Here is a 72,089-nt window from a genome sequence, read left to right as displayed (position 1 = left end):
GTACCAACGCAGCAACCCTTCTGGTGAGCTTTTGAATATCTTTGATAGTTTTTGGTGGCTCCATGTCCAGGATTGCCTTTATTTTATCGAGATTGGCCTTGATTCCTCTCTTGGAGACCATCAATCCCAAAAACTTTCCAGACCCTACTTCGAAAGCACACTTCGTAGGATTTAACATCATCTTATGATATCTCAGGACCTCAAAAGCTTCCCTTAAATGGGTTATATAGTCAGTCTTCACTAGACTCTTGACTAAAATGTCATCAACATAAACTTCCATGGTCTTGCCAATAAGATCCTTAAAAATTTTATTTACCAACCTTTGATAGGTGGCTCCTGCATTCTTGAGACCAAATGCCATAACAAGATAACAATAAACACTAAAGTCAGTGATGAATGATACCTTTGGGATGTCATCCTTGTGCATCTTGATTTGATTGTGTCCACTAAATCCATCCATGAAGCTCAGAATCTCATGCCCAGCAGTGGCATCTATCAAAGTATCTATCATTGGCAACGGGAAACAGTCCTTAGGGCATGCGTCGTTCAGATCAGTAAAGTCCACACACATCCTCCATTTTCCATTGGCCTTCTTCACCATTATAAGGTTTGCTAACCATTCGGGAAATTGTATCTCCTCGATAAAACCAGCCTCTAAGAGCTTCTCTACTTCCTGTTTTATAGCTTCTTGCCTCTCTGGAGCAAAAAAAATTTTCTTTTGCTTCACTGCCTTCCGATTTGGATCCACATTCAGCTTGTGAGTAATCAGTTTCGGGTCTATGCCTGGCATATCAGCTGTTGTCCAAGCAAACACATCACTATTTTCTTGCAAAAATTTCATCAACTTCCCTCTAAGGGGCTCCTCTAGTGTGGCTCCAACGAAAGTCACCTTCTCAGGATCCTCGGGAGCTAAAGGAATCAAAACCAAGTCTTCTGTTGGCTTCCCTCTTTTCTCATCATTCTCTCGAATATCCAGATCTTCAATAGGCAGAACCTGCCCCCCAACTCCATCTGCCTTCAGTGAGGCCATATAGCAACTTCTAGCCATTTTTTAATCTCCTCTCCCTTCTCCAATCCCATCCCGGGTGGGAAACTTCATAACTGAATGGTAGGAAGAAGGGACTGCCTTGAAGGCATGTCTCCCTGTTCTTCCCATGATAACTTTGTAAGTCGAACTAGCCTTCACTACCACAAAGTCCAACATTCGTGTTGCTTGCCTTGGTTCCTGACCTATGGTTGTTGGCAACTTAATTATCCCTTCCACGGGGCACTCAACTCCAGCAAATCCATATATCGGCATATCGGTCGGGGTTAATTGTGAATCATTATAACCCATCCTTAAAAGGGGTCATGGAGCAAGATATCCACTGAAGCACCATTATCTACGAGGACCCTCTTCACCGGGCTGTTTCCTACTATTGGTGTTATGACCAGCGGGTCGTCATGAGGAAATTTCACACCCTCTAGATCAGAATCATCAAAAGTCATTGTTACTCCTGTTCGGGCCCTCTTCGGGGCTTCTCCAACAATATGCATAACCTCTCTAGTATATTATTTCCTGGAGTTCTTGGATAATCCAGCAGCAGTTGGTCCACCAAAAATTGTGTTTATCACAGGCCCTCGGGGTCGTGGTCCTCCGAAGATTGTATTTATCACCGGTCCCCTAGGCTGGGGATTCCTCCCCTGATCGTCTTGGTCCATCCTACGATCTTCAAAGTTCTTTCTTCCATTGTTATTCATATCCCTTCCATCTCCAGTGTACTTGTTCAACCTCTCTTTTCTAATAAGGAACTCAATTTCATCTTTCAGTTGCTTACACTCATCGGTGTCATGACCAACATCCTTGTGAAATCTACAATACTTGCTCTTATCTAACTTGGCAGGGTTGGCCTTCAAGGGCTTAGGCCAGTGAATATCTCGATCTATCTCGATTTCCATTAAAATTTGGCTCCTTGGAGCATTCAGCTTAGCATACTTAGTAAAAAAAATTCCAGGTCCTCCTCTCTTGGGAGTTGAGTCAGGATTTTCCTCAGTTCTAGGATACTTGTCCTTAAAAATATATTCTAGATCAGTTTTCCGCTTTTTGCCTCCTACAGGCTCGTTGCTCACGACTGTCTTCCTCATACTCTCTTCTACCTTGATATACTTCCCTGCCCTATCCTGGAGCTGCAACATGCTTTCAGGGGGGCGTTTTGCCAAGGACATCTTGAAAAACTCATCCCTAGTTCCCTGTTGCAGTGCTATCATGGCTACCTTGTCATTAAGGTCTGGGACTTCTAAAGATTCCTTTGTGGAACGATTCAAGTAGTCTCTTAAGGATTCCTTCGCCCCTTGCACAATGTTCATGAGGGATGCCGAACTTTTCTCATGCACTCTCCCACTGATGAATTGCTTAATATAAGCCAGACTTAATTCTCTGAAGGACCCAATAGAGTTCGGGGGCAAACGACTATACCATCTTTGAGCCATACCCGACAGGGTTTGAGGAAAGGCCTGACACTTAATAGCGTCATTCATGGGCTGCAGCAATAGTGCATTGGAGAATGTCCTGACATGATTAGCGGGATCTCCCGTGCCATCATAACCTTTGATAGTGGGCATCTTGAACTTCCTTGAGATATGGGCATTCATTATCTCTTCAGTGAATGGTGGAGTAGGATCATCAGGATCTCCAAAGGAAAGAAGATTGCTTGGATCAGCCCTTGGGACAACAGCCCTTCTCTGTATTGGACCATCCAGGTCTATGATAGGAGGAGGATTCCTCCCCCTTGGGGGTAATGGGGTCTGGTGTTCTGGTGTGACTCCAAGTCGCGCTTCAGCTTTTGAATCTCAGCCTCATGAGCCCTGATCATTTCCTGCACTTCTTGGGAATTCGTCCCTTGGGTGCTCCTAGGACGTTGGCGACCATCAGCCATCGGCTCTTTGTCAGCACGCCTCCTTCTTGGGGCCACTCAACATCTTGTATATAGGGGGTGATCGCCCTCGTGCTTCACTCCGCCCAGCATGTCTGCTTCCTCCAACCTCGGGGTAAAGGGGCATCCCATATGGGGGGTTAGTAGTCAAAATAGTTGAATACTCATACCCAATGGGTCGAGAATTCACAGGTGCATGTAGTTGTTGAACTTGGGGATTCATACCTTGAATAGCCGAGGGAATCATCCCTTGTGGCTAAGGTTCAGTTGCCCCTATCTGGGCTTCTCCTTGTGTGGTTGCATAAGTTGAATGAGGAGGTACCTCCACAGTTGAAGAAATCACTTGGGTTGTCCCCGTTGGTGTTCCTCCTTCAAGGGCTCTAACTGTTCTCCGTGTTTTCGCCATGGTGGTTGTTGTGTTTCCCACAGACGGCGCCAAATGTTATGGATCAAAAACTAGGGTATATGATTGCTGTATTTATTACTAAGGAACGTAAGCTTTGAGGCTCGATTTGACTGCTCTTGTATTTCGTGACTCAATCTGCCTTAACAAGATGCCTACGTACCTTGCTGATTGCCAAGGATCAAGTCAAAAAATGTAGTTCTTGGTGATACTTGCCCTCGGGGCTATGGCGGCGAGGGCTCACCAAGGATGTAGTGACTTTCATGCCCTCCAAGGACGAAGTCTAAAACGTCGTTCTGATTGGTGGGGTGAGGCCCCTTATATAGATGCTGGGGTCCTTGAATTGGACTTGGATTAGGAGACTTGGTGGGCAAATCTCAGAATTAGAATGGACTTTGGAGTCCTAAGTGGTAGGAAACTGATTTCTTATCCTTTTAGGTCCCTTGGAGGCTAATCTACTAGGATTTATGTCCTTATTGGGACCCTTCTTAATAGCTGATTTTTTTCTTATTAATTAATTACAAAATTAATTAATAATCAGGGTTTTGGGCCCTTTCTAACGGGGCTTCATTGTCAGCCCAATGTCAATACAATTAATGCGATATTAATTACGTAATCAAGGTTTATTTTATTCCCTATCATTTATATTCAACCCCCCTTCTGTAAATCTCATTGTTAGTTCCTTGGGAATAACAAATATCATTAGAGAACTCTGAGATATCGATAAGTCAATTATCACTAGAGAACTCAGAGATATCGACAAATCAAATATTACTAGAGAACTCTGAGTTATCGACAAGTCAATTATGAAGGGTTTTTAGCACATAAACGCAACGAAAACGTAAATTTAAATCTTAAAAAAAAAACCGAAACCCTCCGCAGGATCCACGCGAAAAATAATATTTAATTCGTAGTTCGGTATGTTTACCTTAAGAAGCTTTATGATAATGGAAAGATGGAGGTCTTTAATGGCGATCCAAAAATGATGAGCGGAGATCCTTAGCAGCTGCTCCTCAAGTGTGAAGCACTCCACCAGTATCCACCAAGAAAACGATGTAATGAAGGAGGAAGAGGTGGAGAGAATTAGGGTTTTGTAAATCTTTTGGTTGAGGCAAAAATAGGGTTTATAATAGTATATTTATAGGCAAAATTTTTAGCTGAAAATTTTCTCATAAAATATTTTTATTATTAACCCTTTATTATTCTCACTAATAATTAAAACACCTTTTAATTATTAATCCTTTTTCTAAACTCTTTAGAAATAATTCTCTCACTTGATTTAATTTCCAAAAATTAAATTCTTAATTAATAATATTAAGAACCTTTTCTTAATTAATTTATAATCAATTAAATCTCATTTAATCAATTATTAAATTTGCCAATTAATTATTTATTTCATAAATAAATAATTATCAGCCATTATTAATTAATTCCTCCACCATTAAATCATTCTCTTTTATGGTGTGACCCTGTAGGTTCAATATTAAGTCGGTAATAGAAATAAATAATAATAAAACTGTTTTATCATTATTTATATAAATTCTCTAATTCATTAAATATGATTAATTAATTAATCATATTTATTCTACATCGTGAGGGATCCTTCTCAGCATATCGCGACTATCCGGATAATACGAATTCACTGCTTAGAATACCAAAAACCTATTCAGTGAGTAGTTATCGTACAATCAATTCCTTCTACCCTGCAATGTCACGATTAAATACGAGGCATGGAACTTGTGTCAAGCCTATCTTATTTAATCACTTGCTTTCACATTCACTATGCTTAGTTCTATTTAATGTAAATTAGAAACTCCTTTCTAATTTCATTCACTCTGGCCAGAGATTCCTGAACTAGCATAAGTGGATCAACATTGAACATTCTCTTCCTTCACTGGAAGGGGAAGATCCTTTATTGATCATACACTATCTTCGTGTACAAATTCCTATACCCAGTAGAGCCCTTACAATTGTCCCTGGAGACTAAGAACTAAACCAAAGCATAGTTCAGTGTACACAAGATGACTATGATGACCTCAAGTCTAAGGATACTTGTACAGCTATCACTATGTGAACAACTGCTAACACGTGAGTAAACTCCATCAGTTGTTCAGCTGTGTGAGTCATGTTCAGTGAACTTATTCTATAATAAGCACCTACATACTAGCTATAGTGTCACCACACAAATGTCTATGAGAACAGACATCCTTCATAATGAAGCAAACATAGTATGTACCGATCTTTGCGGATTATTAATTACCAGTTAGTAATCCTACGACCAGGAACTACTTAAGTTTAGAGTTATCATCTTTTAGGTCTCATTATTATGATCTCATCACAATCCATAAAAAGCTTTACTCTAAACTGTGGTATATCTTATTTAAACATTTAAATAGATAGAGCCCGCAATAAAAACAAAACAAGCCTTTTATTAATATCAATGAAATCAAAATAGATTACATAAAAGTTATTCCTAAATCCTCATACATGATTGGACTTAGGACATATCTCTTCCAATCTCCCACTTGTACTAAAGCCAATCACTCTGATATCTAATACCCATCTTGTCTTTATGACGATCAAAGTGACTTTGAGAAAGTGGCTTTGTTAAAGGGTCTGCTATATTGCTATGTGTGTCAACTCTCTTGACATTGATATCTCCTCTTTCAATAATCTCCCTAATCAGATGAAAGCGTCGCAAAACATTTCCTATAAGAAGTATGTCATCCACATACAATACAAGAAATGTTACCGCGCTCCCACTAACCTTCTTGTAGACACATGGTTCATCTATGTTTTTGATAAAACCAAACTCTTTGATTGTCTCATCAAAAACGGATGTTCCATCTACGAGAAGCTTGCCTTAAACCATATATGGTTTGCAACAGCTTACACACTAGGTGTTCATTTCCCTTGGAAAGAAAACCCTCTGGCTGTGTCATATACACTTCCTCCTCAAGTTCCCCATTGAGGAAGGTCGTTTTCACGTCCATTTGCCAGATCTCATAGTCGTAGTAAGCAGCAATTGCAAGCAAAATCCGCATTGATTTTAACAGGGCTACAAGCGAAAAAGTTTCATCAAAGTCAATCCCTTGCCTTTGTTTGAATCCTTTTACCACGAGCCTGGCCTTATAGGTCTCCACCTGGCCATCTGCTCCAATCTTTCTTTTGTATACCCACTTGCACCCAATAGGCTTAACACCTTCAGGCACCTCGACCAGGGTCCATACTTGGTTGGTATACATAGATTACATTTCGGATTTCATGGCACTATGTCATTTCTCTGAGTCAATACTACTCATAGCCTCATTATAGGTCACAGGGTCGTCATCATCAATGATTGACAACTCATTTTCATTCTTAATGACAAGGCCATAATACCTCTTAGGTTGGCGAGACACTCTCCCTGTCCTACGAATGGGCTGTTCCACAGAAGGTTGTTCAGTCTGAACAGGTGTTTCCACTTGATCCGTAGTAGTTTGTGCTTCTTAAACTTCATCAAGTTCAATTTTGCTCCCACTATTTCCTTCAAGGATAAACTCCTTTTCCAAAAAGGTAGCATGTCTGGAGACAAACACCCGATGATCGGTGTAAAAGTAATACCCCAAAGTCTCTTTAGGATATCCCACAAAATTACATTTTACGGATCGAGATTCCAGCTTATCTGGGTCAACTTTCTTGACATAAGCTGGACATCCCCAAATCTTAACGTGTTTAAGACTCGGTTTCCTTTCTTTCCATATCATATATGGTGTTTGAGGAACAGATTTGGAAGGCACCTTATTCAGTAAATATGTTGAGGTTTCCAATGCATAACCCCATAGGAATACTGGAAGATTCGCATAGCTCATCATGGACCAAACCATGTCTAACAAAGTTCAATTTCTCCTTTCAGATACCCCATTCAACTGTGGAGTATATGGAGGAGTCCACTGGGAGACTATACCATTTTCTTTGAGATAAGCTAGAAATCTCCATTCAAGTATTCACCACCACGATCTGATCGAAGAGTTATAATACTATGTTTGGTTTGTTTCTCCACTTCATACTTATATTCTTCGAACTTTTCAAAGGCTTCAGACTTGTGTTTCATCAAATACACATATCCAAATCTAGATCTATCATCTATGAAAGTAATGAAGTATGAAAATCCACCCATGGCTTACGTAGACATTGGTCCACATACATCTGTGTGTACCAATCCTAGCAAATCTGCAGCCCTCTCTCCATGTCCACTAAATGGAGATTTGGTCGTTTTACCCAATAGACAAGAATCACATGTAGGATATGATTCAAAATCAAAGGGGTCAAGTAACCCTTCCTTATGCAATGTTCGCAGTCTATTTTCACTAATATGACCTAGCCTATACTGCCATAAATAGGTCAGATTTTCATCATCTCGTTTTCTTTTATTAGTTTGTTCAATCTGAAGTAAATCATGCTCTACGTCACATACATATAGACCATTATTTAAAATACCACATCCATAAAGAACATTATCTCTAAGGATAGAACATTCATTATTCTTAATAATAAATGAAAAACCATCCAAATCCAACATAGGAATAGAAACAATATTCCTCACAATAGAGGGAACGTAATAACAATTATTCAAAATAATAGTCTTGCCCGTAGGCATATGTAGACTAAATGATCCTACAGATATGGCCGCAACCCTTGCTCCATTGCCCATACGTAGAATCACCTCATCTTTTTCAAGAGTCCTACTTCCCTTTAGTCCTTGCAACGAATTGCAAATATGAGAACCACAGGCGGTATCTAATACCCAAGTAGAAATTTGACCTAGTGACATATTAACTTCGATCATGAACATGCCTGAATCAGAAGCGGTAGTCTTACTACCCTTCTTCTTCTTCAATTCTGCAAGGTAAACCTTGCAGTTCCTCTTCCAGTGCCCCAACTTGTTACAGTGAAAATAAATAGCTAAATTAGGACCAGTCAACTTGTGAGCATCTAGTATGCTCCAGAGTGATAGTGCAGAAGACATGACGAATATAGTAAATCTGTAAATGATAAACACATAACAACACTTAGCAAATATTCAATTTCATTTCAAAACACTATATGAATCGGGTCTTTATTCATAAGTGTCTCCCATTAGTTTATCTAATTTTTCAACCCCCTAAGTGAAAATTAAGCATTCATTATGCTAGTGGGAATAGGGATCCTACATTCCATCACACAACCTCGGCTGTGGCACGAAACGTCATGTGATGTTCAATAGGCAGACAACTCTTGTCAATTATATCTTATGTTATTCCCTAATATAAGTTTAGCCTCTTGAATAATTGAGTCACGGTTGTGGCACGACAAACTCAATATTCTAAGTCAAGTCTAACCCAATATTTCGTACAATTGAATCAGTCTCCAACGGCCCACGGCTGTAGCACGTACCAACCTTTAGATTCTAATTCAATGTACACATCTCTATGTAATAGACAAGTATTTCTTATTTCGAAATCAAAGCCCTCGGCTGTAGCATGAAACGATAATGATTTAAAAATAAGAACCACTTTCTACCATGTTGGAAGGCTATGACTGACACAAGCCCGTTGTGTCATTGGCCAATTACCACTTGATATTATCTAGTTTTAGAGGGATTATATTACGTTACAATCATAATCATATTATAAAGAGATTCTTCCTTTTAAATTAAATATTTCAAATCAATAATCGATAATCAGATGATTCCCAGATCGGGTGGAGCATTGTCAAGAGGCGTCACTTAATAACCCTTTCTTACAGATAGAAATCTGTTGTTGACAGAATCATCCTTTCTCTCAATATTGAAAATTCATATTCAATTACGTGTTTCATAAACACAAGAATCTCATGATCATATTCATAATATTTATTGTTAAGGCAAGAAATGATTTCTATTCTAGATTTTCTAGAGCACGCCTTATATTGATTTAAGTTCACCTAAATCTATCATCGCATGGTAAACATAGGCATATATCTCATATATAAAATTAAATAAACAAGTAAATGTAAAGTGCAATAAAGTAAATGTGTTTGGTTATGGCCCCATCCTATGTGATCTTTATCAAGCTCATGATAAAGATCAAGGTCAATCTAATATGGTGATGGAAATAAATACAACTACTTATTACATAAGTCTTCTTCTTTGTTTAGACTTCTTCTATGCCTCGTCTTCTTCTTTATATCACCTCCATTGGATAGCCTTCTTGAGTCTTCAATTATATTACATGATTGAAAGTAAAACTAATCTAATGAACTTACAAGAATAACTCGAGTTACATTCGAGATTTATGATTACAAAGATTGACGACATGCAAGTCGTATTTAAAACCAAAACCAAAACCATTCCACTAAGGTCGAAAGGCCATAACCATCCACCATGCTCATACAACACATAAAAGCATGTTAAAACACATAATCTGATCTTAACATATCATATTATCCATGATCTAATCATAAAAAGAAAATATGACAAAAATCTGAAAAATCAGAATCAAATCAGAAAAACAAGAATCACTGTTTACGGGCAGTACACAACGTCAAACGCCTTACAGACGAGTCGTTGATATCTTTAGCTATCAGTTTTGTTCAGACGCTTGTTTACCTATGGAATAGGGTATTCATTTGCGTAAATCGGACACCAGGCCCAGATTTCAGCAAATATGCAGCAGCCAATTCAGAATCCGTATCTAATATGATTCTCATAATTAGAACAAACATAAATCATGTATATATCAGTATATATACAGATTACATAATCATCTTATGATTATACAACTCACATGAATATCATATATTCAAAACCATACATATATAAGCATATTATATCAACATCAAATCATGGCGAATCACGTACATGCTCTTATATCGAAAACAGTTAAACACAAACGAATTAAAAACTTTTCGCAAGTAGCTCTGATGCCATTGAAGGGTTTTTAGCACATAAACGCAACGAAAACGTAAATTTAAATCTTAAAAGAAAAACTGAAACCCTCCGCAGGATCCATGCGAAAAAAAATATTTAATTCGTAGTTCAGTATGTTTACCTTAAGAAACTTTACGTGGAAAGATGGAGGTCTTTAATGGCGATCCAAAAACGATGAACGGAGATCCTTAGCAACTACTCCTCAAGTGTGAAGCACTCCACCGGTATCCACCAAGAAAATGATGTAATGAAGGAGGAGGAGGTGGAGAGAATTAGGGTTTTGTAAATCTTTTGGTTGAGGCAAAAATAGGGTTTATAATAGTATATTTATAGACAAAATTTTTAGCTGAAAATTTTCCCATAAAATATTATTATTATTAACCCTTTATTATTCTCACTAATAATTAAAACAACTTTTAATTATTAATCCTTTTTCTAAACTCTTTAGAAATAATTTTCTCACTTGATTTAATTTCCAAAAATTAAATTATTAATTAATAATATTAAGAACCTTTTCTTAATTAATTTATAATCAATTAAATCTCATTTAATCAATTATTAAATTTGCCAATTAATTATTTATTTCATAAATAAATAATTATCAGCCATTATTAATTAATTCCTCCACCATTAAATCATTCTCTTTTATGGTGTGACCCTGTAGGTTCAATATTAAGCCGGTAGTAGAAATAAATAATAATAAAACTATTTTATCATTATTTATATTAATTCTCTAATTCATTAAATATGATTAATTAATTAATCATATTTATTCTACATCGTGAGGGATACTTCTCAGCATATCGTGATTATCCGGATAATACAAATTCACTGCTTAGAATACCAAGAACCTATTCAGTGAGTAGTTACCGTACAATCAATTCCTTCTACCCTGCAATGTCACGATTAAATACAAGGAATGGAACTTGTGTCAAGCCTGTCTTATTTAATCACTTGCTTTCCCATTCACTATGCTTAGTTCTATTTAATGTAAATTAGAAACTCCTTTCTAATTTCATTCACTCTGGCCAAAGATTCCTGAACTAGCATAAGTGGATCAACATTGAACATTCTCTTCCTTCACTAGAAGGGGTAGATCCTTTATTGATCATACACTATCTTCGTGTACAAATTCCTATACCCAGTAGAGCCCTTATAATTGTCCCTGGAGACTAAGAACTAAACCAAAGCATAGTTCAGTGTACACAAGATGACTATGATGACCTCAAGTCTAAGGATACTTGTACAACTATCACTATATGAACAACTGCTGACACGTGAGTGAACTCCATCAGTTGTTCAGCTGTGTGAGTCATATTCAGTGAACTTATTCTATAATAAGCACCTACATACTAGCTATAGTGTCACCACACAAATGTCTATGAGAACAGACATCCTTCATAATGAAGCAAGCATAGTATGTACCGATCTTTGCAGATTATTAATTACCAGTTAGTAATCCAACGACCAGGAACTATTTAAGTTTAGAGTTATCATCTTTTAGGTCTCATTATTATGATCTCTTCACAATCCATAAAAAGCTTTACTCTAAACTGTGGTATATCTTATTTAAACATTTCAATAGATAGAGCCCGCAATAAAAACAAAACAAACCTTTTATTAATATCAATGAAATCAAAACAGATTACATAAAAGTTATTCCTAAATCCTCATACATGATTGGACTTAGGACATATCTCTTTCAAATTAGTCACTAGAGAACTCAGAGATGTCTATAAGCCAAAGTGAAGACATGAATGAAAGGAATATGCCCTAAGTCCAATCATGTATTTAGATTTAGGAATAACTTTTATGTAATCTGTTTTGATTTCATTGATATTTAATAAAAGACTTGTTTTGTTTTTATTACGGGCTCTATCTATTTAAGTGTTTAATTAAGATATACCATAGTTTAGAGTAAAGCTTTTATGGATTATGATGAGATCATAATAGTGAGACCTAAAAGATGATAACTCTAAACTTAAATAGTTCCTGGTCATAGGATTACTAACTGGTAATTAATAAGCCGCAAAGATCGGTACATACTATGCTTGCTTCATTTTGAAGGATGTCTGTTCTCATAGACATTTGTGTGGTGACACTATAGCTAGTATGTAGGTGCTTATTATAGAATAAGTTCACTGAACATGACTCGCACAGCTGAACAACTGATGGAGTTCACTCACGTGTCAGCAGTTGTTCACATAGTGATAGTTGTACAAGTATCCTTAGACTGGAGGTCATCATAGTCATCTTGTGTACACTGAACTATGCTTTGGTTTAGTTCTTAGTCTCCAGGGACAATTATTAGGGCTCTACTGGGTATAGGAATTTGTACACGAAGATAGTATATGATCAATAAAGGATCTACCCCTTCCAGTGAAGGAAGCGAATGTTCAAGGCTGATCCACTTATGCTAGTTCAGGAATCTCTGGCCAGAGTGAATAAAATTAGAAAGGAGTTTCTAATTTGCATAGAACTAAACATAGTAAATGGTAAGCAAGTGATTAAATTAGATAGGCTTGACACGAGATCCATGCCTTATATTTAATCAGGACATTGTAGGGTAGAAGGAGTTTATTGTACGGTAACTATTCACTGAATAGGTTCTTGGTATTCTAAGCAGTGAATTCGTATTATCCAGATAGTCGCGATATGCTGAGAAGTATCCCTCACGATGTAGAATAAATATGATTAATTAATTAATCATATTTAATAAATTAGAGAATTTATATAAATAATGATAAAATAGTTTTATTATTATTTATTTCTACTACCGGCTTAATATTGAACCTACAGGGTCACACCATAAAAAGAGAATGATTTAATGGTGGAGAAATTAATTAATAATGGCTGATAATTATTTATTTATGAAATAAATAATTAATTGGCAAATTTAATAATTAATTAAATGAGATTTAATTGATTATAAATTAATTAAGAAAAGTTCTTAATATTATTAATTAAGAATTTAATTTTGGAAATTAAATCAAGAGAGAGAATTATTTCTAAAGTATTTAGAAAAAGGATTAATAATTAAAAGGTGTTTTAATTATTAATGAGAATAATAAATGGGTTAATAATAATAATATTTTATGGGAAAATTTCAGTTGAAAATTTTGCCTATAAATATACTATTATAAACCTTATTTTTATTCCAACCCAAAAATTTTAGAAAAACCTAATTCTCTCCACCTCCTCCTCCTCCCTAACGGTGTTTTCTTGGTGGATACCGGTGGAGTGCTTCACGTTTGAGGAGCAGCTGCTAAGGATCTCCGATCGTTGCTTTTGGATCGCTATTAAAGGTTAGTAATCGATTCATATGTTTTAATCACGATTTATATGCTTTTATTTGGATTTTATATGTGTAAAAGTATTTTACCATGCCTCCGCTGCGATTAAAAATCCAACAATGGTATCAGAGCTTAGGTTGTATGCATATAGATCTGTGGTAAAAATTTCAGAATTTTATGCGCTTGTATGAATTAATTATGATTTTTACAAGTTATATTATGGATTAATTATGTCTAATGAGAAATCGTTTCGCAGAATAATTTTGAATGTTTATCTGGGTTCTACAAGTGTTGTACATCGTCTGGGTATTTTTTTCATAATTTTATGATGTATAAATTTTTTATTATGAATTTTTGAAGATCTTGCAAATAAATTCGTAATTAAATAATCATATATATATAATATAAAGTATGTATATGTCTGCTGTTGTCTGCTATTATTTATGTTGAATGCACGGAAAGTAGTAAAGAGAATGTCAGGCGCGGTGATCAAGAGTAAAAGCAACGGCGGCTGCTGCAGGCGCGTGTGGCGCACGCGCGCGCGGGGGGTGTCGCGCATTCCGGGAATGCGTTACACCCTGTGGCGCATTCGCGGAATGCGTTACACCTTTTAATGGCTTAAAAGGGTTGTAACGCATCACCGGAATGCGTTACAGAGCTAGTAACGCATTCCTGTAATGCGTTACAGCCCATCTGTTATTTTTAAATTTTATTTTTTTGGAGTTTCGTAACTCAGTTTTAGGCATGCAATATATCGTTGGATTCGTTTTTCTGAGACGGATCTAATGGAGTGATCAAATATTAGTTTATATAAAAGTTTTGAACTGTTTATATTTCCGAAAGTGTTTTAAAGCTATTTTTAACTGTTTTAACTGCTTTTAAATGCCTCATGTGATACATAGAGATGTATAATGCTTAGACCAATATGCTAGATGATGTAACATTCCTACCTTGATGTTTATTCATGTTGATATATGTGATATATGCTTAGTTTATCATGCGATGATAGATTTAGATGAACTTAAATGAACATAAGGCGCTTGTTAGACAATCTAGTATAGTGAAATTGTTTCATAACCTTAATAATAATATTATGAATACAATCATGAGATTCTTGTGTTTATGAAACACGTAATTGAATATGAATTTTCAATATGAGAGAAAGGATGATTCTGTCAACAACAGATTTCTATTTGTAAGAAAGGATTATTAAGTGACGCCTCTTGACAATGCTCCACCCGATCTGGGAATCATCTGATTATTGATTATTGATTTGAAATATTTAATTTAAAAGGAAGAATCTCTTTATAATATGATTATGATTGTAACGTAATATAATCCCTCTAAAATTAAATAATATCAAGTAGTAATTGGCCAATGATATAACGGGCTTGTGTCGGTCATAGCCTTCCAACATGATAGAAAGTAGTTCTTATTTTTAAATCATTGTCGGTTCGTGCTACAGCCGAGGGCTTTGATTTCGAAATAAGAAATACTTGTCTATTACATAGAGATGTGTACATTGAATTAGAATCTAAAGGTCGGTACGTGCCACAGCCGTGGGCCGTTGGAGACTGATTCAATTGTACGGAATGTTGGGTTAGACTTGACTTAGAATATTGAGTTTGTCGTGCCACAGCCGTGACTCAATTATTCAAGAGGCTAAAGTTTGATTAGGTAATAATATAAGATGTAATTGACAAGAGTTGTCTGCCTATTGAACATTACATGGCGGTTCGTGCTACAGCCGGGGTTGTGTAATGGAATGTAGGATCCCTATTCCCACTAGCATTATGAATGCTTAATTTTTCACGTAGGGGGTTGAATAAATTAGATAAACTAGTGGGAGCCACTTATGAATAAAGACCCGATTCATATAGTGTTTTAAAATGAAATCGAATATTTGCTAAGTGTTGTTATGTGTTTATCATTTACAGATTTACAATATACATTATGTCTTCTGCACTATCACTCAGGAGCATACTGGATGCTCACAAGTTGACTGGTCCTAATTATGCTGACTGGCTTCGAAACTTGAGAATTGTTCTCAGGATTGAGAAGCTGGAATACGTGATTGACTCACCTAAGCCTACTGAACCTACTATTGATGCACATAATGATGAATATGTTGTGTATCGTAAGTGGGTAGATGATGCAAATGTTGCTCAATGCATCATGCTAGCTTCCATGAACATTGAGCTACAGAATCAACATGAGCATATGGATGCTCACACTATCCTCATGCATCTACAAGAGTTGTATGATGTGGCAGGGAGGACAGCTCGATATGAGATATCGAAGGAGCTGTTCGGTTGTAGGATGTCTGAGGGATCATCTGTGAATGACCATGTACTTAAGATGATCAATTTGATTGAACGTCTTGGACAACTTGGTTTTGCCATGGATGGGGAGCTGAGCCAAGACTTGGTCTTGCAATCGCTTCCGAGTTCGTTCTCGCAGTTTGTTGTGAACTTTCACATGAATATGTTGGATGTCAGCCTGCCTGAACTCCACAACATGTTGAAGACTGCGGAATCGAATTTTCCCCCTAAGAAGAGTTCTGTTCTTCTAATTGGTGAAGGTTCCAATCCTAAGAAAAGGAAGAGGAACCCTTCTAAGAAGAAGAAAGTAGGTGAGAAAACGCCGGTTCCACCAAAAGCTGAAGACCCCAAGAGCAAAGTTGTTTGCTTTCACTGTAACAAGGTGGGGCACTGGAAGAGGAACTGCAAGGTTTACCTTGCAGAATTGAAAAAGAAGAAGGGTAGTGAGACTACCGCTTCTGATTCAGGTATGTTCATGATAGAAGTGAATATGTCATTAAATCAAATTTCTACTTGGGTATTAGATACCGCCTGTGGTTCTCATATCTCCAATTTGTTGCAGGGACTAAGGAGAAGTAGGACTCTTGAGGAAGAGGAAGTGATTCTACTGATGGGAAATGGAGCAAGAGTTGCTGCTAAAGATGTAGAATCATTTCATTTACATATGCCTACGGGCAAGACTATTGTTTTAAATAATTGTTATTTTGTTCCCTCGATTGTGAGGAATATTATTTCTATTCCCATGTTAGACTTGGCTGGATTTTCATTTATTATTGAGAATAATGAATGTTCTATTCTTAGAGATAATATTCTTCATGGACGTGGTACTTTAAATAATGGTCTGTATAAATGTGACATAATTTACTTCAGATTGAACAAACTAATAAAAGAAAAGAGATGATGAAAATCTCACTTCATTGTGGCACTGCAGTCTCCATTTAGTAGACATGGAGAGAGGGCTGTAAATTTGCTAGGAATGGTACACACAGATGTATGTGGACCAATGTCTATGCAAGCCATGGGTGGATTTTCATACTTCATTACTTTCATGGATAATAGATCTGGATTCAGATATGTGTTTGATGAAACACAAGTCTGAAGCCTTTGAAAAGTTCAAAGAGTATAAGTATGAAGTGGAGAAACAAACCAAACATAGTATTATAATTCTTTGATTAGATCGAGGTGGTGAATACTTGAATGGAGAGTTTCTGGATTATCTCAAGGTAAATGGTATAGTCTCCCAGTGGACGCCTCCAGATTGGTATCTGAAAGGAGAAATCGAACTTTGTTAGACATAGTTCGGTCCATGATGAGCTATGCAAATCTTCCAGTATTCCTATGGGGTTATGCATTGGAAACCTCAGCATATTTACTGAATAAGGTGCCTTCCAAATCTGTTCCTCAAACTCCGTATGAGATATGGAAAGAAAGGAAACCGAGTCTTAAACACGTTAAGATTTGGGGATGTCCAGCTTATGTCAAGAAAGTTGAACCAGATAAGCTGGAATATCGATTCGTAAAATGTAGTTTTGTGGGATATCCTAAAGAGACTTTAGGGTATTACTTTTACACCGATCATCGGGTGTTTGTCTCCAGACATGCTACCTTCTTGGAAAAGGAGTTTATCCTTGAAGGAAACAGTGGGAGCAAAATTGAACTTGATGAAGTTCAAGGAGCACAAACTACTACGGATCAAGTGGAAACACCTGTTATGACTGAACAACCTTCTGTGGAACAGCCCATTCGTAGGTCAGGGAGAGTGTCTCGCCAACCTGAGAGGTAATATGGCCTTGTCATTTAGAATGACAATGAGTTGTCGATCATTGATGATGACGACCCTGTGACCTATAATGAGGCTATGAGTAGTGTTGACTCAGAGAAATGGCATAGTGCCATGAAATCCGGAATGAAATCTATGTATACGGGATACAAAAGAATGATTAGAGCAGATGGCCAGGTGGAGACCTTTAAGGCCAGGCTTTTGGGAAAAGGATTCAAAAAAATGCAATGGATTGACTTTGATGAAACCTTTTACCTGTAGCCCTGTTAAAATCAGTTCGGATTTTGCTTGCGATTGCTGCTTACTACGACTATGAGATCTGGCAATTAGCCAGATGGTTTTCTTTCCAAGAGAAATGAAAATCTAGTGTGTAAGCTGCTGCGAACCATATGTGGTTTAAAGCAAGCTTCTCGTAGATGGAACATCCGTTTTGATGAGATAATCAAAGAGTTTGATTTTATGAAAAACGTAGATGAACCATGTGTCTACAAAAAGGGTTAGTGGAAGCGCGATAACATTTCTTGTGTTGTATTGAAATAGAGTTGACACACATAACAACATAGCAGACCCACTCACGAAGCTACTTTATGAAAGTCACTTTGATCGTCATAAAGACTAGATGGGTATTAGATACCAGAGTGATTGGCTTTAGTACAAGTGGGAGATTGAAAGGAATATGTCCTAAGTCTAATCATGTATTAGGATTTAGGAATAACTTTTATGTAATCTGTTTTGATTTCATTAATATTTAATAAAAGACTTATTTTGTTTTTATTACGGGCTCTATCTATTTAAGTGTTTAAATAAGATATACCATAGTTTAGAGTAAAGCTTTTATGGATTATGATGAGATCATAATAATGAGACCTAAAAGATGATAACTCTAAACTTAAATATTTCCTGATCGTAGGATTACTAACTGGTAATTAGTAATCCGCAAAGATCGGTACATACTATGCTTGCTTCATTATGAAGGATGTATGTTCTCATAGACATTTGTGTGGTGACACTATAGTTAGTATGTAGGTGCTTATTACAGAATAAGTTCACTGAACATGACTCGCACAGCTGAACAACTGATGGAGTTCACTCACGTGTCAGCAATTGTTCACATAGTGATAGTTGTACAAGTATCCTTAGACTTGAGGTCATCATAGTCATCTTGTGTACACTGAACTATGCTTTGGTTTAGTTCTTAGTCTCCAGGGACAATTATTAGGGCTCTACTGGGTATAGGAATTTGTACACGAAGATAGTGTATGATCAATAAAGGATCTACCCCTTCCAGTGAAGGAAGCGAATGTTCAAGGCAGATCCACTTATGCTAGTTCTGGAATCTCTGGCCAGAGTGAATGAAATTAGAAAGGAGTTTCTAATTTATATAGAACTAAGCATAGTAAATGGTAAGCAAGTGATTAAATTAGATAGGCTTGACACGAGATCCATGCCTTGTATTTAATCAGGACATTGTAGGGTAGAAGGAGTTTATTGTACGGTAACTATTCACTGAATAGGTTCTTGGTATTCTAAGCAGTGAATTCGTATTATCCGGATAGTCGCGATATGCTGAGAAGTATCCCTCACGATTTAGAATAAATATGATTAATTAATTAATCATATTTAATAAATTAGAGAATTTATATAAATAATGATAAAATAGTTTTATTATTATTTATTTCTACTATCGGATTAATATTGAACCTACAGGGTCACACCATAAAAAGAGAATGATTTAATGGTGGAGAAATTTATTAATAATGGCTGATAATTATTTATTTATGAAATAAATAATTAATTGGCAAATTTAATAATTGATTAAATTAGATTTAATTGATTATAAATTAATTAAGAAAAGTTCTTAATATTATTAATTAAGAATTTAATTTTGGAAATTAAATCAAGAGAGAGAATTATTTCTAAAGTGTTTAGAAAAAGGATTAATAATTAAAAGGTGTTTTAATTATTAATGAGAATAATAAATGGGTTAATAATAATAATATTTTATGGGAAAATTTCAGCTGAAAATTTTGCCTATAAATATACTATTATAAACCCTATTTTTATTCCAACCCAAAAATTTTAGAAAAACCTAATTCTCTCCACCTCTTCCTCCTCCTTAACGTCGTTTTCTTGGTGGATATCTGTGGAGTGCTTCACGTTTGAGGAGCAGCTGCTAAGGATCTCCGATCGTTGCTTTTGGATCGCTATTAAAGGTTAGTAATCGATTCATATGTTTTAATCACGATTTATATGCTTTTATTTGGATTTTATATGTGTAAAAGTGTTTTACCATGCCTCCGCTATGATTAAAAATCCAACAATGGTATCAGAGCTTAGGTTATATGCATATAGATCTGTGGTAAAAATTTCAGAATTTTATGTGCTTGTATGAATTAATTATGATTTTTACAAGTTATATTATGGATTAATTATGTCTGATGAGAAATCGTTTCTCAGAATAATTTTGAATGTTGATCTGGGTTCTACAAGTGTTGTAGATCGTCTGGGTATTTTTTTCATAATTTTATGATGTATAGATTTTTTATTATGAATTTTTGAAGATCTTGCAATTAAATTCGTAATTAAATAATCATATATATATATAATATAAAGTATGTATATATCTGCTGTTGTCTGCTATTATTTGTGTTGAATGCACGGAAAGTAGTAAAGAGAATGTCAGGCGCGGCGGTCAAGAGTAAAAGCAACGGCGGCTGCTGCAGGCGCGTCTGGCGCACGCGCGCGGGGGGTGTCGCGCATTCCGGGAATGCGTTACACCCTGTGGCGCATTCGCGGAGTGCGTTACACCTTTTAATGGCTTAAAAGGGTTGTAACGCATCCCCGGAATGCGTTACAGAGCTAGTAACGCGTTCCTGTAATGTGTTACAGCCCATCTGTTATTTTTAAATTTGATTTTTTGGGAGTTTCGTAACTCCGTTTTAGTCGTGCAATATATCGTTAGATTCATTTTTCCGAGACGGATCTAATGCAGTGATCAAATTTTAGTTTATATAAAAGTTTTGAACTGTTTATATTTCCGAAAGTGTTTTAAAGCTGTTTTTAACTGTTTTAACTGCTTTTAAATGCCTCATGTGATACATAGAGATGTATAATTCTTAGACCAATATGCTAGATGATGTAACATTCCTACCTTGATGTTTATTCATGTTGATATATGTGATATATGCTTAGTTTATCATGCGATGTTAGATTTAGGTGAACTTAAATGAACATAAGGCGCTTGTTAGACAATCTAGTATAGTGAAATTGTTTCATAACCTTAATAATAATATTATGAATACAATCATGAGATTCTTGTGTTTATGAAACACGTAATTGAATATGAATTTTCAATATGAGAGAAAGGATGATTCTGTCAACAACAGATTTCTATTTGTAAGAAAGGGTTATTAAGTGACGCCTCTTGACAATGCTCCACCCGATCTGGGAATCATCTGATTATTGATTATTTATTTGAAATATTTAATTTAAAAGGAAGAATCTCTTTATAATATGATTATGATTGTAACGTAATATAATCCCTCTAAAATTAAATAATATCAAGTAGTAATTGGCCAATGATACAACGGGCTTGTGTCGGTCATAGCCTTCCAACATGATAGAAAGTAGTTCTTATTTTTAAATCATTATCGGTTCGTGCTACAGCCGAGGGCTTTGATTTCGAAATAAGAAATACTTGTCTATTACATAGAGATGTGTACATTGAATTAGAATCTAAAGGTCGGTACGTGCCACAGCCGTGGGCCATTGGAGACTGATTCAATTATACGGAATGTTGGGTTAGACTTGACTTAGAATATTGAGTTTGTTGTGCCACAGCCGTGACTCAATTATTCAAGAGGCTAAAGTTTGATTAGGGAATAATATAAGATGTAATTGACAAGAGTTATCTGCCTATTGAACATTACATGGCGGTTCGTGCTACAGCCGGGGTTGTGTAATGGAATGTAGGATCCCTATTCCCACTAGCATTATGAATGCTTAATTTTTCACGTAGGGGGTTGAATAAATTAGATAAACTAGTGGGAGCCACTTATGAATAAAGACCCGATTCATATAGTGTTTTAAAATGAAATCGAATATTTTCTAAGTGTTGTTATGTGTTTATCATTTACAGATTTACAATATACATTATGTCTTCTGCACTATCACTCAGGAGCATACTGGATGCTCACAAGTTGACTGGTCCTAATTATGCTGACTGGCTTCGAAACTTGAGAATTGTTCTCAGGATTGAGAAGCTGGAATACGTGATTGACTCACCTAAGCCTACTGAACCTGCTATTGATGCACATAATGATGAACATGTTGTGTATCGTAAGTGGGTAGATGATGCAAATGTTGCTCAATGCATCATGCTAGCTTCCGTGAACATTGAGCTACAGAAGAAACATGAGCATATGGATGCTCACACTATCCTCATGCATCTACAAGATTTGTATGATATGGCAGGGAGGACAGCTCGATATGAGATATCGAAGGAGTTGTTCGGTTGTAGGATGTCTGAGGGATCATCTGTGAATGACCATGTACTTAAGATGATCAATTTGATTGAACGTCTTGGACAACTTGGTTTTGCCATGGATGGGGAGCTGAGCCAAGACTTGGTCCTGCAATCGCTTCCGAGTTCGTTCTCGCAGTTTGTTGTGAACTTTCACATGAATAAGTTGGATGTCAGCCTGCCTGAACTCCACAACATGTTGAAGACTATGGAATCGAATTTTCCCCCTAAGAAGAGTTCTGTTCTTCTAATTGGTGAAGGTTCCAATCCTAAGAAAAGGAAGAGGAACCCTTCCAAGAAGAAGAAAGTAGGTGAGAAAACGCCGGTTCCACCAAAAGCTGAAGACCCCAAGAGCAAAGTTGTTTGCATTCACTGTAACAAGGTGGGGCACTGGAAGAGGAATTGCAAGGTTTACCTTGCAGAATTGAAAAAGAAGAAGGGTAGTGAGACTACCGCTTCTGATTCAGGTATGTTCATGATAGAAGTGAATATGTCAGTAAATCAAATTTCTACTTGGGTATTAGATACCGCCTGTGGTTCTCATATCTGCAATTTGTTGCAGGGACTAAGGAGAAGTAGGACTCTTGAGGAAGAGGAGGTGATTCTACTGATGGGAAATGGAGCAAGAGTTGCTGCTAAAGATGTAGAATCATTTCATTTACATATGCCTACGGGCAAGACTATTGTTTTAAATAATTGTTATTTTGTTCCCTCGATTGTGAGGAATATTATTTCTATTCCCATGTTAGAATTGGCTGGATTTTCATTTATTATTGAGAATAATGAATGTTCTATTCTTAGAGATAATATTCTTCATGGACGTGGTACTTTAAATAATGGTCTGTATAAATGTGACATAATTTACATCAGATTGAACAAACTAATAAAAGAAAAGGGATGATGAAAATCTCACTTCATTGTGGCACTGCAGTCTCCATTTAATAGACATGGAGAGAGGGCTGCAAATTTGCTAGGAATGGTACACACAGATGTATGTGGACCAATGTCTACGCAAGCCATGGGTGGATTTTCATACTTCATTACTTTCATGGATAATAGATCTGGATTCGGATATGTGTTTGATGAAACACAAGTCTGAAGCCTTTGAAAAGTTCAAAGAATATAAGTATGAAGTGGAGAAACAAACCAAACATAGTATTGTAATTCTTCGATTAGATCGAGGTGGTGAATACTTGAATGGAGAGTTTCTGGATTATCTCAAAGTAAATGGTATAGTCTCCCAGTGGACGCCTCCAGATTGGTATCTAAAAGGAGAAATCGAACTTTGTTAGACATAGTTCGGTCCATGATGAGCTATGCAAATCTTCCAGTATTCCTATGGGGTTATGCATTGGAAACCTCTGCATATTTACTGAATAAGGTGCCTTCCAAATCTGTTCCTCAAACTCCGTATGAGATATGGAAAGAAAGGAAACCGAGTCTTCAACACGTTAAGATTTGGGGATGTCCAGCTTATGTCAAGAAAGTTGACCCAGATAAGCTGGAATCTCGATCCGTAAAATGTAATTTTGTGGGATATCCTAAAGAGACTTTAGGGTATTACTTTTACACCGATCATCGGGTGTTTGTCTCCAGACATGCTACCTTCTTGGAAAAGGAGTTTATCCTTGAAGGAAACAGTGGGAGAAAAATTGAACTTGATGAAGTTCAAGAAGCACAAACTACTACGGATCAAGTGGTAACACCTGTTCAGACTGAACAACCTTCTGTGGAACAGCCCATTTGTAGGACAGGGAGAGTGTCTCGCCAACCTGAGAGGTAATATGGCCTTGTCATTGAGAATGACAATGAGTTGTCGATCATTGATGATGACGACCCTGTGACCTATAATGAGGCTATGAGTAGTGTTGACTCAGAGAAATGGCATAGTGCCATGAAATCCGGAATGAAATCTATGTATACGGGATACAAAAGAATGATTAGAGCAGATGGCCAGGTGGAGACCTTTAAGGCCAGGCTTTTGGGAAAAGGATTCAAACAAAGGCAATGGATTGACTTTGATGAAACCTTTTACCTGTAGCCCTGTTAAAATCAGTTTGGATTTTGCTTGCGATTGCTGCTTACTACGACTATGAGATCTGTCAATTAGCCAGATGGTTTTCTTTCCAAGAGAAATGAAAATCTAGTGTGTAAGCTGCTGCGAACCATATGTTGTTTAAAGCAAGCTTCTCGTAGATGGAACATCCGTTTTGATGAGACAATCAAAGAGTTTGATTTTATGAAAAACGTAGATGAACCATGTGTCTACAAAAAGGATTAGTGGGAGCGCGATAACATTTCTTGTGTTGTATTGAAATAGAGTTGACACACATAAAAACATAGCAGACCCACTCACAAAGCTACTTTATGAAAGTCACTTTGATCGTCATAACGACTAGATGGGTATTAGATACCAGAGTGATTGGCTTTAGTACAAGTGGGAGATTGAAAGGAATATGTCCTAAGTCCAATCATGTATTAGGATTTAGGAATAACTTTTATGTAATCTGTTTTGATTTCATTGATATTTAATAAAAGACTTATTTTTGTTTTTATTACGGGCTCTATCTATTTAAGTGTTTAAATAAGATATAGCATAGTTTAGAGTAAAGCTTTTATGGATTATGATGAGATCATAATAGTGAGACCTAAAAGATGATAACTCTAAACTTAAATAGTTCCTGGTCATACGATTACTAACTGGTAATTAATAATCCGCAAAGATCGGTACATACTATGCTTGCTTTATTTTGAAGGATGTCTGTTCTCATAGACATTTGTGTGGTGACACTATAGCTAGTATGTAGGTGCTTATTATAGAATAAGTTCACTGAACATGACTCGCACAGCTGAACAACTGATGGAGTTCACTCACGTGTCAGTAATTGTTCACATAGTGATAGTTGTACAAGTATCCTTAGACTTAAGGTCATCATATTCATCTTGTGTACACTGAACTATGCTTTGGTTTAGTTCTTAGTGTCCAGGGACAATTATTAGGGCTCTACTGGGTATAGGAATTTGTACACGAAGATAGTGTATGATCAATAAAGGATCTACCCCTTCCAGTGAAGGAAGCAAATGTTCAAGGCTGATCCACTTATGCTAGTTCAGGAATCTCTGGCCAGAGTGAATGAAATTAGAAAGAAGTTTCTAATTTGCATAGAACTAAGCATAGTAAATGGTAAGCAAGTGATTAAATTAGATAGGCTTGACACGAGATCCATGCCTTGTATTTAATCAGAACATTGTAGGGTAGAAGGAGTTTATTGTACGGTAACTATTCACTGAATAGGTTCTTGGTATTCTAAGTAGTGAATTCGTATTATCCGGATAGTCACGATATGCTGAGAAGTATCCCTCACGATGTAGAATAAATATGATTAATTAATTAATCATATTTAATAAATTAGAGAATTTATATAAATAATGATAAAATAGTTTTATTATTATTTATTTCTACTACCGGCTTAATATTGAACCTACAGGGTCACACCATAAAAAGAGAATGATTTAATGGTGGAGAAATTAATTAATAATGGCTGATAATTATTTATTTATGAAATAATTAATTAATTGGAAAATTTAATAATTGATTAAATGAGATTTAATTGATTATAAATTAATTAAGAAAAGTTCTTAATATTATTAATTAAGAATTTAATTTTAGAAATTAAATCAAGAGAGAGAATTATTTCTAAAGTATTTAGAAAAAGGATTAATAATTAAAAGGTGTTTTAATTATTAATGAGAATAATAAATGGGTTAATAATAATAATATTTGATGGGAAAATTTCAGCTGAAAATTTTGCCTATAAATATACTATTATAAACCCTATTTTTATTCCAACCCAAAAATTTTAGAAAAACCTAATTCTCTCCACCTCCTCCTCCTCCTTAACGTCGTTTTCTTGGTGGATACCGGTGGAGTGCTTCACGTTTGAGGAGCAGCTGCTAAAGATCTCCGATCGTTGCTTTTGGATCGCTATTAAAGGTTAGTAATCGATTCATATGTTTTAATCACGATTTATATGCTTTTATTTGGATTTTATATGTGTAAAAGTGTTTTACCATGCCTCCACTGCGATTAAAAATCCAACAATGAAGTGGAGAGATCTCGAAAAGTTAAATTCTCTTATAGAGAATTCAGAGACCTCTACAAGTCAAATCAACTATAAAGTAATGAGAGATCTCGATAAGCCAATATACTTATCGAGATGTCAAGTTCTCTATATACCAAACTGGAGATCTCGAGTTAAAACTCAAAGTAAAATGTGCAGACCAGTTCAATATCCAAGATTAACAATCAACAAACAATCCAACCAGTTGTATTTACAAGTCTACAAAAAGCAGCTTGAAGAGTGTGCAAGATCAAGGGTGAAGATTAACTGACAAAGGAAGATCAAAGTTAACACAGTATACAAAGATATGCTAAGCCAGAAATGGAAGATGTACTTTTCCTAAAATGGAATGATTAGTGAAAGTTTACAAATGTTAATATCATCTCTTATTATACACTTTGTAAACCAGTAGTTAACTATCATATAAAGTTAACACTGGTCCTTTGTTAGAAGTAACAGTTTAGATAAGAAAAATCTTGTACTCTCAAGGAAGAAGCTAAGCTCTTTATCAACAAAGAGCCTAGAAATTTTGTAGCAAAATATTCTTAATTTTAGTATAAAATTAAGTGAGTTTTGAAAGATCTGTTTTATTCATTGTTGCATGTTTAATTTCAACATTAACACATTTCACTACAAGATTTGATTTACTTTGTTCATAACCATTCATAAATCAAGAAAAGCATAAAAATACCAAAAAACACATTAAGCCCCCCCCCCGTGTGTAATTCATTACCTAACAAGTGATATCAGAGCAAAATCTGAATGTAATCAGATTCAAGATCTTGGAAGAATGAAAACACAGAAAATCAGTAGCATCAAAATCCCTACTTTTGATAAAACTAAGTACACTTTATGGAAGAAGAAAATATTGTTGTTTATCATAATGGTCAATCCACTCTACATTCAGATCTCAAAAATGGGCTCTTAACTCCTATGGTTAGAGTTGAGGAATCTACAGATGGAGACATGGTCATCCCAGCTCATTATGCTCCTAAAGATCCTTCAGAGTACACTGAGCTGAAAAAGAAAAAGTCTCTCTGGACAGTGGCTTGCAGTTGATCCTAATATAGTCATTTGACAATGTAATGTACAATAACATTATCAACTGTGACACTGCTAAGCAGATCTGGGAAAAGATTGAAATACTCTGTGAAGGAACTGAGGAAGTTAGATCTAATCAAAGAAGGATACTAATTTCACAGTATGAGGGTTTCATGGCTAAGCCAAAAGAAAGTATCATTGATGTGTTTGAAATGTTTAATAAGCTGATAAATGACTTGCACCTCCACGACAAATATTATAAAGCTGAAGAAATGAACTTGAAATTTTTGCTTACACTCCTGATCATTTGGAACGGAAATTTTCAGCAATCAGAGAAGGGAGAGACTTGAGCAGAATAACTCTGGAAGTTTTGTATGGAATCTTAAAAACATATGAATTAGAGATGATTCAAAGGAAATCATTAAGAGCTGGTCAAGGGCATGTTGTAGATGGTTCAAGTGCTCTAATTGTCAATGAAAGCCAGACCTTTAATGATGATCCAAGATCCCAGACTCCAGTTGCCTCAGCAAGTGAGCAAAGAAACAATGATTCACAGGAACAAGTCATACTGGAATTGGAAGAAGATGAGTTCTATACCTTGGATGAACTTGATGAGCTTGATCAGTCAATGGCCTATCTAGCAAGAAAATTCTCTAATATTAGAGTAAAGAAGCCAAGTTTCTTCAAGGGTAAAGGACAATCATTCAACAAAGACAGCAGCTAGAAAGGAAAAGGGAAGTACACATCTGATAGCAAAAATGGCTACAAAACTGGATCTGTTGACAGATCAAAAATAAGGTGCAATAATTGTGATGAACTGGGTCATTTTACTACAGAATGAAGGAAACCCAAGAAAAAAAGGAAAGACAAATCTTATCTTGAACTGGAAGCAAAGTATGAAGCTCTTCTGAAGAAACAGCAAAGCAAAGCTTATATTGCAAAGGGAAGAAGTTGGGATGACTCTAATAATGATGAAGATGAGGAAGTTGGAAATTATGCACTAATGGCACTGGAACAAGGAGAGTCATCCTCATCAAAATAACAGGTACCAACTCTCGCTACCATTAATTTAAATGTGAGTCAGTATAAGAAAACTATAGAGAAGATGAGCACATAAATGTGTGACGGACCCACTAATACTAACTAGAAATAATAGTAATAGAGATAAACACAGCAGTAAAGGACTACAACTAGTTAATTAATATTACAGAACCATAAATCCAAGTCCCCGAATCCACAGGTAAGAGTTTGAAGAACATCTAAACAACTAATAATACAAAAGTCTAATATCCAAAGTCAAATACATCAACCAATTTTAAATTCCCAAAAGTTCTCTAAACATTAGGGAACAACTAGTTCCCTACCTGCTCCAACATCTGACGGTAGGCATACCCTGAACCACAACAATTCTTACGCGCGGTCTGCTTGAAACGAGGCATCTTCGGGTTTAACTGAAGGGATAACATCAATAACAATATTAATGAGAAAAACGCTCAACAAGTGAATAATAGGGTACAACATTTCATCATATGCTCAATAAAACAGTAACAGAAGGTAAATCAACAATATAAATTTTTCAAGTAAAGTTCAAGATTTTAACAAGTGAATGAAATTGAAATCACACAGCGCTATGAGCAATGAGGGGTGATCAGCCCACATCAAAGCTTCGAACCACATAATAAGTGATTCACTACTATTGAGGATCCTCGGCACACATTGGCCATATAAAACCATCAGGCTCCCTGCTACTGAGGTTTTAAAACTATAACAGTGACTGGCGCCTCAGTCTTATCATATCATTCAATTCCTTTTTAATAACTCATTTCAATTTAAAAGGGGTTCTTGATCAAGGATAATATAATAAGGGGTTGGTAATGACAAAGTTCAAATGAGAGGATGATAATAGTGGTTGGGTTTCCAAAGGAAATGAATCTAATGTATGAGGGTTTTAGGTTCCACTGGATATATTAAGGAACTATTTGTAGGGGATATTCGCAGAGATACGAGGTAATATGTGAGGAAAAAGGGGTCAATTTAAGTATGGAAGCCAATTAACTAAGCTCAAAATCCAATTATTGAGTGATGTCAGGGACTAATCAATGTTATTAAATGATAGCCATACATTCATAGGGTGTGTTAGATATATTTGATAATGTCATGGCTAATATGTTTTATGTTTAGCTTTCAGATCTTACTGAATAGGATAAATCAGTACTTAACTGTTGATCAGTACTTATACTGGAAGTCAGGACTTAAGGATATCAGTACGTATGTTATCAGGAGATAATCATCAGAAGATAGATATCAGAACTTAAGTGTTGAAGGATAATTAGATAAAGACAGTAGCTGATTAAAGGAAAGAAGATTGAGATAAACATAAGAAGAGATATGCATGAAGAAGGAATTCCGTGAAGAATGGAATACTTGGAAGAAAAGATATCTGATTGATATATTTTAGGAAGCAGAATTATATTCCATATCAATTAGCGATTATCTTGTAACTGTGTAGTATATAAACACAGACATAGGGTTTACACTATAAGTGTTATCATTATTAGAGAAGATTATTCATTGTAACCCTAGCAGCTCTCGTGATATTTGTTCATCACTGAGAGGTAACAGTTCCATACTGTAACAGAGTTTATTGTTTCAATAAAGTTTGTTTTCTGTTACTTAAGTTCTTAAAGTTCGATTTGAGTGTAGTATACACTGTATTCACCCCCTCTACAGTGTGTGTGTGACCTAACAATTGGTATCAGAGCTACTCTGTTAACACACATACAGTTAAAGATCCAAACACAATCATGTCGGACACAGAAACTCCAACTAAGCCTACCACAACTGAGGAACCGCCAAAGACATAAATTCAGAGTCGGTATGAGACCATCAGAGTCCCCATACTGAGACCATCTGAATATCCCATATGGAAGGTAAGGATGACCATGTTCCTGGAAGCAACATATCCAGAATACCTTGATAGAATCAAGGAAGGCCCTCACAAACCAACCAAGCTCGCTGTTGCAGTTGCAGGAGAAGCAGCAAAGACCGTACCAAAGGAGAAGAGTGATTATACTGCTGAAGACATAGCATCAATTGCTAAGGATGCTAAGGTACGACACTTACTGTATAGTGCCATTGATAATGTAATGTCAAACAGGGTAATCAACTGCAAGACTGCTAAGGAGATATGGGATGCTCTGGAAACAAGGTGTCAGGGAACTGACACAATTAAGAAGAACAGGAAGACAATACTCACTCAAGAGTATGAACACTTTGACTCAAAGGCTAATGAGTCATTGAATGATTTATATGATAGATTTGTCAAACTTTTGAATGATTTGTCATTGGTTGATAAAGAGTATGATCTTGAAGATTCAAACCTTAAGTTCCTGTTAGCTCTTTCTGAATGCTGGGATTTGAAGGCAACGACAATAAGAGACAACTACAATCTTGATGAAACAACTCTTGACGAAATCTATGGAATGCTCAAGACTCATGAGCTGGAGATGGAACAAAAAAGCAAGAGGAAAGGAGGAAAGTCAAGGACAGTTGCTCTTAAGGCTGAAGAAGAATTCCCCAAAGCAGCTTCCTCAAAGAAAGACAAGGGTAAAGCTCTTTTCATAAAGTCTGATACTGAGTCATCAAGTTCTGAGAGTAATGATGACTCAGATTCTGAAAGCTTGCCTGAGACTGATGCTGATGAGGAGATGATGAAGCTGTGTGCTCTTATGGTGAAAGGAATCACAAAGATTGCATACAGGAAGTTCAGGAAGGGAAAGAAGTTTTCCAGGAAAGGCATAAGTTCTGATAAGAAGAATTTCAGAAGATCTGAAGGCAGAGGAGGAAAATCTGACAGAGGAGATTACACCAATGTTAAATGCTATAACTGTGGTGAGAAAGGCCACATATCTCCTGACTGCAAGAAGGTAAAGGGTGACAAAGGCAAGGCTCTTGTCACAAAGCAGAAAAGCTGGACAGACACCTCAGACTCTGAAAGTGAGGAAAACTATGCATTGATGGCAAATGCTGATAAAGAAAGTGCTGAGAGCAGTTCTGAAGCTGCTGAAATAAAGGTACCTCAGACTACTTATGCTTTTCATACTGATGATATTAATGAGTTGAGAAGATATCTTAAAACCATGTTTGTTAGCTATAGAGATCAAACTTTAACATGTGAAAGATTAACTTCTGAAAATCTTGCATTTAAGAAAAGGAATGATTTCTTAGAAAAAGAGTTAGTCATGTTCCATCAAACTCAGAAGGATAGAGATGATGCTTTTTATGTTAGGAATGAAGTGCTAAAATTAAATGAATCTCTAAAAACTGAGTTAGAAAAGGAAAGAGAGATTATCAGGACTTGGACTAACTCTGGCAAAACAACTCAAAATTTGCTAAGTAGTGGAAACTGGAAAGAGGGCTTAGGTTATGGAGAAGATAAGAAAGATAAAGGAACTGAAGAAATTAAGTCTGTTGATAAGCAAAAGCCAAAGTTAAAACCTGTTAAGTTTGTAACTGTAAAGTCTGAAAATGAAAAATCAGAAGTTACAAAGGAATCAACTTCTGACAAACTAAAACAGGAAAAGACAGCTGAAGTGAACATAGGCTTAATGACGAAGAAGCAGCTTAAACATAAGCTGAAAGATGTTAAGAATGCAAACAAGGTAAAATCACCTAGGAAAAATAGGAATGGAAAGGAAGGTGTGAATAAAAGCAATGATTATAAACCTGTTCCTGATGCTCCTAGGAAAACATGTCATAACTGTGGAAGTTCTAACCATCTGGCTTCTTTTTGCAGGAAGAATAAGAATATTAACTCCTTACCTTCAAAATCAGGAGTTAAGAGTCAGTCTGTTAGATACAAACCACAAAATCCTTGTTTTCATTGTGGTAGTTTATGGCATTCCATTTATACTTGTAAGGAATATCATAGTTTGTACTATGATTATTATCAAATAAAACCTTCTTTGAAGAAAGTTTCTATTGTTCCTTCTAGTGTAAATTCTGATTCAAAGTCTGATAGTGTAAGTTCTGATAAGAAAAATGTTAACATAAACTCTGATGCTAAATCCGCTGCAAATGTTAACAAACTTAATAAGGCCAAAGGATCCAAGCAAGTCTGGGTCCTTAAAACTAATAATTAGTGGTCTTTGTGATTGCAGGGCAACAGGAAAAATATTCTAGTTCTGGACAGTGGATGTTCAGGACATATGACTGGAAATAAGGCCCTGCTATCAGACTTTGTGGAGAAAGATGGCCTAAGTGTTTCTTATGGAGATGGCAACATTGGAAAAACATTAGGATATGGCAATATCAATCTTGGAAATGTCATAATTAAACAAGTAGCTCTAGTCTCAGGACTTAAACATAACCTACTGAGTATAAGTCAAATCTGTGACAGAGTTTATCATGTTGATTTCTTTGAAGAACACTGTGAAATTGTGAGTAAATCTAAAGGCAAAGTTGTTCTGAAAGGATACAGGCGTGGTAACATTTATGAAGCTAAGCTTTCAACAAGTACTGATGGTTCTGCAATCTGTCTAATGAGTAGAGCATCAATTTAAGAAAGCTGGAATTGGCATAAGAAACTCTCGCATTTAAATTTCAACAATATAAATGAACTGGTCAAGAAAGATCTTGTGAGAGGATTGCCAAACACGGTATTTGCTCCTGATGGTCTTTGTGATTCATGTCAGAAAGCCAAACAAAGAAAATCTTCATTCAAGAGCAAGACTGAATCATCAATTCTTGAGCCTTATCATCTAATACATGTTGATCTATTTGGTCCAGTAAATGTCATGTCTATTGCAAAGAAGAAGTATGCGTTGGTCATAGTGGATGAGTTCACCAGATACACATGGGTGTATTTCTTGCACACAAAAAGTGAAACTGCATCTATCTTGATTGATCATGTCAAACAGCTGGATAAAATGGTCAAAGATTCTGTGAAAATTTTAAGGAGTGATAATGGCACTGAGTTCAAGAATTTGATAATGGAAGAGTTATGCAAAAGGCATGGAATAAAGCAGGAATTTTCTGCTCCTGGAACTCCACAGCAAAATGGAGTTGTTGAAAGGAAGAATAGAACTCTCATTGAAGCTGCACATACAATACTTGAAGAAGCAAAGCTTCCAACCTATTTCTGGGCTGAAGCTGTGCAGACTGCTTGTTTTACTCAAAATGCAACACTCATTAAAAAGCATGGAAAAACACCATATAAGATGGTGAAGAAAAAGAAGCCAAATCTGAAATATTTTCATGTATTTGGATGCAAGTGTTTTGTTCTCAAGACTCATCCTGAACAGCTATCAAAGTTTGATCTAAAAGCTGATGAAGGAATCTTTGTTGGATATCCACTTTCCACAAAAGCCTTCAGAGTCTATAATTTGAGAACAAAAGTGGTCATGGAATCTATCAATGTCTCTTTTGATGACAAGAAGATTACTGGTCTTGAAGATTTCATTGACCATGATCAGCTGAGATTTGAAAATGAAGACTCAAATTCTGATACTGAAAATCCTGACAGTCTAAGTCCTGATACTGTAAACTCTGATGGATTAAACTCTGATGTTATTGAAACTGTGGTGACTACGTCAAAGAAAGATGCACCTATGCAGGGGGAGCATACTCAAGATCCTACCACATCTCAAGAAACATCAGAACATGCATCTGGCTCTTCAAGTTCTGATTCGTCAAGTTCTGATAAGCCAGGTTCTGATAGTGCTGAAAATCTAAATACTGAAGAATCCAACTCAGAGAGCATAGTTTCAGGGGAAGCATCAGAAAATGAAAATGAAGATAGCATGGATCATGGGGGAGCATCCAGTTCTAGAGAAAACCTTCCATCTGCAAGGAAGTGGACAAAATCACATACACCTGATTTGATAATTGGAAATCCTTATGCAGGTGTCAGAACTAGAACAGGTACTTCAAATGAATGTCTTTACAATTCTTTTCTCTCTCAGACTGAGCCAAAGAAAGTGGAAGAAGCTCTTCAAGATGCTGATTGGGTGCAAGCAATGCAGGAAGAGTTGAATGAATTTGAAAGAAACAAAGTCTGGACCCTAGTGCCAAGACCAAAGAATAGATCTGTTGTTGGTACAAAGTGGGTATTCAGAAACCAAACTGACAGTGATGGCATAATTACAAGGAATAAGGCAAGGCTGGTTGTAAAAGGATATTCTCAACAGGAGGGAATTGATTATGATGAAACATTTGCACCAGTTGCTAGGTTAGAAGCCATAAGGATATTTTTGGCTTATGCTACTCACAAAAAGTTTACTGTCTTTCAAATGGATGTGAAAAGTGCTTTTCTCAATGGAGAATTGGAGGAAGAGGTATATGTTGAACAACCTCCAGGTTTTGTAGATACCAAACATCCAGATTATGTCTACAGGCTTGATAAAGCACTTTATGGACTTAAGCAAGCTCCTAGAGCATGGTATGAGACTTTAGCTCAGTTTCTTCTAGAAAGTGGATTCAACAGAGGGACAATAGACAAAACACTGTTCTACCTCAACCATGAAAAGGACTTACTTCTGGTCCAGATTTATGTTGATGATGTCATTTTTGGATCTACAAATGACAAACTTTGCAAGAAGTTTGCCAAACTAATGCAGTCAAGATATCAGATGAGTATGATGGGGGAACTTAGCTATTTTCTGGGCCTTCAAGTCAAGCAGAATGAGGAAGGCACTTTTATTTGTCAAACCAAGTACACCAGAAACTTGCTGAAGAAATTTGGAATGCAAGATTGTTCAAGTGCATCCACTCCAGTGGCCACTGCTACAAAACTGGATAAGGATACCGGTGAATCAGTAGATATTACTGACTACAGAGGTATGATTAGCTCTCTACTCTACCTAACTGCTAGTAGACCTGATATCATGTATGCTACCTGTCTTTGTGCAAGATTTCAAGCATATCCAAGAGAACCTCACTTAACAGCTGTGAAAAAAATCTTCAAGTATCTTAAAGGAACAGCTGATCTGGGATTGTGGTATCCCAGAGAAATAGATTTTAAACTAATAGGTTACTCAGATGCAGATTTTGCAGGTTGCAAAATTGACAGGAAAAGCACAAGTGGAAGCTGCCAATTTCTTGGAGGCAGATTGGTTTCTTCGTACAACAAGAAACAAAAGTCAATTTCCACATCAACTGTAGAAGCAGAGTATATTGCTGCAGGAAGCTGTTGTGCACAGATTCTTTGGATGAAGAATCAGTTACTGGATTATGGGTTAACATATTTCAAAATCCCTATTTACTGTGATAATCAAAGTGCTATTGCTATGACAGGTAATCCAGTTCAACACTCTATGACAAAGCACATCAGCATCAGGTACCACTTCATCAGGGAACATGTGGATGAAGGTACAGTGGAATTGCATTTTGTTCCCACAGATCAACAACTGGCAGATATCTTCACAAAACCACTGTGTGAAGCTACTTTTACAAGATTGGTAAATGAACTTGGAATTGTTTCAGGTTCTTTCTCTAAATCTGCTTAGACTTGTTCTGTGTTATCAGACTTTATGCTCAGTATTTACATAATTAATCTCATTGTATATTCTGTGCTTAATTGATAAATGTCTTTAAGTACTGACTATTGTCTGATATATGTTTCTAAACTCTGATAAGTGATATGTCTGTTCTAGTACCTATTCAATCCTATGAGGATAACTGTGCTAGATACTGACCTAGTAGTCTTCAATAAACAAATAATTCCATGTAAGAAGTAATTATTTCAGTGGAAATCTTATGACACTAGCAAATTCTGATAATTGAGCTTAGTTAAGTTTACTTTGTATATCTTATTACTAAGTCACAAATTAGAATAATGCTACTCATCTGTTAAGTTCTGATACTAGTAAAACTGCTGAATGTACTAAGTGCTGATAAACCTCACTTATCAAAAGAAAAAGCAAAAAGATCAAAGAATAAAATCAGGTACTCCTTTGAGATCTAGAGTAAAAATGTGGAAGGGACGACCCAAGTGCATTGCTGGTATTAAGTAAATATGCATTAGAAAAGCAAAATATTTTCTTGGTGACTTTTCACACTCTATGATTACTGGAGAAATACTCTGATAATAGCATAAATTCTGATAAACAGTCGTGACTCACTTACACTGAGAAGCCACTGTAAAATAGAATTTCAAAAGATGCATAAAATTAGCACAAAACAGTTGAGGTGGACTCAAGCATAAACTCATTCATCAGTAGGTTTCAGGACAATGACAGCTCCTTAGCAAAATTTTAGTTATGCCTTATTTCTAAGATGTACTGAAGTGAATCAGACTTTACTCTTTGTCTGTTATTTAGCTTAATGCACACACTAATCACTCCATCTGAATGATGAAAATTTCTGTGGTGGTCTATGTTATTTTAGATAAATAGTCATTGTGTCACTTTGCACTAATTCTGAGGACAAGTTCTAGTTACACGTTCTGATGATAAAGTTCTGACGTCTATAACTCAGAACTTGTATGAGGATTTACTAAGATGGGCATTCCTTTTTCGAGTTAAGAAATTATGTTCTGATGACTGTTAAGTTCTGATATAAGTCTAAGTTCTGATATTATAGTCTAATGTTTTACTTGACTTATCTGTGAATAAAATTTAATAACAGTCTCAGTTCGAACTAGAATATGTTGAAGTGGAAGATTAATAGTCACTATGATTAGGATTAATGGTATTCGTCCTTGAACAGTCCACTGTTTCTTGTTTCTTGTGCGTTTTAAAACATGATTCCTCTTTCCAATGACTGTTATTCTTTTTCAAAGTCTAGGGAGACGAGGTAGAATTAATTCTACCTGTCAGCATTCAATTTCTTTGCGTCTCCTGGCATTCTCTTGCCTATATAAGCAATCACTTCACATCAGCCTTCCCATCACACTTTTATCACAAAATCACTCTCGTTTTTCACTTATCATCACAAATGGCTGAATTTGGCTGGTTCTACAATTATGGTGATGAGACTGTTCATGTCTTTGTGAATGGAATTCCAACTCCATAACCTATCACCAACATTCCTCACAATCTCTGGATTCAATTTCCAGGGGTTATCAAACGTGATCTGGTGGCCGTTCGAAGAGAACTTCATCTTCAGCGTCTCCGCCAGCAAGAGCGAATCATCCGACTCGCCATTCTGTTTGTCGAGAGTAGGAAGAAGAAGAAATGATTTAATCTTGTCTTCTTCCTGTTTTTCTTCATCATCAGCTTTGTCAGACTTCTTAGCTAGGACTAAGGCTGTTGATGTTAGGATTAGAAGCTTAGGGCAAATCTTGTATAAGTATTGATGTAATTTCCATTTCATAAATGTATTGTCTTGATATATTAATGAAAGTTGTTTTTACTTCAAGATTTTGTCTCTGAGTTATTTTGTCTTGTGTTGATAAATCCTGATTGATATTCTGATGACCATATAAATTTTGTTTTATATTAAGTTCTGATTCATTTTCAGCACTTACTTATCTAATTTATCTTGGTCATTTTCATGTGATGTATTTTCAGAATATCAATGATGCAGTGAAAAATAATTCAATCAGTGCTAACGGTTTAAATTTTGAATTAAAACTGTTTCTCTTGATAAATGGAACGGTTTTTCCTTGAAACTAGGCAACTGGGTAAGTAATGATTCCTGTTTTCTCGAGCCCAGTAACTGTCCGTTATTACTGCATGTCTGACAGGTGTCCAACGGTAACATTTTTGTTCAGAGTATAAGTACAACAGAGAGAAGATTTCTTTAATCTTTTATTTTCTTTATACTTTATCTCTCTCCTTACTTTTACTCTCCTTCTCTTTCTTTCTCACGTTGGTTTTTCATACAGACATCATCTCAAACACCTAACAGGCATACTTGATTTTGCAACTGCTTTAATTGGTTTTATTGGGGATAGGATGACAGAGGATCGAGATGTTGTTTATTTTGCTAGATTCTGTCAACTTATTTACACTTATTGTACTGATGAACCTCAGTTAGTCAGCACCCAAACCCCACCTTTTAAGGTTGCAAAACGATACTTTAATGACCTGGTAAATGCTGATACTAAGAAAAAAGTGCTTAGACCATTACAGATTCCTAAGTCTGTAAAACAGATCCTGGTAAGTGCTGATCCTGATACTTATAGATCTGTTTACTCTGATGTCCAACCAACTCCAAACACCCAAAAACCATCAACCTCAGTACCTACCTCTCATTCTACTCAACCTACCCTCAGAACATATCTCAAATCCTATCTCTCCACTTCACAGACTGCTCAACCTTCATCTTCAGCACCTACTGTGAAGCCTTCATCTTCCAAGCCAAAGAGGACAAAGAATGTTCCTCAAACACCTCAAAAGAGAAGGAGGATTGCCTTGAGAGATGACTCTGATTCTGAGGAACCGGTTCCTGCTAGAGAACCTGTTATAACTGAAGCTGAGAAAGAGGTTTCTCAGAAGGATTCTGAAATTGGGGGTTCTAGGCTTCTCAAGAGGCTTAGACGAATGATAGTTCCTGAAACTCCCAAGGAATCCAAATCAACAAGGAAGTACAAGAAACAGAGGGCACAAAGGCCAGTTTCAGATGATGAAGAGGAAGCAGCTAAGGAAGGGGATCAGGAATCTTTGATCTCACAAGACAAGGAATTTGCTCCAGTCACTTCTTCTCCATCAACTCCATCTCAGGAAGCTGTATCTGACAAGGCTAACTCACCATCTGTGTCTCTTGTTGATCCAGGCACAAGTGCTGAAATTGATATTCAGAACCTGGTTGTGCCTGAAATACTTTTCTTAGAAGCTCCAACACTAAATAATCCTTTCACAACACCTGTTACTGATGTTGTTCAAACTCCAGAGTTATCAACAACACCTTCTTTGCATCAAGATGCTGATGATCAGACTTTAGGTGAGCATCAGGATATGGCTGTTGATCAGAACTTAGTATCAGATCAGCAATTAGAGGATGCTGAAGCCTCCATTGCTACTCACACTGTTGTCTTATCAGAAGATACTGATTCTTTAAGTTCTGATGCTGCAAATGTTGGAGATACTGGTGAAGCTGCTCCAACTGTAGATGCTGATGAAGCAGGTCCTTCAGGACATACTCCTCAACCGACTCTTCCTAAGTCTGAACTGGTAAAGGAGTTTGTTATCAGGGATGCACCAGTACCTTGGAGTGAAACTCCTGCAGGTCAGGAGTGGACTAAGGAATGAAACTCAGTTTCATGTGTTCCAAATGCATTACATCTTGCTGAGCACTTGACTAAAGCTGATGAAATGTTAAATTCTGATGATTTTAAAACCCAGCTTAGAGTCACTGCATTGAGTACTAAACATCTACAAGGTCTTCATTCAACTACTCATGCAGAGCTACACAAGATACAGGAGAACTTTATCAAACAAGAACAAGTTTGGAAAATTGATAAGAAAAAGTTCTTTCAACCTACCATTGACAGGATTGCTTATATTGAGAAAACTCAAGAGAAACAACAAGCTCAGATTGATGACATTCTGATAAATCAACTTCTCAGCAATCTCAACTTACTGAAATCCAATCCTCAGTGGAATTACTTATCTCTCTTTTACTACCTGCTGATGCCAAAAAGGGGGAGAAGGTAATTAAGTCCAAATGCAAAACTAACAAGACACTGCAAGGAAAGGATGATGGAAATAATGATCAAGGATACTCTGGAATGGGTAGCGGTCATAGTCAAGGTAGAAGGTTTACATCAAGACAAGCTAGTCACAGGACAATTTCTGATACAGGGAAAAGAATAAGTTCTGCTGCTGGTAAAAGGATAAGTTCTGATGAACTTCTAGATCTTGATGAAGAAATGTCAAGACAGTTATTTCTTCAAGAAAATCCAGGAATGGACTTGGAAAGTTTAAAGGAAGAAGAAGCCAGACTTAAATCAGAGAAAGTCACATCTAAATCTGAAGCTTCTGGTAAAAAGTCACTTCCAAAACTTAAAGGCATTGTGATCAAAGAAAGGACACATACTGAAGCAACATTGGCTAGATCACAACCACAGATAGATCCAAGATCCAAGGGTAAAGAAAAGGTTGGTAAACCTATCAAGGTTTATGTACCTCCTGAGGAAGAAGAAATTGCTGATGAAAAAGATGATCTTGCTCTGACTTCAAGAAAAGTTCTTAAAACAACCTCTGACATGGCTCAAGTTGTTCAGAGTCAGGAAATTGTAAGTTCTGATATTCAGAAGAAGCAAGTAACCTCTGACAGAGCTCAAGTTAACTTGATATCAGAAAATAGATCAAAGACACTCCTACCAGGATTCACTAAAGCAAAACAGACTCAATCTTTGAAGACTACTGCAAGTGGTTTTGAAGCAAGAGTAGTTACTGGAAAGGAAGCTAGAGATAAAACTGGATTGGGAAGTGCTGATGAAAGAAGAGTACACAACACTACCAATGATCCAACTTCCTTGAGTGAACCAGGTATTGGAGCAACTCCTGAGAGAATGAATCAACTGGAATCTGTACAGATGGTTTACCATACCTACTTGAAAGAATATATCATGTTGTATTTCATGACAGATGGTAGGGTTTATCATATAAGACAAAATGCCATTCCATTGAAGTATTTTGAAGAATTGGAGCATGTACTTTTCTTACTTCAAGTGGATGACAGAATAACAGGGACTGCTGCAAACTACTTAAAAGAACAGATTCAGAGACAGAAAAGGCTTTATTCTGTTAAGTCTGACAGCATATATGTTCCAAAATACAGAGATCACAATGGTGATATTGTTGATATGAAGCCTAATACTGCACAGATCAGAACGTATCTTGGTATTAAGGGACTTGAATTCAATCTAGAGTCTGACAAAGCTTATGTTATAAGACTAGATCAGGAGTTAAGAAAAGCAAAGATCAATGATCTCAGAGCTGCAATCTTTCAAACTGGTGAAGATACTGCAGAGCTTAAAGATGTTAAAAGGAGAATGATTGATGAACTAAGATATGCTGAGAAATGTTTGTTGAAGAACTATCTCGGAACAACTCCTGACATCAGAGAGATCATAAAATGAAGAAGCCAAGTCGAAGATCTACAACTGCTTAAATTCTGATATTTATACAGACTGAAGTTGTTATCAGAAGTTGAAATTGGTAAAAACTTTAAGGACTGTAAGTTGTAGTTATCTAGTCTAATTTTCATGCATTTGTACTTAATGTTTTTGACATCATCAAATATCTGTTAAACTTGTATATTATGTTAATTTACAAGTTGGGGGAGATTGTTAGATATATTTGATAATGTCATGGCTAATATGTTTTATGTTTAGCTTTCAGATCTTACTGAACAGGATAAATTAGTACTTAACTGTTGATCAGTACTTATACTGGAAGTCAGGACTTAAGGATATCAGTACGTATGTTATCAGGAGATAATCATCAGAAGATAGATATCAGAACTTAAGTGCTGAAGGATAATCAGATAAGGACGGTAGCTGATTAAAGGAAAGAAGATTGAGATAAACATAAGAAGAGATATGCATGAAGAAGGAATTCCGTGAAGAATGGAATACTTGGAAAAAAAGATATCTGATTGATATATTTTAGGAAGCAGAATTATATTCCATATCAATTAGCGATTATCTTGTAACTCTGTAGTATATAAACACAGACATAGGGTTTACACTATAAGTGTTATCATTATTAGAGAAGATTATTCATTGTAACCCTAGCAGCTCTCGTGATATTTGTTCATCACTGAGAGGTAACAGTTCCATACTGTAACAGAGTTTATTGTTTCAATAAAGTTTGTTTTCTGTTACTTAAGTTCTTAAAGTTGGATTTGAGTGTACTATACACTGTATTCACCCCCTCTACAGTGTGTGTGTGACCTAACAGGGTGTTCAATCACAAGAAACAGAATTATAAAGATAAGTTGAGAGTTTACTTGCCTGAACTACGCTTACTGAGTACTTGAATGGAATCGTCTATGGGCTCCTTTCCTGGCCTCCTACTTGAACCTATAATAAATAGTATCCTCGTCACAACTCCTGTTAACTACCTATACTATATATACATATACATACACACATATATATATAAATATACTTAACACACTTAATTTCAAGTAATATATGCTTTACATAACACATAGCAAGAAAAGGCATGGCAATATTACACTTGGATCCTAATCACTCAAGAAATTATCCTTTTAACAAATAATTAACAAGACTATTATTCTTAATCCTCCTTTAGAGACCTCAACATAATCGAAATTCAGTAAGGCACACTTTTGCCTCACCTCACAAGACTAACAAAACTAATGCATACTCTAAACTCTTCCCGGATGCATGCCTCGGCACCACTTGTGTGCCTCGACACAAATATACTTTTCTACCTTGGGCCTTTAATTAATTGTGGTTTCTATAGACTCTTATGACATAATTCAACTCCCAAACTTTACTTGACATCCAGGCCTCACTCATAAAGCACTTAAACACAATGCATTCCCCATAGGCTTACTAATGCAACTCTTCTGGTGATTCTCGGGTGTTTTGGTGAAAATGGGGTATCTCCACCTTGGGCCTTCACTCCAAACCAACTCTCTGAGGTTCCTAAGACTCTAAACTAACCCTTAAAGTTGGAATAACTCAAAAACCTTACTTTGGCCTCCCTAGGCCTCAAGTGGAAGTTGACATAAATCTGCCTTCCCTGATTTCCAAACTGCCTCACTTTTACCAACTTAAAACTCACTTAAATTGTTCAATTACTGATTTTAATGACTTCTTAAGCTTCCTAGGACTTATTTATACTATTATAAACCAATTTCCAATGAATTCCTATCCTAAAACATGGTTATAGTGGGTCAAATATGGACTTGTACCAAATCTGTCCTGTTTTGAGTTCCTCTCTATTTTGTGCTTGTGCACCTAACTAAATGCATGAGTTTACCCAATCTAAAGCTTCTGGACTCAAGTACATACCAATTCCTAACTCCACTGAAATTGGGCCTAACAAGGCCTCACAAAGCTTACCTAAAATGACCTAAACTTCTAGTGCTAAAATCTGTCCAAATAGGACTAATGCATCCCTTCCATAACTCCCTTCTTAACCATCAAAACCAATGAACAAACCAACAACCAAACCTAATATCATACTAACACCTACTGACCTATTGTGCACAAGGTTGATTTAAAATTTTATTTAGCATGCAATCAATTATAAGGACAAGCAAAGTAACACCTCACAAGACAAGCCATCACTTAGTCATTTTAAAGCAAAAATTCGAATTACAGATGCATGAAAACATCATGACACCTACTGATTTTAATCTCTTTTAATCAAGACATAATTAAACTATCATTTTAACACATAATTCGTGGCATGCACCTCATAAAAATCAAGTATCAAGGCTCAAAACAAACAAGTATGGTTTCCTAGTCTAAAATCACTTGTAAATCAACATGCAAGGGTAAATTTCAACATGCAAGGGCTATAACTAACATGCAAGTCTTAAAACTTAATATACTTGAAGAAATACATAGCATTAAAGAGTTTAAACATTATAATTCATCATTTTTAGAAGCAAAAACGGTTTATAAGTAACATGCAAAGTCATTTTCATAGAAATTTTTAAAGAACAATCCATATACATTCGGCTCTTTTAATAAATCATTGCCAAATGCTATGAACAAGATTATGACTTAGAAAGTTGAAGTAAAAATACTTCTCCAAGATCATATCAAGTCCATATTTTTAATCCCTTATGATTTTAGTCCGTAAATCCATGAGAATTCAAGGCCTAAATCTTGGCTACAAGAACACATCAACACATAATAAAACATACCTTTTATGAGCCAAACTTTTCAAGTATAAATGTGGGAATATGAGTGAATTAGCTCCTTGATCAAAGTGTTTGAGAAAATAAAAAAAATGAAAGAAGAGGGGGAGGGGGTGGCTTCGGCTGAGAGGGAGAGAAAGGGGAGGGGAGGGAGTGAAGTGGGTGTGCAAAAATGAGAGAGTAGCTTGTGTTTTTGGTTTTTGATTTGTTAAAGTGGAAGTAGAATTGAGAAATGACCTATATGCCCTTCCTACAAGATTAAGACATTTTGCATGCAAGGATAGATGAGTACTTTACTTGGTCAAAGTGAGTGAGTGGGGTTGGAAATGACGGTTCTATCCTTGGTCTCTATTATAAGGGATTTTGCATGCAAGGGTACATTAGTAATCTAGCAATCAATTTTCTAGAATTAAAAGTATGCTTAAAAAGAATAAATTTTAATAAATAAAGTATAATTCCATAAATCACAAAAATTATATCATAAATTACTTTAAGATTTTAGAAATTTTATAAGAATATTTTCAAGAAATTTGAATAAAAATAATTTTTAAAAGAATTTTCTTTATAATAATACTTCTATAATAAGCCACATAAAAATACAATTTAATTAGATTTTAATGCAAATAAATTTGTAAAAAAAATATAATCTAGCATTATACCAATTTATCTAATCGTATAAGCACAGAATTTCCATATCCAAATATTTGTACGAAGATTCGAATCGTCACGAAAGAAAATATATTCGTATTTACTTAATTCAAATAATTGCTGGAAAGCAACATTTAGAAACTTATGTACTCACAATACTGCACAATAATGCCACATTACAGATTTTATAATATCATAATATCTGTAGACGTTACAAAATATTTCACATTCATACAAGTATGGTTGCCGCTAATGAAGAGGTTAGCAGACTGACAAAGATAAATGAGAAGCTTGAAAATGAGAAACAAGAAGCTGAATTGTTGCTGGTAGAGCTTGAAGCTATGAGACAAGAGAATGCATATCTGAAGAACAAGCTCAAGTGTGCAAGTGAAATTGAAGCAGTGTTAAGGGAGAAGCTGGAAAAAAATTAAGTGAAGTTGAAGTCCTTCAAGAATGCATCTGAGTTGGTTGGACAATACCATGAGAAAAACAAGCTATGTGCAAATATTGTTGTTGGTCTTGATTATGATGCCTTGAACAGCAAAAAGAAAGATATAGGTGACAAAGGAAAAGCAACTGAAAATGAAAATGTTCCAGCAATGCTGAAAAAGGTTGTTTCACCTATGTTCAAGGTATGTGAAGTTAACTTCAGTGAAGAAGAGTTGATTATCAAGCAAGAAACTGCTGATGAAGATAATGAGAAGAAAAATGCAGAAGCAACTCAATCTTCCAAAGCTTAAGAGAATCTCATGGATAACCAAGGTTCCAAGACACCTATCAAAGAAACCAAAACTGAAGATGCAAGAAAGAAGAAGAAAAATAGAAATGGGAAAATTGGGATAAACAAAAGCAACAATTTTGCTTATGTTGCAGATGCTCCAAGAAAGAAATGTAAGAAATGTGGCTCTGCGAATCACCTAACTCACCTTTATAAAAAGGGTGTTAGCAAGCCAGTTGAAGGAGCCTGCAAATACAATGAAGCAAATGCAAATTATCCCTACTCATTCTGTGACAAGTTTGATTGCATCCCTTGTAACTTAAAAGTGATGAAAAGTTACCACAAGCTGAGAGTAGACCTCAAAGAAACAAAAATTGGGTCTACAACAGATAGGGAAAATGCATAACAGTCAATGAATTCTATTTTATCTGAAATAACTCATTCTACTTCTGTTAAATCAGTTAACAAGAAGAAAGTGCCCAACATTGCTTGGGTTGCTAAACACACTTAAAACTCATTGTGTGCAGGGAAAAATGAAGAAGGTCATATGGATCATAGATAGTGGATGTTCCAGACATATGACAGGTGATAAGGCCCTGCTATCACAATTTGAGGAGAAGGCTGGCCCTTTGGTGACCTTTGGAGACAACAGCAAAGGTTTCACAATGGGATATGGCAAGATTATTTTTGGAAATGTTGTCATTGATGATGTAGCACTAGTAGCTGGTCTTGAAGTGAATCTTCTCAGTGTTAACCAATTTATAGACAAAGGCTTTGAAGTTTTATTTAACTAAGAAGAATGCACTTTTATCAGCAAGAAAACTGGTGAAGTTGCTCTGAAAGGAGCAAGAAAAATAAGCTTATTTGTTGCATACTTGGACTCAACAAATAAGGATAGAACTTGTTGCTTGTACACCATGGCCATCAGAAAAACAAAATAAGCTATGGCATAAAAAGTTGTCTCACTTGAATTTCAAGGTAATTAACACCTTGGTCAAAAAGGAGTTAGTAAGAGACATGCCTAATCTGGAGTTTACTCAAGTTGAAGTTTGTGAAGCCTGTCAAAAAGGAAAAATGAAAAAATCATGTCACAAGTCAAAAACTGTGAATTCTATAAGTGCACCATTGCAACTTATTCACATGGACTTGTTTGGGCCAGTAAATGACTTATCAATTTCAAGAAACAAATATGCACTTGTGATGGTTGATGATTTATCAAGATACACTTGGGTAGAGTTCATGCACTCTAAAGATGAGACTCCACACATCATAATTGAGCACATAAAGAAGATAGAAAAACAGGCTGAAGATCAAAACTGTGTAAAGCGATTGAGAAGTGATAATGGAACAGAATTCAAAAATGCAATATTACGTGAATTCTGCAAAAGCAAAGGCATTGTTCAAGAGTTCTCTGCTGCTAGAACACCTCAATAAAATGGGGTAGGTGAAAGAAAGAATAGAACATTGGTAGAGGCTTCTAGAACAATGTTGTAAGATGCCAAGTTACCAACAAGTTTTTGGGAAGAAGCTGTTAATATTGCATGCTACACTCAAAATAGATATCTCATTAACAAGGCCCATGGAAAATCACCTTACTCAATCTTGTCTAAGAGAAAGCCTATTGTAAAGCATCTTCATGTGTTTGGAAGCAAATGTTACATTTTAAAAGAAAACTCTGAATATGTGGGAAAATTTGACTCAAAGGTTTTTGAAGCAATTTTTCTGGGATATTCATTGGAGAAAACTTCGTACAAGGTATATGTAATTGATCAAAAGAATATTATGGAAAGCACAGATGTGATTTTTGATGATGATAATGAAGCGGAAGCCCTTGCATTTGAAAATCTCAATTTTGATAGTGATTCTGATGAAGAAGATGAAGTTAATGCATAATAGATGATGAATGAAGAGACTGCTGAACAGAAAAATCGTGGGAATGGAAGATCATCTCAAACACCTCAATTTGATAGCACAAACTCAGGGGGAGAAAGAGAAGAAGGATCTATAAGTCATACCAATAATGAAGAAGATGATGAAGGCACAAGTCAACAAACTCACACAAGAAAGTGGGATAGAAGTCACACTAGAGAAGCAATTAATTGTAATCCTACTGCTGGTATGAGAACTAGAAGTGCAACTGCTAATGAGTGCCTACATGCATGCTTCATGTCTCAAGTAGAAACTAAGAAAACTGAAGAAGCTCTAATGGATCCTGATTGGATATCTGCCATGCAGGAAGAGCTAAATCAGTTTAAAAGGAACAAAATTTGAGAGTTAGTTCCTGCACCAAAGAACAGAAGTATTATTGGAACAAAATGGGTGTTCAGGAACAAGATGGATGAAAATGGTATAGTTACCAGAAACAAGGAAAGGTTGGTTGCAAAAGGCTACTCACAGGAAGAAGGAATTGATTATGATGAAACTTTTGCTCCAGTTACAAGACTTGAAGCAATAAGGATTTTTCTAGCATTTGCTGCACATTCAAATTTTAAAGTGTATCAAATGGATGTCAAGAGTGCCTTTCTGAATGGTGAGCTAGAAGAAGAGGTTTATGTACAAAAGCCACCTGGCTTTGAAGATCCAGAATTTCCAGATTTTATGTACAAGTTACTCAAGGCTCTATATGGACTAAAGCAGGAACCTGGAGCTTGGTATGATATATTTTCAGAATTCCTACTTAAACATAGTTTTACCAGAGGTACTATAGACAAGACTCTCTTCTACAAAAAACATGGTGATGATATGATCCTAGTTTAGATTTATATGAATGATATCATATTTGGTTCTACAAATGAAAGGCTTTGCCAAAGATTCTCCGGACTTATGCAGAGTGAATATGAAATGAGTATGATGGGGGAATTAAGTTACTTTCTTGGACTTCAAGTCAGTCAAAGAAGTGATGGAATCTTCATCAACCAAACTAAGTATGTCAAATATTTATTGAAAAAGTTCGGCATGGTTGATTGTTCACCTGCATTTACACCTATGTCTATAGCAACAAAGTTGGATGAAGATAAAAGGGGCAAAAGTGTAGATATTTCAAGCTACACAGCGATGATTGGATCATTGCTTTATTTAACTGCAAGTAGACCAGACATCATGTTTGCTACATGTTTGTGTGCAATATTTCAAGCCAATCCAAAAGAATCACATTTGATGGCTGTAAAGAGGATTTTCAGATACTTGAAGAGGACTCCAAACTTGGGATTATGGTATCCTAAGGGAACCATGGTTTTAAATCTGTTGGCTACACAGATGCAGATTTTGCTGGATGCAGGGTTGATAGAAAGAGTACTAGTGGAAGCTGTCAATTTCTTGGACAAAGACTTGTATCCTGGTATAGCAAGAAACAACAATCTGTGTCAACTTCTACAGCAGAGGCTGAATACATAGTTGCAGGAAGTTGTTGTGCTCAAGTGTTATGGATTAGAAATCAGCTAATGGACTATGGCCTAATGTTACAAAAAATTCCAATTATGTGTGACAATACTAGTGTTATATCTATAGTGGCTAATCTAGTTAATCATTCTAGAATAAAGCACATTGATGTAAGGTACCATTTTATTAGAGAACATGCTACAAATGGTACCACTGAGCTCATTTTTGTTCCAACAGAAAAATAATTAGCTGACATTTTTACTAAACCTTTGGATGAAGCAACTTTCACTAGACTTGTAGGTGAAATTGGAATGCTTAATTCTTCATCCTAAGGAAAGAACTCAGCTAATGTTTTGCAGCAGATTAATTTCTAGTAAATCGAAATTAATTTGATTTAATTGGAAATTAACTGAAATATGAATTATAAATATATCAGAAGTCTCTACATGTTTATTTTTCAAAAATAAAAACTCAGCTTGGATTTTTTTTTCAAATTCTGAGTAAACTGCCTAAATACTAATTTACATCTTCAATATGTAAAATTAATACAAGGCATAATCAAATTGATCAAAAGTATATAGAGAACTGAGTTCTCGATAAGCCTAACTGACTTATCAACAAGTCTTTTAAGGACTTCTCGAGTGAGTTCTCGATAAGTCAATTTACTGACTTCTCGAGTGACTTCTCGATAAGCTTTATTATGACTTATCAATAAGTCATTGTAGAGTTCTCTATAAGTGAAAACTTACAGAGTTCTCTACAAGTATCTTTTTAGACTTATAGATAACTCAGAACTAAAATAATTTAATTCAATAAATTATTTTGGTAAAATACTTTTGGAAAAACTATTCTGATTTTATTTTGATTTATTCAAATTAAAATTAAAATCAAATTTAGTCAATTTTGGACAAACTGGGTATTTATTTGACATCTCGATAATCTTATTCTTAGTTCTCTACAAGAATTAATAAAATGACTTATCGACATGTTTTTCATATTTCAAAATGACTTCTCGATAAATATACTCCAAACGTCTATTTTTGACTTCTCGACAAGTCATTTGCTTTTACTATAAATACCCAGACATCTCGATACATATACATACTTACACCTTCGAGAACGCAAGTGACCTAGCTTTTCAATCCAAAATCGTATTCTCTCTCATTTTTACTCCTTTCTCACTAATTTTTCTTACCTATTCACTCTCACTAAACAATAATGGCACTCAATATTGTTAGAGCTAAGGAACAAATTACCTAGCTTTTACTGATGCTAACCAAGCCCATGATAGTTTCAAGGGGTTTGTGAAATTATTGTCTGAATTCTACCTTGCAGGAGCTTTAACTGCTAACCCAGTCTAGTACTTGGATGTTCTGCATGAGTTTTGGACAACATCTGTGGTAAGGACTGTTATGAATGACAACTCTGTATCTCTGGTGGTAACTTGCACAGTAGGAGGCCAATAGATAGAGTTTAATGAGAAAGATGTGAATATAGCTTTGGGGTTTCCAACTGCAAACTTAGTGGAGGTGCCAACCCAGGATGAACTGACTGAGTTTATGGACTTCATCAACTACGGTGGAAGAATCAACTTGTCAAGCTTGAACAGAACCAACTTAAAGAAAGAATGGTCCTTTGTGTTTGATTCTATAGTGAGGGCCTTCACAGGAAGGAAGACAGGGTATGACAATATTTCAAGTGTGGTGCAGAAGCTGGTGTACTCAATAGCCCATAACAGACACTTGAATGTTGGTCTATTGATCCTGGAAGAACTTGCAACCAGGCTAACCATGCCCCAATCTTCTAGAGGTAAGGAAATTTTCTTTTCTAGATTTATTATGTCTACTTTAAACCATAAAGTAACAGACGTACATTTATTGAATGACATAGATAGCACTAAAATAGGCAATTATAAGCAAGTGTCCAAAATAATATTTGGTTCACTTACTATAAAGAACAAGGTAAATGTGAGTATGAAAATCACTCCATTCATGATGGAGAGATTTAGGACTTACCCTTACCCATTTCCTGACATGAGATCAAATGTACAAGCTAGTACAGCTATGGTTCCTAAACCTGTAGAAGTACAAATACAAGAAACCCAACAGGGACCTTCCCAAGCTAAAACCATTTCTTCACAACCATTAGTAGCTAGGAAACCAACCACTTCATCCTCCCAAAAGGATGAAGTGTGTAAAAAGAAGAGAAAAGAGATAACCCTCACAGTAATAGATGAGAGTGGTGAGAATCCAACACAAGTTGAGTCGCCCTTGGTCAGAAAGATAAAGAAGGCTAAACAAATTGAGCTGACCACTCAAACCACCTCTGTATCCTCCCAAAAGGATGCAATTATAAAAATGGGGACTAAACAGACTCTAGATACATTCTCTCAACAGGGTGTGTCTATTGAAAAGAGCATTCTCCTCAATGTACCTTGTACAGAGTCTGCACAGCCAACACTTGAACAAATTCAAGTGTATGGTAGAAGAAATAAGGATGGCACACACAGTGAGAGCACATCTATTGAATCTCCTTCATCCATTCAGGGGGAGCTGCCAACACTCACTATTGAACAACAAATCTTAATCTCCCAAATTTCTTCTTCACATACAAAACTTGATTCCATTCCTCAAGTGCAAGCTCAATCAAGTGACTTGGTTCAAGAAACCTTTCTCACCACTTAGACACCATAATCAGATGGTGAGAGGCTACAAGTTGGGGTAAACCTTGATGACACAATCAAAACCATGGGGGATTCATCAGTTTTTACTGAAGACCCCATGGATGTTACAAATGCACCTTCATGTGCAAATCAGCCTTTACAAGCTATTAGGTTTGAGGGTAGTACTCCTGAGGGGGATCTATTTAACTCCTTTCCAATTCAATTTGAGGTTCCTCATGTAGGAACAACTCCCCTCAAAACCCTAGAAAAAATTGCATTAGCAGTTGATGCTAGGAGTACAATTGCCAATGATCCTACTATGGGAGAGGCAAGTTTATCACATTAATGTGACAATGCTTTGCAAGAAGCACAAGGGTTTGAGACTGGTGTACATGACAGAAACCCAGTCAAATCCCCTCCAATTCAATTAGAGGTTCCCACAACTAGTGTGGAACAACAGCTTGTCATAACCATAGAACAATCTGTGAGTAAAATTATGGCTTCTGTCACAGGTGGTTCTGACTCAACAACACAACCATCAACCTCATAACCTCAACAACTACATCTTCTCTCTCAATGGCGGCAAGCATTTGACTCTCAACCTACATCAGTGGATGATCTTCTTGTTGAGCAGATTTCTGGATTAGCAAATATTTCACAGCAACTGCTTACTTTAGATATAAGCAACCGCGATTATCAAGTCATCATGTTAACATACAATGAAGAAGTTGAAAAATAAAAGGAGAAAATTATAAATGATGCAGAACAAGATGGAAATGTTGATGCATGGCTATCTGAGGATTTTGTGTTGGCAATGGATTAAGTCCTGACTAGGTTTAGGGAAGAATATGTCACTATTTTTGGAAGCAATGCCAAGGCCTTGACTCCATAAGATGTTTATGATACGGTTACAGAAGTTTACAAAGCTCATGTTAGGTCACACAACACTATAGAAGGGGGTTGAATATAGTGTTTATACAATCAAATCGATTTCAACACAAGTATGTAACAAAGATCAAGTATATTTAAATAAACTCTGTTACAATAAAACTATTGTTCTTTCTCAGTGATGAACAATATCACTAAGAGTTGCTAGGTTACAATTTATAATCTTCTCGATAATGATAACACCTATAGTGTAAACCCTAAGCTGTGTTTATATAGTACACAGTTACAAGATATATTCTAATTGATATGGAATATAATTTTGTCTCCTAAAATATATCAATCAGATATCTTCTACAAGTCTTCTGGTCCTCTAACTCTTCATGCATATCTTCTTTTGCTTTAGTCCAGATCTTCTCCTGTAAATCAGCCACATTCCTTATCTGAAGTCTTCCCGCACTTAAGTCCTGATATATATCTTCTGACGCCTTAAGTTCTGATATTAAGTTCTGACTTCAGTAAGTTCTAATTTCAGTAAGTCCTGATATGTCCTGTTGTTAAATTCTGAAAACTAAACACAAATCAGATTAGACATGACATCTCAAATATATCTAACAATCTCCCCCAACTTGTAAATTATGAAAAATATACAAGCTAATAAATTTGATGATGTCAAAAACATTTTAAGTACAAATGCAATAAGAGTTTAATAATATAACTAACTACAACTTACAGTCCTTGTACCTTTTACCAATCTCACTGAGTCAATCTGAATCCAAAGTGATTCTTGACAAAGTTTGATATCAGCTTTTCTTCTTTATTCCTCAGGACTTGAGCTTTTGTAGCTTTGACTTGCTTCAATTCTTTATTCTGACTTCCAATCTGGTATATTGCAATCCTAAGTGCTGAGATATGATTTCTTTCCAAACCACCACCAAGTATGATCACCCTTAGATGAGAAGAGTCTTCATTATAGCACATACATTTCTCTTTCAGAATCACTTCAAGTTTAGCATAATCCTTCTTCATTGGAATTTCACTTCCATCATCTTCAACTATATTTGGAATGAATTTTGTAACCCTTGAACTAGAAATTCTTGCTTTATCTCTTATGGTCTTCATAATGAAATTTGACCATCTCCTAGTAATCTCAGACTTTATCTCTAAAAGATAATAAAAGAATTGAAGTTCTTTTAGAGATTTGTTCAGCACATCTGATTCTGACATTTGATATGTTCTTCCATCTTCAAGAAATAGAATCAGATTTTCTTTGACATTATGCTTATCATGAGCATCCAGTACCACTTGAACAGTGATAACCTAATCAAGGTATTTCTGTGTAACATCTTCAAGAGGTTTATCAGTCAATAAGAATGGATCTCTTGTAAGCACTTCAACTCATGTCTTGATCTTAGCTTCATCAGAACCTAGTCCAGCTCTGTCTCTTGCTTCTCTGGCTTTCAATCCAACAGTCATGAAATCATATAACAATTGGCTTTTCTTTGGATCTGATGGTTCGACATTCTTCCATAGGAGTTTTTTCTTATCAGCAACTTTCATCTTGTCTAAATCAACTTGAGCACTGTCAAAGGTTGATTCCTTGATGACTTGACCAGAATTTGTTGTTTCTTCTGTTGCTTGCTGTTCTTTATTCTGAACAACTTGAGCTTTGTCAGAGGTTCTCTTGGATTCTTCAGTTATCTTCCTTCTTTTCAGACTTTGAACAGTTTCATCTTCAACAGCAGTATCATCATAAACTTGAACCATTTTACACACAGGTTTCATTAGGATTTGAGGAATCTTCATCTCCTGTGGTTTTGTTGGTTCATCAACTTTTCCTTTCCCTTTATCTTTGGGATCAATCTGTGATCTTGTCATGGGCTTTGAAGCTTCAGAATTTGACTTTTCCTTGATCACAATGCATTTTACCTTCGGCTTTGGAGGTTTCTTAACATCAGAAGCTTTAAACTTTAGATTTGTCTTCTCAGCTGCAAATCTAGCTTCTTCCTCCTTGAGATTCTCTAAATCCATACAAGGATTATGCTTGAGAAATAGTCTTCTATCAATCTTTTCATCATGTGTCTGAATTTTAGGATCTTTGTGGTAGACAATAGTCTGCTTTCCTTTGAGCTTCAGAGTTTGCAAAAACTTCTGAGAATCTTTACTTCCTCCTTGAATCAGAACATCATAACTTGATATCAGAATTTGATTATCAGAACTTGCTATCAGAGCTTGAGCATTTACAGCATCAGAATTTGTCTTCTTTTGAGTCGAAGATTTGCTTGAATCAGAAATTAGTTTCCTTGAAGAAACTTTGCTGCTGTGCCCTTGACCCTTGCTAGGATTTCCCTGGTCATCCTCATTGTTATCATTTTTCTTCAATACTTGAGTATTAGAGCATTTGGAATTAACTACCTTCTCCCCCTTTTTGGCATCATCTGGTAGTAGGAGAGAGAGAGAAGAAATTCTACTGAAGATTGAATTTCATTAAGTTGAGCTTGTCGAGCAGCTTGATTCTGCAGGACCTCAGAAATTGGGCCTGTTGCTGAATCTTCTCAATAGCTTCAACTTTCTCAGAAATAGGTCTGATAAACCTCTTTTTATCTATCCTGATCTCCATATCCATCTCATCAGACTTTTCCAAAAGTTTGTCAACTTTTTCATGAGTGATAGAGTGTTGACCTTGAAGAGACTTGATACTTAGAGCTGTGACTTTGAGTTGTGTCTTGAAATCAGAATTTGTCATCAGCTCATCAGCTTTGGCAATATGCTCTGTCAGAACTTTGGAGCTTGGAATGAAATCAGATTCATTCCACTTCTTGGTCCACTCCACTCCTCTGTGAGTTTCTTCCCAAGGAATAGGAGCAGCTTGTTCAACAAATTTTTCAATCAGTGCCTCCTTTACAAGAATGGGAGCATTTATTGGAGCACTATCTCCAAAACTTACTAACATCTCCTCATCTTCTGAAAACACAAGAGTGAGTGTAACATAAGGAGATTCTGCAGTAACTTCATCTAAATTTTGAGCATCATAATTTATCTCCAGAATTGGAGTTGTTGGTATCTCAGCCTGTAATATAGGAGAATTAACAGTAGATGGCTGAGCTACAGTTGGAGCTTCAAGATAGAGCACAGTTGGAATGATCAGCCTGTGGATGTCAATTTCAGCACTTAATCCTGAATCTTCAACTGTTGTTACTTTGACTGGAGAGACAGGAGGTGTGATCACTGTTTCCTGAACAGTGTCTTCAGCTTGAGTTGGAGGTGGCAAAGATTCAATTACTATTGGCTTTGAGATCAGAGATTCCTGATCCCCTTCCTCAGCTTCATAAGTATCCTCAGATGGAGTATCTTCATAAGTTGCCTGAGCAGCATCAGAACTTGAAGTTCTTTTTCTCTTCAAAATATCAGAATTTTCAGCTTTAGTTTCTTTCTGAGAAGTTTCCTTTTCAGTTGCTATAGTCACAGTATCTGATGCATGAACCTGGACTTGCTTCTCTTCAATATCGGATTCATCCCTAAGAATCATCCTTCTTCTCCTTTGTGGAGATTTAGGAACTGATTTTGCTCTTTTAGGCCTGGAGGATGAAGTTCTAAGGGTAGGTACTGATGGTTGAGGTTGAGATGACTGAGCTGGCTGGAAATATGTTCTGATGGTTGGTTGAGTCGGTTGAGGTTGAGAAGTGGTAGGTGGTTGATGGAGGTTGGGATGGTTGTACATCAGGATATATAGCAGCATAGGTTTCTGGATCAGAGTTTACTAAGACCTGTTTGACTGACTGTGGTATTTGGAGGGGTCTTAGTACAGCCTTCTTATTATCAGTAGATAATAAGTCAGTGAAGGCCCTTTTAGCAAGTTTAAAGGGTTCAATCAACTCACTAGCTAGTTGAGCCTTATCATAATTACAGAAACTGTAAATAAGTTGGCAAAATCTAGCAAAATATACAGTATTTCTGTCCTATTGCATCCTATCCCTAATAAATCCTAGCACAGCACTAGCATAATCAAAATGAGTTTGATTAATGAGAGCATACCCGATTTGCTGACTCGGGATTGGGATTGCATCAAATTTGGAGCACTTGTTTGCAAAGGCCTTGCTGATGCAGTCAAAGAAGAAACTCCACTCCCTCCTGATGTGGGGTCTCTTCAATTGTCCAACCTTTGCCAAAGTCTTTTCATAGCCCATATTGGCCATCATTTGATGAAGGGCCGGCTCCTCAACTATTGAACTGTAAACACAATTTTCTGGAAGATGTAGTGCTTGTCGAACAGTTGACAAAGTCACCACATGCTCATCCCCCCTGTTGTAAATATGATACTTGGGGACCCATTTGCACCACCATCATCATACACACCACTCCTCCGGAACTCCAGCACTTGAGTTCCTGAGATTGCTTCTGATTAGTTCAAATCATACCCAATCTCACTTTGAGATAGAAAATCTTGGATGAAGTGAAGTTCTGATGGAGCTTCATCCTTAGAAAGAATAGCCATGTAGTTGTTGGGAACACACTTGGCTCCATTGAAAATGATGACCTTTGGTGCCATTTCTATAAGAAATAAGTGAAAAAATGTGTGTTTGCAAATTGTTTGATAAAATGCCTGTGAAAGATAGAGCTTCAGAGAATATTAGAAAGAGAGAGAGAATAATAGAGATAAGAAAATAATTAGAAAGTAGGTAAAAGATTGTAAAATCTTTTAACTCCCATATAAATACTCTCTCCACTCAACAATTCTTTTTGGAAGTGAAACAGACACTTTACACCTGTCAGCCAGTAAATAGTTAAAGCATTAGTTAGTGGGCACGAGAAATAAGCAGTAATTATTGTGCACATGCAGTTGTCAAGGCAAACACGTTTCCCATTAACCAAATGATTATGACTATTTTTATCTCACTTAATTATTTTCAGATAAATATGACCGCTACAGTAAAACCACAAATAAGTCAAGTAAATAAATAATGCCACATAAGCATCAGAGTTTCCATTAGGATTTGCATCAGAACTTGACTATTATCAAAATTTAACGGTCATCATAACATGGGTTCTGTACTCAAAAATTGAATTTCCATTTCTGTGATTCTTCATACAAATACTGACTGTTTTCTTCAGAGTTTAATCATCAGAACTTTTATCAGAACTTATCCACGGAATTTATGCAAATAATACTAAACTGTTTGTCAAAAACAACTTAATCACCACAGTAATTTTCATCATTCATATGGAGTGAGAGTGTGTGCATTTGCAAATGATCAGATAAAGATTAAAGTCTGATAAACTTCAGTATACCTTAGAAATAAGGCATAACTAAGAAAAATGCTTAAAATCTGTCTTTAATTTTGAAGTCTACTATAGAATAAATTTATTCAAGAGTCCACCTCAACTGTTTGTGCTCATTTTATACATCTTTTGACATTCTTTTTACAGTGGCTTCTCAGTGTAAGTGAGTCACAACTGCTATCAGAATTTATGCTATTATCAAAGTATTTCTCCAGTAATCAGAGAATGTGAAAAGTCACCAAGAAAAATTTATTGACTTTCTAATGCATATAACTTAATACCAGCAATACACTTGGGTCTTTCCTTTCCCATATATTACTCTAGATCTCAAAGGAGTACTTGATTTTGATTTTCTTTCCTTTTCTTTCCTTTAGATAAGTGAGGCTTATCAAGCATGTAGTTCATCCTTAAGATTTATTGACATCAGAATTTGACAGATAAGAAGCAAGAATCTAGTTTGTGACTTAGTAATAAGATACACAAAGTAAATTTGACTAAGCTCAAAATAATAATTTGCCTGTGTTAATGAATTTCCACATAAACAACTAATTCAACCATGGGATTTCTAGTATGTTAAAGACTACTAGGTCAACATCTAGCATAGTAATCCTCATTGGAATGAATAGCCACTAAACATTCAAAACACTATCAGAGTATATAGAATCACATCAGATAAAAATCAGTATCTAATATATAACAATGTAAACACATATTACACGGAGATAAGACAATCTGTAAACACTGATCATAAAGTCTGATGCATGAGATCAAAAACTAAGCATATTTTGAGAAAGAACCTGAAACCATTCCAAGTTCATTTACTAGTTTTGTAAAAGAAGCTTCACATAGTAGTTCTGTGAAGATGTCTGCTAGTTGTTGATCAGTTGGATCAAAATGCAATTCCACTGTACCTTCCATCACATGTTCCCTTATGAAATGTTACTTTATGTTGATGTGCTTTGTCATTGAGTGTTGAACTGGATTACCTGCCATAGAAATAGCACTTTGTTTATCACAGTAAATAGGTATTTTAGTAAATTCTAACCCTTAGTCCAGTAACTGATTCTTCATCCAAGAAACTATGCACAACAGCTTCCTGCAGCAATATATTCTGCTTCTGTAGTTGATTTGGAAATTGATTTCTATTTCTTGCTAAACCAAGAAACCAATCTGCCTCCAAGAAATTGGCAGCTTCCACTAGTGCTTTTCCTGTCTATTTTGCATCCTGCAAAATCTGCATCTGAGTAACCTATTAGCTTAAAATCTGATTCTCTAGGATACCACAATCCTAGATCAGATGTACCCTTGAGGTACTTGAAAATTCTTTTCACAGCTATTAGATGAGGTTCTCTTGGATCAACCTGAAATCTTGCACAAAGACAGGTAGCATACATGATATCAGGTCTACTTGCAGTTAAATAGAGTAATGATCCAGTCATACCTCTGTAGTTAGTAATATCTATTGATGCTCCAGTATTTTTATCTAACTTGGTTACAGTGGCTGTGGGAGTGGATGTAGTTGAACGTCTTGCATTCTAAATTTCTTCAGTAAATTTCTGGTGTACTTGGATTGATTTATGAAAGTACCTTCTTCATTTTGCTTGACTTGAAGTCCCATAAAATAGCTAAGTTCTCCCATCATACTCATTTGATATCTTGACTGCATTAGTTTTACAAACCTTTCATAGAGTTTGGCATTTGTAGAACCAAAGATGATATCATCAACATATATCTGTACCAAAAGTAAGTCATTTCCATGGTTGAGGTAGAATAGTGTTTTATCAATTGTGCCTCTGTTAAATCCACTTTCTAGAAGGAATTAAGCTAAAGTCTCATACCATGCTCTTGGAGCTTGCTTAAGGCCATTTGGTGCTTTATCAAGTCTGTAGACATGATTAGGAAATTTTGGATCTACAAATCCTGAAGGTTATTCAACATATACCTCTTCTTCCAATTCTCCATTGAGAAAAACACTTTTCACATCCATTTGAAAGACTTTAAACTTCTTGTGAGCAGCATAAGCCAAAAAGATTCTTATAGCTTCCAATCTGGCAACCGGTGCAAATGTTTCATCATAATCAATACCCTCCTGTTGAGAGTAGCCTTTAGCAACCAGCCTTGCTTTGTTTCTTGTAATTATGCCATCACTGTCAGTTTTGTTTCTGAACACCCATTTTGTGCCAACAATGGATCTGTTCTTTGGTCTTGACATTAGAGTCCAGACTTTATTTCTTTCAAATTCATTTAACTTTTCCTGCATTGCTTGCACCCAATCAACATCTTGAAGAGCTTTTTCTACTTTCTTTGGTTCAGTCTAAGATAGAAAGGAATGATAGAGACATTCATTTAGTGTTGGTGTTCTAGTTCTGAGACCTGCTTCAGGATCTCCAATTATTAAGTCAGGTGTATGAGATTTAGTCCACTTTCTTGCATATGGAAGTTGATCTCTAGAACTGGATCCTCCCCTATGATCCATGCTGTCTCCATCAGCATTTTCTGATGCTCCCCCTGTAGTTATACTCTCTGAGACTTCAGAATTTGAGTTGGATCCTTCAAGATTTCAAGAATCAGAGTTTCCAGAATTATCAGAATTTGGCTCATCAGAACTTGATGAATCAGAACTTGAAGAGCCAGTGAAAGGTTTTGATGCTTCTTGAGAATCTTGAGTTGTGGTAGGATCTTCAGTATGCTCCCCCTGAACAGGTGCATTTTCCCTTGGAGTAGTTACCACAGTTTCAATGACATCAGAATTTAACCCGTCAGAACTTACAGGATCAGAATTTAAGCCATCAGAATTTACAGAATCAGAATTTAAATCTTCATTTTCAAATCTCAGCTAATCATGAACATTGAAATCTTCAGGTCCAGTAATCTTTTTATCATCGAAAGATACATTGATAGATTCCATGACAATCCTTGTTCTTAAATTGTAGACTCTGTAGGCTTTTGTGGAAAGTGGATATCCAACAAAAATTCCTTCATCAACTTTTAGATCAAATTTTGACAGCTGTTCAGGATGAGTCTTAAGAACAAAACACTTACATCCAAATACATGAAAGTATTTAAGATTTGGCTTCTTTTTCTTCACCATCTCATATGGTGTTTTTCCATGCTTGTTTATGAGTGTAGCATTCTGTGTAAAACAAGCAGTCTGCACAGCTTCAGCCCAAAAGTAGGTTGGCAGCTTTGCTTTATCAATCATAGTTCGTGCAGCTTCAATGAGAGTCCTGTTCTTTCTTTTTACAACTCCATTTTGTTGTGGAGTTCCAGGTGCAGAAAATTCCTGCTTAATTCCATGCTCTTTGCAGAACTCTTCCATGATTGAATTCTTGAACTCAGTGCCATTATCACTTCTTGTTATTTTAACAGAATCTTTGACCAACTTATCCAGCTTTCCGACATGATCAGTTAGAGTAGATGCAGTTTCATTCTTCTTGTGCAAGAAATACACCCAAGTGTATCTTGTGAATTCATCCACTATAACCATAGCATATTTCTTCTTTGCAAATGACATGATATTTACTGGACCAAATAGATCAACATGCATTAAGTTATAAGGCTCAAGAATTGAGGATTTAGTTTTGCTCTTGAATGAAGATTTTCTTTGTTTTTCCTTTTGACATGAATCACAAAGGCCATCAGGAGCAAATACTGATTTTGGCAGTCCTCCCACAAGATCTTTCTTTACTAGCTCATTTATGTTGTTGAAATTTAAATGAGAGAGTCTCTTGTGCCAATTCCAGCTTTCTTCAATTGATGCACTACTCAACAGACAGATTGCAGAGCCATCAGAGTTTGTTGAAAGTCTGGCTTCATATATGTTACCATGCATGTAACCTTTCAAAACTACTTTGCCTATAGAATTACTTACAACTTCACAGTGTTCTTCAAAGAAATCCATATGATAACCTCTGTCACAGATTTGACTCACACTTAGCAGATTATGTTTAAGTCCTGAGACAAGAGCTACTGTTTCAATGATGACATTCCCAAGATTGATATTGCCATATCCCACAGTCTTTCCCATGTTGCCATCTTCATAAGAAACTCCTGGGCCAGCTTTCTCCACAAAGTCTGATAGCAGGGCTTTATTTCCAATCATATGTCTTGAACATCCATTGTCCAGAACTAGGATGTTTTTCCTGTTGCCCTGCAATCACAAAAACCACTATTGGTTAGTTTTAAGGATCCATACTTTCTTGAATCCTTTGGCCTTTTTAAGTTTGTTAGCATTTGCAGCGGATTTTATTTCAGAGTTTATGCTAATATGCTGATTATCAGACTTTGCATCAGAATTTACACTAGAAGGAATTACACTAACTTTTTTCAAAGAAGGTTTTATTTGATTATAGTCATAGTACAAACTATAAATGGAATGCCATAAACTACCATAATGAAAACAAGGATTTTGTGGTTTAAACCTAACAGACTGACTATTAACTCCTGATTTAGGAGGTAAAGAGTTTATATCTTTATTTTTCCTGCAAAAAGAAACAAGATGATTAGAGTTTCCACAGTTATAACATTTCTTTCTAGGAGCATTGGGAATAGGCATATAATTATTGCTTTTATTCACACCTTCATTTCCATTCCTATTTTTCCTAGCTTCATTTTACCTTGTTCACATTTCTAATCTCTTTCAGCTTATGCTTAAGCTGCTTCTTTGTCATTAAGCCTATATTTACTTCAGCTGGTTTATCCTGTTTTAATTTGTCAGAAGTTGACTTTTCTTTTACTTCTATCTTAGAATCTTTCATCTTTTCAGAATCAAACATTACAATTTTTGCTAAAAATTTAACAGGATTTACCTTTGGCTTAACAGTCTGTTTAACAACAATTGGCTCAATTTGTACGGTTCCTTTCTCACTTTTATCATCTCCATAACCTATGCCCTCTTTCCAGTTTCCACTACTTAGTAAATTCTGAGTTGTTCAGCCAGAGTTAGTCCAAGTTCTGATAATCTCTCTTTCCTTTTCTAAATCAATTTTTAGAGATTCATTCATTTTTAGCACTTCATCTCTAACATACAGAGCCTCATCTCTTTCTTTTTTAGTTTGATGAAGAAAAACTAACTCTTTTTCTACATAGTCATTTCTGTTTCTAAGAGCAAGACTTTCAGATGTTAATCTTTCACATGTTAAAGTCTGATCTCTAAAACTAATGAAAATTGTTTTAAGATATAATCTCAACTCAGTAATATCATCAGTATGAAAAGCAAAAGTTGTTTGAGGTGCCTTCAATTCAGCAGTGTCAGTACTGCTATCATCATTTCCCATCAAGGCATAGTTCTTCTCATCTTCAGAATCTGAAGTGTCTGTCCAGCTTTTCTTCTTTATGACAAGTTCCTTGCCTTTATCACTTTTTCCTTTCTTGCAGTCAGGAGATATGTGGCCTCTTTCACCATAATTGTAGCATTTTACATTTGAGTTATCTCCTCTGTCAGACTTTCCTCCTTTTCCTTCAGACTTTCTGAACCCTTTCTTATCAGAACTTCCACCTTTCCTGGAAAACTTCTTTCCCTTTCTGAATTTCCTATAGGTTATCTTTGTGATACCCTTCACCATAAGAGCACACAGTTGCATCATCTCTACATCAACATCAACTTCACATAAACTTTCAGTTTCTGAATCATCATCATCAGAATTTGATGACTCTGAATCAGACTTTATGATGAGAGCCTTTCCTTTGCCCCTTTTTGAGGCAACCACTTTAGGAGATTCCTCCTCAGCTTTAAGAGCAATTGTCCTTGACTTTCTTCCATGCCTCTTGCTCCTTTGATCCATCTCAAGTTCATGAGTCTTGAGCATACCATAAATTTCATCAAGAGTAGTTTCAGTAAGGTTATAGCTGTCTCTTATGGTAGTAGACTTCAAATCCCAATTTTCAGGAAGTGCTAAAAGGAATTTTAGATTTGAATCTTCAAGATCATATTCCTTGTCCACCAGTGACAGATCATTCAAAATTTTGGCAAACCTGTCATATAAATCAGTTAATGACTCATCAGCTTTTGAGTCAAAGTGCTCATACTCTTGAGTGATTCTAGTCCTCCTGTTCTTTTTGATTGCATCAGTTCCCTGGAATCTTGTCTCCAAAGCATTCCATATCTCCTTTGCAGTCTTGCATCCAATTACCATGTTTGACATGACATTATCAATGGCACTATGCTGCAAATGCCTTAACCTTGCATCCTTGGCAATAAATGAGATATCTTCAGGTGTGTATTCACCTCTCTCCTTTGGTATGGTCTTTGCTGGTTGATCAGCAACTGTAACAGAGAGCTTGGTAGGCTTTTATGGTCCTTCATTAATTCTGTCAAGGTATTCTGGATCTGTAGCTTCCAGAAACATAACCATCTTCACTTTCCATATGGGATACTCAGAAGGTCTCAGTATGGGAACCCTAATAGTCTCATATCGACTGTGGGTTTGAGTGTTTTGAGTTTCTTGAGTTTTGGTGGGCTTAGTTGGGGTTTGTGTTTCTTCATACATGATTGTTATTTGGATCTTTACTGTATGTGTGTTAACAGAAAAGCTCTGATACCACTTGTTAGGTCACACAACACTATAGAAGGGGGTTGAATATAATGTTTATACAATCAAATCGATTTCCAACACAAGTATGTAACAAAGATCAAGTATATTCAAATAAACTCTGTTACAATAGAACTGTTGTTCTCTCTCAGTGATGAACAATATCACTAAGAGCTGCTAGGTTACAATTTATAATCTTCTCGATAATGATAACACCTATAGTGTAAACCCTAAGATGTGTTTATATAGTACACAGTTATAAGATATATTCTAATTGATATGGAATATAATTCTGTCTCCTAAAATATATCAATCAGATATCTTCTACAAGTCTTCTAGTCCTCTAACTCTTCATGCATATCTTATTTTGCTTTAGTCCAGATCTTCTCCTGTAAATCAGCCACATTACTTATCTGAAGTCTTCCCGAACTTAAGTCCTAATATATATCTTCTGACGCCTTAAGTTCTGATATTAAGTTCTGACTTCAGTAAGTTCTGATTTCAGTAAGTCCTGATATGTCCTGTTGTTAAGTTCTGAAAACTAAACATAAATCAGATTAGACATGACATCTCATATATATCTAACAGCTCAGCTTAAAGCTTTTCACCTTTTTGGTAAAGCTTTAGAAGTATAACTAACTGGTCATGAAGACTGGATCAGAAAGCTGGTAAATGAGAACATGGATGAAATTATACCTTCTCAGGTCAAGATCACCTCAAACTTTCAACACTTTGCTGACCAAATGAAAAGATTAGATTTGACCACTATGGAAAAGGAAGTCAATAGTCTGAAATAGTCCTATATTGCTCTTCATGAAGTGGTCCAACAACAAATCACCAATGCAAATGACTCAAAGGTCAAGTTGGGCCAGCTTCATCAGACCAGATATGAGCCTTTTGCATTACTTATGGATGGCATCAAACAAGCTGTAGAAGCAACTTTTGGCTCCTCAACATCTACCAGCTCAACCTCTACAAATATTCAAATCCAATCTCTTCAACAACAAGTCTCAAACTTGCAAACCTCAAATGTCTCTCTAAATGCTCAAGTTCAAGCCTTGAATTCTATAGTCAAAAGTCAACAATTAGATATCTAGACTCTGGTGGACTCTCACAAGCATCTCCAAATGCAAAATTTTGTTGCTTTGGGAGCCATCATGGGGAAGCTCAACATACCATTGCCATCACTTCTTGAACAAATAAGGCCAGAAATTCCAACTCCCCTACTCATGCCTATCACCAAGACTAAGGGGAAGATTGAGGCTAGGATTCAACAATCTAGGGATGCTAAGGTAAAATCTAAAGAGCCTATTCAGGTTGGTCAAAGCTCTTCTCAAGTTGATGTTGGAAAAGAAAGACTTCTAAAGGCTACAGAAGGATCCAATCAAGATCAGGAATTCAATGACCTTCTTGCAGCACTAAGAGTGTCTCTTCAAAACAACTATATGACCTGCAAGAAAGCTTTGGCCAAGAACATCAACTTCATAAGGGCAGTGGTGGTGAAAATTGATACCTTTTTTGGAGAAAAGGATTGTCATGAACATTAATGATGGTAGTGTGGACAGGTGTCTTTAGGTGACTCTCACAAATCTTCAAACTTTAAGAGCATCTGAACTGGATGTAATGATTGACCGAGTGAATCCAGTTATTCCAGAAGACACTCAACTTCTCCAAGAGCTCAAAGAGGCACATATAGCAGCTTTTCCAGAAGCCTGTCTATATCCAAACCAAGGAGTAGTTTATGTCTGTCCAACAACCAAACAAGCCAGACATCTCCTTGTTCCTAAACATTGTGTTAGATCAAAAATGAGGTTGATCATGACTTTGCAGTCTAATCTAAAGTACCAAAGGAATAAGAAGGATGAGGATGTGGAGATGATAAAGATCTTGGATAGATATCTTGTAAATCTTGACACCATGCTACCAAATACTCAATACAATCTAAGAAAGACAAGGATGATGATGAGCAGAAGGATGAAAAACAAAAGCCTTCTGGCTCAAATCCAAGTCAAGCTTCTAAAGCAACTGGCAGCAATAACAAGAATCAAGGAAAGAAAAAGGAGGATGAGAAGAAGGATGGTGAAAATAAAAGGAGAGAAAGAAGAAGCAAACAAAGGCATGATGGCTCATAACCATAACAAACCCTAAACATCCAAACAAGTCTAGCTCAACCTTCAAAGCCAACAACCTCAATCATCAAACCACCTCTAACCTCTAAGCCAAAGTTTATATACAAACAAACTGCAAACACCTTCCTAAAAACACCAATCACCTCAAACCAAACATCTCTCAAGAAAATAACAAACTTAACTTTAGACAAGCCTTCACTCAAAATTCACTACAAAACTGTTGGGCCATCTGGAAACTTAAGAAGGCTAAGGATGCTGAAAAAGTACAAGTAACTAAAAGGGCTATCTGGAACTGTTTCAAGGAAAGTGACTTTCTACCTTTAAATCGGTGCATCTCAGATGAAGATTATTTTCAACAACTAGCTAAGGAAATAGTTAGAGTCAGGGTTGTATCTCTAAGGGAAGTTATAATTTACTATAAAGATGGGTCCTTCACATTCCTTGGCTGTACTTTAATTAACTATCTCTCTCCCACAGAAATCAAGAGAGTGATAAGCTTGCTAAAAGATAAGGATACTGCTACAAGAGCTTGGAGATCAATTTTGGCTGAGTGGTTGATTATAATGGAAGAAAGAAGAAAAAGAAATGAGGCTGAATGTGAAGAAAGAATAAGGAAGTATGATGAGGATATTGAAATGTACATTAAAAGATCATAAGAACTGAAGGCAAAAGGAATGAGCAGAATCACTAAGGATGGAAAGTTTTTAAACATTAAAGTTGGCAAATTCTCAAGATTTAGGATTGATTTACTATACAATGGTTATCCAAAGGCAGAAAGACTCAAACTTGTAGATGCTCTAAGTGGGAAACCTATTATAGAAGAACTTGAAATTCTTGATTACTTAAATGATCTGATTAGAAAGAAGCAGAAGCAAAAATAGTCTTTACCTGATGCTTGTAACTAATTAAACTCTGTAAATCTCCTAATGTTAAAAGTTGTAATTGTGTCAATTTTTATATATTAATCTTAGTTTCCATTATAACTTGGGGTTAGTCTTGTTAACAGGCATGAATTTATGTTAAGCAATCTTCACACAAATTGGGGGAGATTGTTGTGCAAGACATGCATGTACTGTAACAAGACTAAGTCAAATTGAATCTTAGTTTGCATTTTGTGTTATAACATTTAAAGTCTGTAAAAATGTCAAATAGCAGACTGGAGTCTTTTTCTTTAAACAGTGCAAGCCTAAGAATTCTATCTAGAAGAAGATCAAGAAGATCATGCCTCAGAAGAATTATGAAGAAGCTTTGAGTTGAATAAATCTGTTTTGAGAAAAATGTTTTAAGTCAAGATCTCTACAAGTCACAGATTTAGTGTTATAGAGAAGTCACTTGAGAACTCTAAAATGACTTATAGAGAAGTCAGGAAAACTATTAGAGAATTCAGAGATATCGACAAGCCAAATTAAAGACATGAAGATTGGAGATATCGACAAGTCATTTCTTCACTAGAGAACTCAGAGTTACCGACAAGTCAAATATCACTAGGGAATTCTGAGTTATCGACAAGTCAAATATCATTAGAGAACTCCGAGATATCAATAAGTCAATTATCACTAGAGAACTCTGAGATATCGACAAGTCAAATATCACTAGAGAACCCTGAGTTAACGATAAGTCAATTAGTCGCTAGAGAACTCAGAGATGTCTATAAGCCAAAGTGAAGACATGAAGTGGAGAGATCTCGACAAGCTAAATTCTCTTATAGAGAACTCAGAGACCTCTACAAGTCAAATCAACTATAGGGTAATGAGAGATCTCGATAATCCAATATACTTATCGAGATGTCAAGTTCTCTATATACCAAACTGGAGATCTCGAGGTAAAACTCAAAGTACAAAGTGCAGAACAGTTCAATATCTAAGATTAACAATCAACAAACAATCCAACTAGTTGAATTGACAAGTCTACAAAAAGCAGCTTGAAGAGTGTGCAAGATCAAGGGTGAAGATTAACTGACAAAGGAAGATCAAAGTTAACACAGTATGCAAAGATATGCTAAGCAAGAAATAGAAGATATACTTTTCCTAAAATGGAATAATTAGTGACAGTTTACTAAAGTGAATAGCATCTCTTATTATACACTATGTTAACCAGTAGTTAACTATCATATAAAGTTAACACTGGTCCTTTGTTAGAAGTAACAATTTAGATAAAAAATCTTATATTCTCTCAAGGAAGAAGCTAAGCTCTTTATCAACAAATAGCCTAGAAATTTCATAGCAAAACATTCTTAATTTTAATATAAAATTAAGTGAGTTTTGAATGATCTGTGTTATTCATTGTTGCATGTTTAATTTCAGCATTAACACATTTCACTACAAGATTTGATTTACTTTGTTCACAACCATTCATAAATCAAGAAAAGCATAAAAATACCAAAAACACTGTTAGGCCTCAATGATACTATGGAAGGGGGTTGAATATAGTATCTACAATCAATTCATTTATAAACACAAGTATGTAACAGAAAATAAGTTTATTCAATATATCAAACTCTGTTATAGTAGGTTTAATCTACTCTCTCAGTGATGTATGATATCACTAAGAGTTGATAGGGTTACAATGAATAATATTCTCATGAATGATAACACCTATAGTGTAAACCCTAATCTATGTTTATATACTAAACGGTTACAAGATATCTCCTAATTGATATGCTATTTCTGTTTCCTAAAATACATTAATCAGAGATTATCTATTGTAGTCCTTTAGCTGTATAACTCTCCAAACATATCTTCTTTTGTTTAATCCAGATCCTCTCCTGTAAATCAGCCGTTTTTCATCCCTGAAGTGTATCTGCACTTAAGTTCTGATGTAAGTCCTGATGGCTTAAGTTCTGATAACTTCCTTTCTTCAGTAAGTTCTGATTTCTATTTAAGTTCTGATAGTAAGTTCTGAAACTAAACAAATCAGATTAAACATGACATCACAAATATATCTAACAATCTCCCCCAACTTGTAAATTATAAAAATATACATGTTTATAGATTTGCTGATGTCAAAAACATTTAAGTACAAATACAATGAGAGTTTATATGTACAACTAAATACAACTCATAGTCCATACAGCTTTTACCAAATTCACTGAATCAGCCTGAATCCATAATGATTCCTTACAAAGTCTGATACCATCTTGGTCTCTGCATTTCTTTTAACTTCAAGTAACTGAGCTTTGACTTGCTGCAGTTCTTCATCTTCAGTATCACCAATCTGATATATAGCAGCTCTGAGTGCAGAAATTAAATTTCTTTCAAGTCCATCTCCCAGTCTAATTACCCTTGGATGTGTAGAATCTTCATTATAGCATAAGCATCTTCCTTTCAGAATTACTTCTACCTTAGCAGAATTCTTCCTCATAGGAATTTCTCTTCCATCATCCTCAGTCATCATTGGAGTATACTCTGTCATTCTTGCACTAGAAATTCTGAGTAAATCTCTTATTATCTTCAGAATATATTCTGACCATTTCCTGGTAACATCAGAATTTACCTCCAGTAGATAATGAATATATTGGAGCTCTTTGACAGATTTCTTCAGCACATTAGATTCAGATAATCTATAAGTTCTGCCATCAATCAGAAATAAGATCAATTTCTCTTTTTCTTCACAATCATCATGAGTATCCATCACTACTTGAGCAGAAAGCACTTTGTCAAGGTGCTTCTGTGTGATCTCTTCATATGGCTTGTCAGTCAATGTGAATGGATCTCTAATATCAACTTTTATCCCAGTCTGGAATTTCTCTTTGTCAGAACCTAATACAGAAGTGTCTCTAGCTTGCTTGGCTTTTACCCCAAATGTTGCAAGTTGATTCAACATCTGATTTATCTTAGAATGAACTGGAATAGACTTGTTCTATAACAGCTTCTTCTTGTCTTCTAATATTAAGTTGTCTATGTCAACTTGAGCAGTTTTAGAGGTTGATGTCTTGATAAATTGGTATATCAGAGGTTGTCTTAGATTCTTCTGTCATCCTCTTTCTCTTCAGAGTTTCAACTGTTTCATCTTCAGCAGCAGCATCATCAAAGACTTGAACCATCTTGCACACAGGATCCATCAGAATTTGAGGAATCTTCATCTTCTGTTTCTTGACTGTCTCCCCAACTTTTCCTTTTCCTTTGTCTTTGGGATCAGTAGTAGTTTGAGATCTAGTCCTTGATCTAGGAATCTCTGTGGCAGATCTTTCTCTTATCACAATCCCCTTTTCTTTTGGCCTTGGTGGCTTTTTAGCATCAGAAGCTTTTGACTTGGGTTTGCTCTTTTCAGCAGCAAATTTAGCTTCTTCTTCTCTTAGTTCCTCTAAATCCACTCATGGATTATCCTTATGGAATAGTCTCTTGGCCAATTCTTCATCAACAGATTGAATTTTGGGATCTTTGTAGAAGAATGTTGCTTTCTTTCCTTTGAATTTCAAAGTCTGCAAAAACTTCCGTGACTCTTGGCTTCCAGCTTGGACTATCACATCAGAAGTAGTTGTCAGAACTGGATCATTAGTATTTGAAGTATCAGCATTTGTGATCAATAAAGGAGCATCCTGATCTGTTGGCTTCTTTCCTTCGTTATTCCTCCCTTGCATAGCAGATCTATCAGAGTTCTTACTACCAGACATTCTCTGATGAGAACTTGTCTGTTGAGTGGGAATTCTGCTCAGCTGCTTCCCTTGACTTTGACCTCTACTCTTTTCAGAGTTTCCGTGGTCATCTCCATGATCATCCTTTTTCTTCAGTGTTTGGCTTGGTGAGCATTTGGACTTAACTACCCTCTCCCCCTTTTTGGCATCATCTGTCAGGAGTAGAGAAAGAAGGAGTTCCACTGAAGATTGAATCTCATTTAACTAAGTCTGTTGAGCAGCTTGATTTTATAATACCTCATCCAGTTGGGCCTGCTGCTTCGTTTGAACAAGCTCAATAGCATCCACTTTTTCTTGAATTGGTATGATAAACCTCTTCTTATCTAGTTTTTGCATCATGGCTAGCTTATCAGCTGTTTTCTGAAGTTTATCAACCTTTACATGAGTCTTGGAGTGTTGACCTTGTAGAGTTCTTGTACTGAGAGCAGTTACCTTTAGTTGATGCTTGAAGTCGGAACTTGTCAGCAACTCATCAGCTTTTGAGGCATGTTCTGTCAGAACATGTGGGATGGGAATAAAATCAGTATCATTCCATTTATGCATCCACTCAGCCCCTCTAAAGGTTTCCTCCCATGGAACTGGAGCAGCCTCTTCCTCAAACTGGAATAATGCCTCATTTCCTGTAGGCACTGGAGTGTTTACTAGAGCTGACTCTCCAGAACTTGCTAGAATCTCCTCATCTTCAGATAACACCAAGGTGTGTGTGGCTGTAGGAGACTCTGAAGCAGTTGCAGCTTTGTCTAAATTCTGATCTTCAGTTCCAAGATCAAGAATTGGTGTTGTTGGTATCTCAGCCTGTAAAATTGGAGAAATAACAGGAGTTGGTTGTTTTGTAGTTGGAGCTTCCAAATATAGAACAGTAGGTATATTCAAATTATGAATATCTATTTTAGGACTTGTCTCTTGTTCTTCAACATCATCTGTAGCTTTGATTGGAGAGTGAGGTGGAGAAATCACAGATTCTTATACAGGTTTTGATCTGTGGACTTCAGGAATTTCAGATTCCTGAATCAGAACTTCTTCAGCTGCTGGCAGGGCTTCCATCACAATAGGTTCTGATTAGATCAGAGATTCCTGATCCCCTTCCTCAGCATCTTCAGCATCCTCAGATTGA

This window comes from Apium graveolens, chromosome 7, assembly GCF_009905375.1.
Source record: "Apium graveolens cultivar Ventura chromosome 7, ASM990537v1, whole genome shotgun sequence".
Taxonomy (NCBI): domain Eukaryota; kingdom Viridiplantae; phylum Streptophyta; class Magnoliopsida; order Apiales; family Apiaceae; genus Apium; species Apium graveolens.
Note: the sequence above shows the minus strand (reverse complement) of the source record.